Here is a 72,089-nt window from a genome sequence, read left to right as displayed (position 1 = left end):
TCCGCATGTTTCTAGAAGCCACTGACTTCTCATGCTTGCAACCTAACGAACGACTGTTGGCAGTTACGGATCGTTTCATGCAGCTGAAGCAATCGTTTACTACACAGATATCGGTAAATGTCAAAGTCAAGAGGAATGTATGCCCTTGGCTTAATCTAGACATTTGGAAGTTGGGTAGAATCTCCAACAACCTTTTTCAAAGGTGGAAGAGAAATCGCCAAGATGAGCACGTCAAAGATCTGTTAACTCATGCAAATAAAAAACTGGCAGATGCTAAACGTCGTGCCAAATCTGCATACTACCAACAACTTTTTTCGACCAACAATCCCAAGCAGTTATGGAACCGGATTAACAATATGCTAGGAAATCAACTTGATTCAACTAAGCAACAAACGCTTATAGTGGATGATACTGAGATTACTAAGCCCGAAGATCTTGGAGATGCGTTCAACAACTTCTTTTCATCTATTGGAAATAGTACTGCTAGCTGCCTTAATTCAGACGGTAATATTAACAAATTCAATACTATGGACACTTGCGGTCAATCTATATTCCTGCGACCTGCCTCACCAACCGAAGTATCCAACATCATACGAGTGTTAAACAGCTCTAAAGCAACTGGAGTTGATGGATTCCCAGTATCAGCGCTTAAGAAATACAGTGATGTCCTCTCCCCAATTATATGCACCAGCTTCAACGATAGCCTTACTTCTGGAATCTATCCCGACTGTTTGAAAAAGGCGCTCGTTTACCATATTTTGAAAGGTGGTGACCCTAAAAATCCCAGCAACTATCGACCTATATCTGTTCTTCCTGCTATCAACAAAGTATTCGAGAAGCTTCTGTCTGCGCGTCTCCAAAGCTTTTTGGATAGTACTGCTCTACTCAATCCCAAACAATTTGGATTCAGACATGGATCTTCAACAGAAGTAGCTGTTTTGGAGTTAGTCGACGATATTGCGAATTGTATGGATAAAAAATCGGCAGCTGGGGTAGTGTTCTTGGATCTCTCAAAGGCCTTCGATACGATTAACCATTCGATTCTTCTAAAAAAAACTAGACGCATATGGCATACGTGGCGTTGCTAATGATCTGTTGCAAAGTTATCTGCTGAATCGTCAACAAAAAGTAAGAGTCTCCGGGATTAGTAGTGAGTACCGTAGCAGTAACTGTGGAGTGCCTCAGGGCAGCAATCTTGGACCTCTGCTGTTTCTTATCTACATCAACGATATTGCAAAGCTCCAAATTAAAGGACACCCTAGACTGTTCGCCGATGATACTGCAATCATGTATAAGAGCAACTCCGTAACAGAACTATTTGCAGACATGTCAAACGATTTGCGTCTGGTAACGGCGTATCTAGAGAACAATTTACTGTCATTAAATCTGCACAAAACAAAATTAATGGTCTTTGGAGCTAGAGAGAACCATGCTGCACCTCATCCAACATTGACAGCAAATGGCGTAACGATTGAAGAAGTTTCGTATTATAAATACTTGGGCATCTACATTGACAACAAGCTACGTTGGGATTGCCATAAACGAAATACTGTTGATAACTGCGCATCGTTGTGTGGAATTCTAAGAAAGCTGTCGAAATATGTGCCACAACATGTTCTACTAAAAATATATTTCGCTTTTATCCATAGTCGGTATCAATATGGTATAACGACTTGGGGTACAACCTTCAACACATACCTTAAAGACATCCAAGTTCAGCAAAACAGATGTGTTAAAGCAATATTCAAATTGGATTACCTGCACCCAACAAATCAGCTTTACAGCACCACTGAACATAATATTCTACCAATACAAGGACTGTACATCATGCGAACAGCCACGATAATGTTTAAAATCCTAAACAATCTCAATCTGCATCATAACTGGAACTTTAATGCTGCTGCACATCTCCATCAGACTCGATATGCTCATTTGCTGCAGAGAACTGGCTTTAGAACGGAAGTTGGAAGAAGAAGATTTCAAAATTTAGGGCCGGCAACATACAATCGATTACCAGAAGAAATCAAGAGTGCTCGAACGATTCAACAATACAGGCGTAACCTTATACTTTATATAAAATCTAATATTGATCAATTCATTGTTCGATAGTATTTATGTAGAACTTTCTCTAAACTGAATTCAATAATGTAACTCGACTAATGTAAATAGCTATTTCAATAAGCTCTAACGTCCCTTTTAAGGAACACTAGTTCGATAGGGATTGTGAGTATTATTCTTATTGCTTTATAGAATGATCATAAATAATAAATAAATATTTATACATCAAAAAAAAAAAAGAAAACTACCTTCAATGATCCATTTCCATTTTTGCGTTAGGGTTTATTCATAAATTTCATAACGCCAAAAATGGCCATTTTTGACACCCACCCACCCCTTCGTAACGCATTTTGTAAGAATATTTTCCGAATTTCGTATGAACTGTAACATCTTGAAGACACCCACCCACCCCCTTCAGCGTTATGAAATTTGTGAACAAACCCATAGCGCTTCCCATATAATTTTTAGATACATTTTCTCTTAGGTTGGCCAAAACTTGTGCTTCTACCCTACCTAGGAAAACAGAAATTCGTTTTCCCACGGACTGGAACGGGCAGAAAAATTCAGTTTTTGTATAGATCGCGTGTTCAAAGCAGCAAGCTAAATACGTTCATTCTGTATATGATTTTTGGAGAGAACAGTGCGTCAGTTCGGTCGGTTCGATCTTAAAAAAATCGAATACCACAAAGGATAAGATTTTTGATTATTTATTCCACTCACACAATTTGAAAGAAATTGGAGTGCTTTTGCAAAATAACCTCTATTCGTTCCACCCCGGGGGACAAGAAATGTTGTTTCCCTAGGTATAACTTTTTTGTTTCTAAGCGGAAAGATTTCCGGTTTGTTGCAGTCAGATATGGTATTCTCATGGCATTAATGCACTGGTGTGCAATTTTATGCCCTCATTGAGAAGCGCATGTTTTTACCCGGTTACCACGTTTGATGTAACCAGTAAATGAAATAAATTCTCCCCTGCCTGCTGATTTAAATTTTACTTGGGGAAGGTGGCCAAAGCTGGAAGGATGCTATTGGCAGGGCATGTTACAAGAATGCCGGGCAGCAACCCTGCAAAGATGGTGTTCGCGTCGGATTCGGTTGGTTAAAAAAGGCGTGGAGCGCAGCGAGCTAGGTGGGCGGATAAAGTACGTATCGATTTAGCGAGCGTGGATCAGAACCGAGGATGGAGAGATGCGGCCACGAACCGAGTACCGTACAACCCCGTTAATTTGAACGGTACATCATGCAAACCATCGGGGTTCATTTTTAATTTGAACATCTAGTCACCCTGAAAACGTGTATCTGGTTACCTCTTTTACTGTTTTGTTTTGATTCTGCGTTCCGTTCCACAGCGTGCCATCTCACTTCACTCCGTTCCACGAGCTAAATGACGTTTGAACCATTTTTAATCAGAACGGTGTGCAAATTAGCGGGGTACAAATTAAAGTGTTCAGATTAAATGCGGTCAAACCAACGGGGGTACCCGGTATTGTGGCGTGAAATTGTTGATTCAGTGTTATGTGTTTAGGTAGATGTTAAATAAACCAATGAAATGAATGGGGAAACTAAAAAGCTTGTTGCATTTAGACACCAATCCGTCTCATTAAATGCCGTTTCCGTATGAGGAAAACAAACAAAAATATCCCATTTTTGATCTTGTTGCTGGAAAGGCTGGCACACCTTTCTATAACAATCTTGAACCGCCCCCCGATTTCATTCCCAGCATCATCCCCTCAGTGGGCAACCATTCCGCAGGTTGACAGCCGACGTCATCTCAACCGCACAGGGCCGTGCAAGAAAACTGCGGGAAACTGCAATAATTACACATCAACAGCTCGCTCGACTGGCAGACTGCAAACGAGACGTCGTCGGACACGGAATTTTGCTCTTCGAGTCTTGAGTGCTATCGCCTGCTGGAAGGAGAAAGTCTGGCTCCCGTTTGAAACAGAGGGTTTTCCCCAGTAATTCACGTGCAATTCCGGACATTCTGGCCGGGAAGGGATTTCCGGCTCCGTGCGCTTCGCTGGTGGTAGGTTTTGTTTGGGGCATTTTGTGCAATTCGAGAGAGAAACGAGTGCTTCACTAATGATTGTGTGTTTCTTCTTTTCTTGGGCTTCCGATGGTGGCGATTTGGACACGACTCCGAAAAAAAGTGAGAAAGATTGTGAAACGATTCGGGCTTGAGAGTGGTGGGATCAGATCTGAGTCAAGGACGAATAATACAGCCAGTGTGTTTAAAAGGAGAAGTTGCCACACAAGAGGACAATCATGAACATACCGAACCAATATCTGGAGAAGACTGAAGACGTTGCGGACCAGGTGAGTTAGGGGAGAGTGGGGCGAAGAAGCGTCGCAATGAGGGAGGGTTTAAAGGTCAGCGGGTTGTGGCGGCGACGGCTCGACGAAATGCAAAATATTCGCCTCAAAAAACATCAAGAGGCAGAGCTGCCAGACCAGGCGGAGAAGGGATCTTCAAGAGAGTGCTCAAAACCCGAATTAAACGAAAACGAAACATGAAAAGTGAAAGTTCGAGGTCGTTTGTTAGATTCTTGTTTTAAAGTCTGGATGGGGAGTGTAGGTTTAGATAACTGGTTTATGAAGTTTGATTCGACATCGTCATTTTTTACGATGACTTAACTGATAATATTCTTCTCATTGGCATTACGTCCTCACTGGGACAGAGCCAGCTTCTCAGCTTAGTGTTCTTATGAGCACTTCCACAGTTATTAACTGAGAGCTTTCTTTGCCGAAGTTGCCATGCTCGCATTCGTATATCGTGTGGCAGGTACGATTATACTCTATGCCCAGGGAACTGAAGGAAATTTTCATTACAAGATCCTGGACCGATCAGGAATCGAACCCAGACATCATCAGCATGGCTTTGCTTTGTAGCCACGGACTCTAACCACTCGGCTAAGAAAGGTCCCTAGGGGCCCAGATAGCCGTAGTGGTAAACGCGCAGCTATTCAGCATGACCATGCTGAGGGTCGTGGGTTCGAATCCCGCTGGTCGAGGATCTTTTCGTAAAGGACATTTTCTCGATTCCCAGGGCATAAAGTATCTTCGTACCTGCCACACGATATACACATGCAAAAATGGTCAATCGGCAAAGAAAGCTCTCAGTTAATAACTGTGGAAGTGCTCATAAGAACACTAATCTGAGAAGCAGGCTTTGTCCCAGATGGGACGTAACGCCAAAAAGAAGAAGAAGAAGAAAGGCCCCTAACTGATAATCTACTTAGTAGGGTCGATGTACCAATAGCCGCATAGCTAAGAACAAATATTCGTATAAAATCGAAAAATAACGCTACAGCGTCATTATTTTTACATCATCTGAAACCTTTTATCTTGGTGTTGTGGGAAAAAATATGAAAACTATGAAAACTCATATGTTTGTATTTATTATCGCTTGTGCCACTATAGGAATACATGTGCCTATAGTAGCACTATTTCTAATTTCTGTTCCTATAATGCCCATAAAAGCATAACTGTCCCATATGGATTTTCGAACCAACACCTTTTTTCGTCTCAACATTTATGTTTTAATGTATACTTTACTGTGCATATAAAAATTAACATACTTTGTTTGAAAAGGTGGTAGAAAAATATGTAGCCCATATTGAAAAATAAAGGCATAACAGTCTAACATCACGGCGTTGGCAAAATGCTAATCAAAACCGTAATTTTACAAAACTTTTATATTTTTCCTACAAAGTATGTGTCAAAAGCTTTCGTTTGATGTAAAAATAGTTCCTAATTTATCAATTATTTCGTATAATAAAAAATAGTTTCTCTCAGTAGTGCTTCTATAGGAACAATAGGTTTACTATAGGCGCAAGGGAGCTTAAATTTTAAGCAAAACTAATAATTTCGATAATTTTTGAACAAAATCAAGCTGTGTATCAATGGTACTTAGATAAACAGCTCCTGACCTTCATGTCAAAAAATGTTTTGAAAAGATTTATAGCAAAACGGCCGTAAAAAGCCACTAGTGCGACTACAGGGGACTGTCCACTAAAGGAACACCGACCCTAGATTTAACTTCTTCGTTGCAGTTTGAAATTTTGTCGAGGTCAGATATTATGCGATATAAATATGATATCTGCGTTTTTCTTAAAAGACAAGAGAGAGAATCTCCTATTTGTACATAGGTCCTTTAGTAATGTTCAGCGAGAATTATTCTTGGTTCGGCCGAGGACTTTCTCAACATTTTGTAGTTTTTTTTAATAGGGGTGATTGGGGTATTATGAGCCACCTAAAAACAGTACATTTTTTTCCACTGGAGAGCGGGGTGTCAAAAAAACCAAAACCGACAAAATTATTGACATTTTCGCGTCTCCTCTAGGCGAAAAAAATGAACAATCCTCAATGCATATTTGGCTGTCGAGAGCGAGATGTGGTACTGTTCCTAAAAGCACAAGTGAATATGTATATCAGTGGTTCTCAACCTTTTTGTAGCCGTGATCCCCTTTAGAGCTTTACATACGTCTCGCAACCCCTAGGGCTCATTCATTTGTGGTGGCAACACTGCCACCGTTGATGTATGAAATCAGTTAGAGTGACGCAATAAACGTGTCGTGTTGTTATTCTGTACTCGTCGCAGTCTTTATTATCTTTACCGTCCGAAGTAATCCGGAACCACCGAAATCCCCATATTGGTGACCGCCGACGGTGAAAGTATCGAATTCGCGTTAAATACGGAGTGAAAACAAGTGCTAAACATGACCGAAAATCAGCAGCTACAAATCGTCAACAATCAGCCACAGCCAGCAGCAGCCGCTGCAGTTGCTGTCAAATTGCCGGAATTTTGGAAGTCGGACCCGGCAATGTGGTTCGCACAGGCGGAGGCACAATTTGCCTTGGCCGGAATCACACAGGACGTCACGATGTTTCACCACATTGTGGCAAAAATTGATCAGTCCGTGATATGCCACGTCACGGATCTGGTGAAAAATCCTCCGGCTGCTGACAAGTATGCTGCCATTAAACTTCGACTAATTTCCCGCTTTGAATTGACGCCACAGTCACGCCTCGAACGTCTACTGAACACTTGCGATCTTGGCGATTTACGGCCAACTCATTTGTTGGCAAAGATGCAGGAGCTATCAGCAGGCTTGAACGTAGATGAATCTCTGCTAAAGATGCTGTTTCTACAACGCCTTCCAGCCAACATCCGCGCCGTCTTAAGCATCCACGATGGAACACTGGCAAAAATTGCGGAAATGGGTGACAAAATGATCGACTTGTCCCCACCAGCAGCAGCTGCCATCAATGTTCGACCAGCACCATCGTCCAACGAAGATCCGTATTCACAGGAGAGTCTGGCAAACCAAATCGCAGCATTGACCGCTGAAATCCGCCAGATGAAAGCTAAACCACAACGTCGCTCCCGGTCAACCTCTCGGAATCGTCAAGCATCTGGTGTAAATAACGTATGCTGGTACCATCGCAAGTTTGGCGATAATGCAGAGCAATGCCGCAGTCCATGCAATTATCAAGCGACAAAAAACTAGGCAACCGCCCACCTACAGTGAATGAGGTGGGCGGAAACCAGTTGAGCCGCCGTCTTCGCATTTTTGATCGCACTTCCCATATCCGATTTCTCATAGACACAGGATCGGATGTTTCGATTATTCCAGCAAGTACCAGAGAAAAACTCCACGGCCCCTCCGCCTTCCAGCTACACGCTGCAAATGGATCCACGATCAAAACGTACGGAAATCGTTTTGTTACCACGGATCTAGGGCTGCGTCGCCGATTCGCATGGAATTTCCTAGTCGCCGATGTAACCACTGCTATAATTGGTGCCGATTTTTTGGCCTATTTCGGCATTCTAGTAGACCTCGGAACCAATCGGCTTATTGACGGGAAAACGAAACTGCATTCCACTGGCGGAATTGCACAAGCCACGGTACATGGTGTGACCACGATCGATTTCAATCATCCTTTTCGCGATTTGCTGATTGAATACCGCGAGATTACCACACCACCAACTATGCGATCCGAAATTCAACACAATGTGACCCATCACATCCAAACGAAAGGTCCTCCGGTGGCTTGTAAACCACGCAGAATGGCGCCAGATAAACTGAGGGCGGCAAAAAAGGAGTTCGAGATGATGTCGGAGATTGGAAAATGCCGTCCATCGAAAAGCTGTTGGGCGAGTCCCTTGCACTGCGTCCGTAAAAAGAATGGAGAGTGGCGTTTCGTGGGGGACTACCGAAGCTTGAATCGTGTCACTATTCCCGATCGGTATCCGGTTCCTCACATCCATGACCTTTTAAACAATTTTTTGGGTAAAAAGTACTTCACAACCCTGGACATGGTACGAGCTTATTACAATGTTCCAGTTGAAGAATGTGATATACCAAAAACAGCCGTGATTACCCCATTTGGACTGTTCGAATTTACGAGAATGCAATTCGGGCTATGCAACGCCAGCCAGTCCTTCCAACGATTCATGCATAGCATCTTCGGAGATTTGGACTTTGTAATTGTTTTTGTCGACGATATTTGCGTTGCTTCCGCTACCGAAGAGGAGCATCAACTGCACGTTCGGATAGTCTTCGATCGATTACGGAAAAATGGACTCGTGTTGAATCTCACCAAATGCAAATTTGCACAAACGGAAGTAGATTTCTTGGGATACCGTGTGAATGCAGAAGGTGTGAAACCAGAACCAGAAAGGGTGTCTGCAGTTACTGAATACACTCAACCCAACACAGTTAAGGAATTAAGGCGTTTCCTAGCTCTGGTGAACGGCTACAAGCGTTTTCTTCCTGGTGCCGCTGAAATACAAAAAGTTCTACAAGAAATGATCAACGGGAATCGCAAAAATGATACACGAAAGTTGAAATGGGACTCAGCAACAAAAGCGGCGTTCGAGAAATGTAAACAAAGCCTGGCAAAAGCGACATTATTGCATTATCCGGATAGTTCAAAACCATTGGCATTAATGGTCGACGCTTCAGATATAGCTGCGGGGGCGGTACTACAGCAGTACTCCAATGGCATTTGGCAACCTCTAGGCTTCTTCTCGCAAAAATTTTCCGCTTCTCAAAAGAAATATTCAGTTTTTGGTCGAGAGCTGACGGCGATGAAACTCGCCGTGAAATATTTCCGCCATCTGATTGAAGGTAAGAATTTCACTATTTTCACCGACCACCGACCTCTCACTTATGCTCTTGACTCAAACTCCACACACTTGCCCCATGAAGAACGTTACTTGCAGTATATCTCAAGCTTTACAAGGTCTATTAAACACATAAGTGGAAAGGACAATTTTGTGGCAGATGCCCTATCTAGAGTGAACTTAATAGCTCTACCATCCGTTTTGAACTTCGAAGATGTCGCTGTAGACCAAACGACAGACTCGGAATTGCAAAAACTGCTAACGAGCAAAACATCCTCACTTCGATTAGAAGCCAAGAGCATCGGCCAGTCATCTAAGCAAATATATTGCGATATTTCAGGACCCGGACAACCACGACCATTTATTCCGAAACTTCATCGTTCGAGTATCATGCATGCTATACACGATTTGTCTCATCCTGGAATTCGTACAACTCGGAAGCTCGTATCCTCCAAGTTCGTGTGGCCATCGATGAACAAGGATGTTTCCCAATTCGTTAGATCGTGCGACCGATGCCAGCGCTCCAAAATCAACCGTCACACTCAAGCAGCCTACGGGAATTTCGATGTTCCTCGTGGAAGGTTTAGTCATGTTCATATCGACCTGGTTGGACCTCTACCACCTTCTAATGGACATCGATATCTCCTCACTATGGTAGACAGGTTTAGTCGTTGGCCTGAAGCAGTACCGCTACCGGACATGTTAGCCGAAACCGTAGCAAAAGCCTTTTGCAATACATGGGTGTCACGTTTCGGCGTTCCTGAAACAATAAGTACTGATCAAGGTCGGCAATTCGAGTCGCAATTGTTCCACGAATTGACTTCATGGCTCGGAACGACACGTAGCCGCACCACTGCTTATCATCCACAAGCAAATGGACTAGTGGAGCGATTCCATCGCACTCTGAAGTCAGCAATCATGTGTGTTGATCCACTGCATTGGAGTGATAAGCTACCTATGATTTTGCTCGGACTACGCACCGCTATTCGAGATGATTCGAACTGTTCCGTAGCTGAAATGGTTTATGGACAACCTCTCCGTATTCCTGGCGATTTTCTTGAGCACAGTACAACTGAAGTTGACCGTTCGGATTTAATTAAATCGATTCGCGATGTGGTACAAAATCTAAAACCGATTGAGAGAGTCAACCACTCAAAGCAACGTGTATTTGTACCAAATGATCTTCAAAGCTGTAAAGGAGTTTTTGTCAGAATCGACACAGTTAAGAAACCATTACAACACCCCTATGAAGGACCCTTCGAGGTAATTGAACGGGGAGATAAGAACATGGTTATATTGATGAAAGGGAAGAAGCAACGGGTATCTATCGACAGGCTCAAGCCAGCATACTCGTGTAATCAACAACTAGATTCCTGCTCAGACACAAAGACGAAAGTTACGCCATCAGGCCATCGCGTTAGATTCTTGGCATAACTGGTGGAGGGTAGTGTGGTGGCAACACTGCCACCGTTGATGTATGAAATCAGTTAGAGTGACGCAATAAACGTGTCGTGTTGTTATTCTGTACTCGTCGCAGTCTTTATTATCTTTACCGTCCGAAGTAATCCGGAACCACCGAAATCCCCATACATTTATTTCATAACGCTGAAATTGGCCTTTTTGGACACCCACCCACCCCCTTGTAACACTTTTTGTATGAATATCATACAATTTTTGTATGGGCCGTAACATGGTTGGGACACCCACCCCCTCCAGCGTTATTAAATTTGTGAATGGGCCCCTAAAGGTGGATGTTCTTAAAATCTATGTTTATGGAAACACCAAATCTCTTGAAATGATTTAACGTCGCAATTCAAATCTCAAGTATACCGAAGTCGTCGAAATTATCGAAGTATGTTTGAGGCGAAATCATGTCTGAAGTAAACAAACGTTTGTGTGGTTCTTTTTTAAAGTGGCGTCCATCCGTACTCCGTCACCAATGCAAATGTTATGAGAGATTGTTTTGCCTAATGCTCAGAGAGATTCTCAGCAAAATAGAAATGGCGCATGGGAGTTTTAGCACACAAAAAGGATGGGTGCAACACAATTCATATTGCACCCGCACGTCTCTTTCAAATTGAACGTGCTGTCTTCCAGCAGCGCGTGCTGCTCCGAAAGAGTTTTGAGTCGCACCCTATCCCTGCTTGTCAACTTTATTAACAGAAGGGAGGATCGATGAAGAGAAATCCATCATGCGACTTACGCCCTTATTCTAGCACACGCTTGAACTATGGAAATAGAGTGCGCTGCTGTCAACTCTACTTCCTTCATCGATTCACCATACACCACTAGGGTGATATCGTCGGCGAAGCAGGCTTTGGAAAATTTAACGATCATTGACACACGAGCCATAATTTCATCCCATTTATTCGCCTACATTCAAGCCTGATTTGCTGCTGAACAGGAATCGCTAAAGAAATTTCTCGCAGATTCCTTGCAGAAATTTCCTACGGCGACTCCCGTTTGCACTGACATTTCTTTTCAACTGCGTACTGCGATCAGAAAAATGAGTTTTCTTCATCGATTCCTTGCAGGAATTTCCCATGCATCAAGATAGGCCAAGAAATTACTTACTTATTTGGCTTTACATCAATTATCTTGATAAAGCCTCGCCAACAATAATTCGCCAATTCACTCGGTTCATGGCCGCTTCTCTCCAACCTCGACTGTGACCCACGCTCTCCAGGTCCTGGTGCACCTGGTCAATCCACCTAGCTCGCTGCGCCCCACCCCTTCTTGTTCCGACCGGATTCGTAGCGAACACCATCTTTACAGGATTGTTGTCCGGCATTCTTGCAACATGCCCTGCCCAGCGTATCCTTCCAGCTTTAGCTACCTTCACGATACTGGGTTCGCCGTAGAGTTGAGCGAGCTCGTGGTTCATCCTTCGCCGCCACACGCCGTTCTCCTGCACGCCGTCCTTAGATCGTCTTTAGCACTCGGCGTTCGAAAACCCCAAGAGCTTGCAAATCCTCCTCGAGCATAGTCCACGCCTCATGCCCGAAGAGGACTACCGGTCTTATGAGCGTTTTGTACATCGTGCATTTGGTGCGGGGGTGAATCTTTCTTGACCGCAGTTTCTTCTGGAGCCCATAGTAGGCACGACTTCCGCTGATGATGCGCCTTCGTATTTCCCGACTAACATTGTTGTCAGCCGTCAATAAGGATCCGAGGTAGACGAACTCGTCCACCACCTCGAAGGTATCCCCGTCTATCGTAACACTGCTTCCTAGGCGGGCCCTGTCGCGCTCAGTTCCGCCAACCACCACACACGAGCCATAATTTCACCCCATTTATTCGCCTACATTAGGCTTGAATAATTTGCTGCTGAACAGGAATCGCTGAAGAAATTTCTCGCAGATTCCTTGCAGAAATTTCCTACGGCGACTCCCGTTTGAACTGACATTTCTTTTCAACTGCGTACTGCGATCAGAAAAATGAGTTTTCTTCATCGATTCCTTGCAGGAATTTCCCATGCATCAAGATAGGCCAAAAAATTACTTGTCAGCAGCGAATCAAGCTTTATACAACACCCATGACATTTATCGTTCGTGGGAGATAACGATCCATGAACATAAACAAGACAGACACACACCACCCACTGTTTGGCGCCGATCACTGTGTGTCAACACTTGTAACATTCGCTGATCCAGTCCCATTCTGATCAAGAAACAGAGGCGAATATTTTCCATTTTCTGTGCTATGTTTGCAACCAAAGGGATGTTCAATGATCCAATAGATTATAATTAGGTTGTTAAAGGCTGCATAAATAGAAAATATGGAAGTTATTACCAATTTTATGCAAAACATAAATCACCAGTATGGCTCTTTACTGTTGCAGTCTGTGAGAGTTGCTGCTCTTAAACGCTCTCGTGCCACGTACCAAATGAGAGAGTGAATGTTTACATTCATAGGGGTCTCCGATTGCGATGTGCCACAAACAGTAACACTCTCCGAATATGGTTCGATCGAATTATTTTTTTTGTATGGTATTCAGTTGGAGCTGCCTAACAGCTTAACTTGTCAAGGCTGAACCCTCGGTCTGGCTTTTGCCAAGTTTCCCCTCTACCAGGACCAATACTCAGACGGACTAGGCTATGGTGCCCACATGAACACTGTTTTTTTATTAGTATTGTGACGTGGTATTTTTTTTTAAATACCCATATTCCCTTGCTTCTGAGGGGCCCAGATAGCCGTAGCAGTAAACGGGCAGCTATTCAGCAAGACCAAGTTGAGGGTCGTGGGTTCGAATCCCACCGGGTTGGAAATTTTCTCGACTTCCTAGGGCATAGAGTATCTTCGTACCTGCCACACGATATACACATGCGAAAATGGTCATTGGCATAGAAAGCTCTCAGTTAATAACTGTGGAAGTGCTCATAAGAACACTAAGCTGAGAAGCAGGCTCTCTCCCAGTGGGGACGTAATGCCAGAAAGAAGAAGAAGAAGAATTTCCTTGCTTCTGAGAAAAGGAAGCATTGTAAAAATCAGCAGCTTCATCAGAATTTTTGAAATAGTAGTGTAGTAGTGTCATAACTAATAGTGTTTAGTCGAAATGGTTTTGAATACTTTGTCATTTAAGTGCTATTTTGATCACTCCTGTCTTTTACGTAAGATTAGAATCTTAAATGTCAATTGTCGCCATGTCTTAACAAAATTGGCTGTTTAGTAGTAGTTCTAGTTAATTTCGTTTTTTGTTGTTAAAAGTATTTATTGGTCATTACGTTCATATATCCTTAAAGAAAAAGGTCACTTTCCTCGTCTGTTCAACAATTTCTCGAAACTAGCATGTGTTCCCTAATGATCGATCTCAGCATCTTACTTTCCATAGTCATTTTATAGTGAACATTTAAGAGTAAAGTTACCTTAGGTTTCTATTACAGTCTCCTACAAGATTCACTTGTCGGTGGCAAATGCAATGCTTCACAACGCCTACTTTCTACTTGTAAATTTTGCGAAAATGAAGCTAGAATTAGATTGTTTATACCTGGGAGGGAGGCACCGATATTACACACGAAATATGACACAAAGTTATTTTGAATTGCAAGAAAACTCTAGCTTGCCACCGACAATCAAGGCTTGATGAAAATCGCTAATTTTCTTTTGTTGTGTTCCTTCGATCGTTCTGGATAAACATGGAAAAAGGGCCAAAGTTTCCAATGCATTTAATTTTCGTTTTTATTGGAAAAAGTAAAATGATGCGTATTCGAATACTTTATATTCAATCAGGATAAAAGGTGCTATTGTGACATTACTTTTGAATAAGCATGAATAGCTTTTCAATCGATTTTTTGACACATTTGATAAAATGCAAAACTATGTTTTAATCAATTACGCGCTTTTATCATGTTTGTCCATTGTTTTAAATCTGGGCTCACAGTGACAGTTCGTGACAGCAGAATCTCGGCTCACCTTGACGTACAAAAATTTCGTATTGGTTTCTCCCTCCCAGGTTTATACCATTGTTACAAAAGAGGTATTTCTTGTTATGGTAATGTAAAAACCATATTAAAATAAGATTGTCGCCACTTATTTCTACTCAGTGAATCTACTAGTAATTTTCCTCAGAGTAATATTCCCTACGTCGAATATGATAACGATGTGTCTAGCTAGCTAATAGTAAGAGTGGCTACGGATCATTCTGGTTAGCAAAAGGCAAACTGAACGTCACCAATAGTATTAATGTCCACTTCGAATAGATTAATCATTTGAAATGGGCATCAATTCTATCAATGACGCAGAATGTCCGTTGGATCACATCCGAGATATTATTGCGTCTATGCCATATGAATTATGACGCGGCTTTAAGCAAAAAATGCCAAAATGTGATACCACCACTACAGGTTACGCCTTTGGTTTCCATCATATGGGCTAATGGATTATGCCCTCCCATCGCGGCAAGGTCGGATGGCCAAGGGGAGGGTTTACTGCTAAGGCTATCTGGGAAAATACCTAAATTATAAGAAGCACTGACCAATCGATCAGATTTTCAGTGTGAACGATTATCGGGTTCTCTAGATATGTGCTCTTGAAAATTAGAGATTTGGCTCCGATGCATCTTCACCCTAAGAACAGTCACGGGACAATTCTTGTCCACGATGTATGCAAGAATCGGAATCTCCGGATGATTAATGATCAGGATAGATTCGGTTCACGCTAGTAAAAATCTCTATACACATTCTTCCAAGGCGTGTGTCACCTCAACAATCAAAATGCATCGCTAATTAATTAGTCAGCAACATGACGACCTGCCGTTTGGCTTTTCACAGCTCAGCAATTGCACCGCAAGCTCTCGCCTAGTAGTTGTATTACCTATATCAACTCTTTCCTATAACAAATCTGCTGATAACGAATATAACGTTACGGTGTACGACTATAGGCACTACGAAGCGACATTGAAAATTTATCGACATATGTTTCCGATAATAATCGCCATATAATGAGAAGCTCAACTGCTATACGTATAGCTTCTGGCTACGTCACGCCCATCGATGTGGATTATCATTTTTAGTTGATTGAGCAGAACTCAACACACGCTGCAGTGACAACGTGTTCGACACGCGTACGCACGACGTATCGTTTGGCGCCCAACGTCACGTCCATGAACCGGTTCGATTCGCTTACGTAAATTTGCACGCTTCGCCTATATAAACAGTCTATATGAATTTGCATAATTTCGTGAGCAGTGCTGCCAGATTCGCTGACATTCAAATCTTGAACAACTATTTTAACTTACCGATATTATGTTTCCACCAACAGGTGATCCGCAAGGGTAAGCACGTCCTGCCACATGTGGCCCGGCTCTGTCTGATTGCGACCTTCCTCGAGGATGGCATCCGGATGTGGGTCCAGTGGAACGAACAGCGCGAATACATGGACATGAGCTGGGGCTGTGGCAAGTTCCTCGCGACGGTGTTTGTGCTTATCAACCTGGTAGGGCAGATCGGAGGCTGCGTGATGGTGCTGGGCCGGCTAAAGGTGACCATCGCTTGCGGCATCCTGTTCTTCATCGTCGTACTGCAGGTAAGGACTCAGACACTCAAGTATGTTATGCAAAATGGCCTTTATGACTAACAAGGCCTTATGCCAAATGGCTAACCCTAAAGTGACCAGATGTGATTGGCTTCAATGCGGGACAAAAAAGGTAAACTTTTGAAAAATATTGTAATACTAAAAAGTACAATGCCGGTTCAATTTTTCCAAAATGACAAAAATTTTCATATTTCCTAAATTGAAACGTGCCAAAATCGAACAACGATTGATTTCATTAAAACTTTTATCACCGTAATAATAACCACGAATTGAGTTTACCTATTTTGAACAAGGTATGTCTCAAAAGGACTCACAGAAACATTGAGATTAATAGTGCCAAAATCAAACGAGCACTGTTTACACATTCTTATTATTTTTTTTGAAGTAATCAAATAATAAAATTTGAAGGGAATTTATAAGATTTTAAAGCTATTTATATATGAAGTTTTAAAATAATAGTAATTTTCTGATTCGCATTTTTGCTCAAAATTTCACATGTGTTTTCCAATATTTAGTTGCATTTCCATAATTTGTTTTGGAAGAGTTTATATGGAATATTTAATAGATGAAAAATGACAAAATAAGATTAAATTTAAATCTGGATCACGTGATATTTTCAAACCAGCATATTCAATGAGTTGCAATCAGAATTTTGTAAGCCTCACATACCTGTTTAAGAGAAATTAAAGCAAAATTGTATGGTGTTTCGAACTAAATTCTTGTTAGAACTTTAGACTGAATATAATCCAAGAAAGAATCTAAAAAAGTATGGGTTAGAAACGGTGATTTAGTTTGCTTAACAAAATCCCAAGAACTCAGACTTTATTACGATCAAAATCTTTGCAGGAATAGAAAAATCATTTTGAGAACAATTTGAAATCAAAAGTAGATTCTGAACAAAATCTTAAAAGGTTTCTTAACAGTGTCAAGAAAAAATTCAGAACCACATCATGAGCTAAAAATATAGTTAATAATTTTAAATCCCAGCCGAGTACGTGGATTTTGTCATAATTTCACCCATAATTTGTCCATCTTTACCACGCGTAACAAGTTAATTAATTTAATAACCATGCGGATTGGATTACCAGACAGCCGAATTATCATTCAACGTTAACCGAATAAGCGTCAATTTATAGTTAATAATATTTTGTCAAGACTCCAGCTGAAATATTTTGAAAACTTCTTCTGAATTTAGTAAATTTTGTTAGGGTTCTGGTAATGGGATGTGTAGAATCAATAAATTTAGATCAGAAATCAGATATTTTAATTAATTTTGAGAACAAACAGAATTAGGCTAAGATTTTGCGTAGATTTCAGCACGAATTTTGTACAAATAAAAACAAAGTTCTGTTCAAATATTGATAAGAATTCTGTTTAGATCAGGATTAGAATCTTCTTTTTCCATGGAAAAAGCCGACCAGTATGTGAAGGCTAATTTTTAATTTCTGTATAACAATTAAGAACTTTTCACTGTTGATGCTTCAAGTACAAAGTTTTTTTATTATCTCCACAATCCGGGACGTTTTCCGGGACGCTTGGCGATGCGGGACAGGTTGCTCAAATCCGGGACTGTCCCGCACAATCCGGGACGTCTGGTCACTTTACTAACCCCCGCACCCAACCAAAAACCATCCACCATTAATCGTCCCTTATTCCATTCGTAGACCATCGCCTACTCGATCCTGTGGGACATCCAGTTCCTGTTGCGAAACCTGGCTCTGATCGGTGCCCTGCTCCTGGTGTTGGCCGAATCTCGCGGGGAAGCCCGTAGTCTGTTTGCCGGCGTGCCATCGCTCGGCGAGAACAAACCGAAGAACTTCATGCAGCTGGCCGGACGCATCCTGCTCGCGTTCATGTTCATCACGCTGATCCGGTTCGAGTTAAGCTTCCTGCAGGTGCTCCAGGACATCGTCGGATCGATCCTGATGGTCCTGGTGGTGATCGGCTACAAGACGAAACTGTCCGCCCTGATCCTGGTGGCGCTGCTGACCGTGCTCAATCTCTACCACAACGCCTGGTGGTCCATTCCGGCCTACAAACCGCTGCGGGACTTCCTGAAGTATGACTTCTTCCAGACGCTGTCCGTGATCGGTGGACTGCTCATGATCGTCTCGCTCGGACCCGGCGGTGTCTCGATGGACGAACACAAAAAGAAGTGGTAAAGCAAGAGCCAGAAACGATGATCCGTCTATCCATCCCCCGCCTCATTGCACCGGCAAATCGTTGATATTCGTTCCGTCATCGTGTGAGAGACAGAGAAAGCTAGAGAACACTGAAACACTATAAGAGAGAGAGCGAGAGACAGCGCGAACGAAACATTTTTTTGATTTGATAGGATTTTTTAATATAAAAAAATATTTTATTGAAATTTTGTATCGATTCATCCATCACACACACGTCGAACGAAATCATCCGGAAAGAGAGGACACGCAGACAACAGCACCACCTAAACGGAAGAACCATCGACTTTGTGATAGATAGACACGAGACAGAGAGAGAAAGAGAGCGAGAGACACTTCCATCGAATGCATGCTAAAAGCGCTGCGCCAGATCCAAGACTACAGACTATTCCCGAACACTTGATGAACGTTGAGTTTTCTGCAATTTCGTATTATGGCCACTAGGTGGGAACATTTATTTTCTGTTTGTTCCGTTGAGAAAAAGAAAACTGTGCATGATGAAAAAGAACAAACCAACTATAATTATTAAGAGAAGGGAAAAGAAAAGTATATTAACTAAATAAAGCCACAAACTGATTAGATTTTTACCTTATACAACAAAAAACCCGAACCGGCTCTCTGTGTCTTTCAATGGTTTTTTCAGTTCCACATTTTTTGCGTCCAACGAACATTTGCCTTCTCTCTTACTCGCGGGGACCCGGTTTCAGAAACCGGGGGTTTCGCAGGTCCTAGGAAAAGTGCATTCCCTCCCAATCAAATTCATACGTCGTACTTTGAAGGAGTCTTCAGGTGTGTCGGTCGGGATTAGGCCGAACCACTTGGAAACTTTAGTTAGTTACTATAATCATCAACTAGCAGTAAATAGTTAACGTTGCAGATTATTATAAATATGAAAATTCAGCTTAATTATTGCGATTAGGTATGTTGTATACTATACTAGCTGAACCGCACATGAATGATGATGCCAATAAATCTTTTATGTCCATATGTCACAACATTCGGAATCGTCTGGATTGGGTATTTTATTTGTTCCAAATTCAAAATTTAGGTTTTCTAGAGACCCCTTTGGTTTAATCATGATTTCTGTAAAGATCGTTCAGATCAAGCTTGTTGCCTTTTCTGTTTCGGCTAATGACCCATTTCGTCCAGTAGTTGTTCTCTTTCTTAGATTCTGAATACATATTAGCCAACTGGTCAGCTTATCCGATCTTATCGTGATGATTTTAGCTTTGAAGTATTATTTCCAGCTATTTAATGCTTTTATGCTGTTGAGTTGCATCCTTAGCTTTTCTCAGCGTCATTCAGGTGTTCATGATAATGTTGCCCTCACCATTCGAGCATCACACGTTTGTCTTGAGATATTCATTTCATTTATTTAGTTAACATCTACACAGATAACACTGAATCAACAATTTCACGCCACAATTCTCGGTTCGTGGCCGCATCTCTCCATCCTCGGTTCTGCCCCACGCTCGCCAAATCGATACGCACTTGATCCGCCCACCTAGCTCGCTGCGCTCCACGCTTTCTTGTACCAACCGGATCCGAAGCGAACACCATCTTTGCAGGGTTGCTGTCCGTTATGAGCAAAGTGATGTTAATGGTTCAACGGTTTATTGGCAAGTGATAACAGAACATATCTAGGGGCCCAGATAGCCGTAGCGGTAAACGCGCAGCTATTCAGCATGACCATGCTGAGGGTCGTGGGTTCGAATCCCGCTGGTCGAGGATCTTTTCGTGAAGGAAATTTTTTCGATTCCCAGGGCATAGAGTATCTTTGTACCTGCCACACGATATACACATGCAAAAATGGTCAATCGGCAAAGAAAGCATTCAGTTAATAACTGTGGAAGTGCTCATAAGAACACTAATCTGAGAAGCAGGCTTTGTCCCAGTTGGGACGTAATGCCAGAAAGAAGAAGAAGAACAGAACATAGCTTTAAGTAACTAACTAGCTTATTCATAGCCTACTAATCTAGGGTTTGCTTCTTAACACCCCCTCTCAAACCTAGTGCATGGCGATGCTTCTTGAATACATCCGTCGGTAAACCTTTGGTAAATAGATCGGCGACCTGGTCCCCGGTTGGAATGTACTGCACCTCGATTTCTTGGTTTTCAATGCGTTCTCGAACAAAGTTATAACGAATGTCAATGTGCTTGAGTCGCTTCTGGTCCCTTGGTTCTTTTGCTATTTGAATACAGGACTGGTTATCTTCGTAGATGGTTAAAGGTGAATCCAGCAGAACTCCAAATTCCGTAACGAGATTACGAAGCCAAACCGCTTCACATGTTGCTTGGCTCAGTGACACGTATTCCGCCTCGGTTGAGGATAGCGACACCGTTGGTTGCTTGCGTGTAACCCATGTCACTGCGTTGCCGAACATTTTGAAGCAGAAACCAGATGTTGATCTTCTGTCATTTATATCGCTGCCCCAATCTGCATCCGCAAATCCAATGAGTGGGACGTCCTTGCTACGATGATAGACGAGCGAGATGTCTTTCGTTCCTTGAAGTTTTTTTTTTTTTTTTTTTTTTTTTTTTTTTTTTTTTTTTTTTTTTTTTTTTTTTTTTTTTTTTTTTTACAAGGGGAAATCTGCAAACAGATCCCCTGAGAAGATAACTCAGGGAATGCGGGGATGACGCACCAACGACGACCCGCTAAAACCAGCCTATGCACTGTGCATGAGCAATTCATTTAGAATTGCTCAAGTGGTGAACAGTGCATCGACATGACCCTTGGACTCAGACCCTCATCTCCCCGGAACCACCTTACGGTATTTCTTCGGGAAGGGACCATAGCCTAGGCAAACTGCTTCTCCTAGCCGACTTAAACAATGAAACAATGTTACAAGGGACCAGCCTCGGCAGGGCTAATCCTCTGCAGCCAACTCTTGGTCGGCGCGCCATAGACGCTGCAATTCTAACATAATGTGAGTGACAGCCGTAGTTACTGCATTCCAGCACTCGGCATCCGCACACATTCTCTCTATAATATTGTCGGGGGACGTGTCCCCTCCGCATGTAGTGAGCATGCGACCTCTCACAACAATGAAACGGGGGCAATCGAACACGACATGCTCCGCTGTTTCCTCTACACCAGCACAATTGGGACACGCAGGAGATTCTGAGTGCCCGAACCTATGCAGGTACTGTCTATAGCAACCATGTCCTGACAGAAACTGCGTCAGGTGGAAGTTCACTTCCCCATGGCTTCTACCATACCAATCTGACACATTTGGTATTAGTCGATGGGTCCATCTACCCTTAGTGGAGTTATCCCATTCCTGCTGCCAGCTTCTGAGCGTTTCCTCTTTACACGTGTCGCGGACTCCTCTGGTACCCCTTTGGTTGAAGCATTGAACATCTTCCTTGATGATGAGCCCGATGGGCGTCATCCCGGCTATGATGCACACGGCCTCTTTAGATACCGTCCGGTATGCACTTGCTACTCTTAAGCACATTATCCTGTACGTGCTTTCCAACCGCTTTAGGTTTCTGTTCGTTCTAAGCGCTTTTGACCAGATTGGTCCTCCATACCTTAGTATGGATAGCGCCACGCTTGCCAGCAGCTTGCGTTTGCTGGCAATTACAGCAGAGCTGTTAGACATCATCCTCGAAAGCGCCGCTATAGCCGTAGATGCCCTTTTACAGGCATATTCAACGTGGCTAGCGAAGCTCAGCTTGTCATCGATCATTACCCCAAGATGCCTAAGGGATCGCTTGGACTCTATGGTGCAATCACCTACCGAGATAAGCGCCCGTTGCTCGGACTTGCGGTTGTTACCATTACCACTCTGTAGGCGTCACCCCATGGACTAGAATTGGCACTCTCGCATAGACTTTCAAAGCATGCCCGTTTTCGACTCTTGATTTCCTTTTTGAGAGCCAACTTTGCCTCTCTGAATGCTGCACCGCGTTCCTCTCTTTGTGCTTCTGTGCGTGCGCGTTGCATTCTTCGTCTAGCCCGAAGGCAGATTGCTCGAAGATTTGCAATTGATTCGCACCACCAATACACTGGCGGCCTGTTCTCTCTAGGAGGGGCTTTTCTCGGCATGGAAGCATCACACGCTCGTGATATCATAGCAACTAGCTCTTCACCGTTTAGGTCCAGAGTGTTTCGTTCGCGCCTCAGGGCTTCAGTGAATACTTCGACGTCGAAGCGCGCTGTTTTCCATCCTCGGGCTTGGGTCGAGTTACATCGCGCTGCCTTCTGCCCGCCTGGTATTATACTATAGCGAATCGATTGATGATCGCTATGAGTATAACCGTCATCAACGCGCCAGTTCATGGTACCTAAAAGGTTAGGACTACAAAACGTCACGTCGATGATCGATTCTGCACCATTTCTGCGGAAGGTACTCACTGTACCCACATTTGCCAACTCTACATTTAATGCGGCCAGGGATTCCAACAATAGCTGGCCTCTTTGATTGGTGCAGCGGCTACCCCACTCCACTGCCCATGCATTAAAGTCGCCAGCTATCACTACTGGCTGCCGATTAGCTAGTTCGGCCATCATCCTGTCAACCATGTGGGAAAATTCCTCAATCGACCACCTTGGGGGCGCGTAACAACTGCAATAGAACACGCCGTTGATTTTTGCTATCGCAAAACCGTCATTTGAGCTAGAGACTACTTCTTGGATTGGGTATCGTCCTGTCGTCCCTATAGCTGCCAGCTGTTGAGACCTATCCGCCACCCAGTTCCCGTTGTTGGCTGGTATGCGGTATGGGTCCGATAATAACACCACGTCAGTCTTGGTTTCCGAGACTGACTGCCAAAGCAGCTGCTGGGCTGCATCACAGTGGTTTAAATTTAACTGTCTTCCGTTTTGGCTGCTTTGATACTCCGCTTGTGCCCGGACATTTGGGTCCGCCCGTTAAGTGTCCGTTGTCTGCTCTGTCGACACATATTAGGCACTTAGCGATTTGCTTACAATCGCTTGCCCTATGGCCTTCCGCGCCGCATTTTCTGCACATCTTACTTCTGTCGGGACCATTGCAATTCCACGACTTATGGCCCTTCCCGAAACACTTGAAGCAAACTTCAGGAGGCTGTTGTATGCTCAGCCGGCAAACAGACCAGCCTACCTTGAGTATGCCCAAGTTCTTCGCTTTGTTGGCCTCTGCGACCGGCAGCCTGATCGCCGCCACCTGGGTGCCCAGCGGGCCCTTTCTAAGGTGGATGGCCTTACTGGCTACGTCGATGTCACACTGCTCTTTGAGGGCAGCCGAGACCTCCGCTGCATCGGTGACCTCATCCAGATTTTTACACTGGAGAGTCGCTTCAGCAGTAAGGGATCTTACATCAACCTCGTCACCAAGTACTTCTTGTGCCAGTTGCTTATAGACTGCACCCTTTTCCTTGGCGTCCTTCTTTAAGACTAGGATCATTTCACCAATCCTAGTTCGCCTTATGCTTCGCACGTCTGCGCCCAATGGCGAAGGTATCGTACAACTCATTTGAGGGCTTTCCAGTGTTCTTCTGATGGTGTATTCTGGAAACGACTGAGGACTTTCACCGACGCACATATATCTGGGAGTGATGACAACATTAGGTACGTAAGGCAACCCGTCAATTCTCGATAGGGACATCTGTATGGTTCCTGATCATCTTGCAGCTGTACCAACTTGGCATTTGGCTCCATCGGCGTAGAAACCGGTTTGCATGATTTCATCCCAAATCGCTTCAACAGATCGAGAACATATTTAGTTTGATTGATGCATAACGTACCTTGCTTTCTGTTGTGTTCAATGCGTAGGCCCAAGAAATGATTCAGCTCTTGAAGATCAACCATGTCGAATTCAGCGGCCAAGTTCTTCTTGATGTGTGATAACTGTTCCAAGGAATCAGACGCATCCACGTATAGAACAACGTAGATGCGGACCTTTTCTCCGGTGTACATGTAGAGGCAGCTATCGTACTTCGAACGTTGAAATCCAAGCTTCACCATAACTTTGTGGAACCGCTCATTCCAGCTCCGAGGCGCCTGCTTTAAACCGTATAGCGATTTGTTGAGTTTGCAGACCATCTTCCCCCTCTCAAATCCTGGCGGTAGCTTCATAAAAACAGTTTCGTTCAAGTTACCGTTCAAAAATGCAGTTCGTACGTCCATTTGGTGTAGATGCAAATTCCTTTGAACAGCAACGGACAGCAGCACACGAACGGTACTCATTCGAACCACCGGAGCATATGTTTCCCGATAGTCCATCCCGTATCGCTGCGAGCATCCTTTTGCGACCAGCCGTGTTTTGTATCGGCTAATCGAATTATCGTCGTTGTATTTGATCTTGAACACGGCATTGCTCGGCATCCATTTGGAAGATCTACCAAATCCCAGGTATGGTTCTTCTCCAGCGATTTGAGTTTATCGTTGATCGCCAGCTGCCATTCAGGCCAGTCGTCTCGCTTCTTTGCCTCGTCGATCGTTTCAGGAAGATTCTGAATATAGCTTTCAGCATTTAATGCAAACGCTCCGTACAAATAATAATCGGAAAATCTATCCGGCTGCTTTCGCTTTCTTTCGGTTCATCTTACTGCTCTAACTTCTTCCTGCTCTACTTCTCCATTTTCATCTTCTGATAATGATTCGTCTTTCTCTTCTTCTTCAATTATTCTTACTTCCTCAACTACTTCGTTCTCAACCGGCGCAAATTCCCTATCGGACACTAGGTGGTCCGACGTGTAGATGGACGCTAATTTGGGTTTCAGTTCTTCGATGATGACGTCCCGTGAGACCACATGTACTCACGATTCAGTTTATTTTGCATGCAATTATTGTTACCCATTGTACATCGAAGCGAAGTATACGTCACGGAATACTTTATGAGTTAAGTTTTCGGTTATGGATAGCAGTGTATGGAATAAAATAAAATTACCAACGTAGAAAGCAGCGATACAAAATGGAAGAAAACAATGCAAAGTTTAGAACATCCGTTATTGTTTTTTTAATGGAGTTCAAAATTGTAGCATTCACAGAGCTTAAATATTTGTCTTTGTCAATTTGGAAATCTTTGTAAGGCTCCCAAAGTATGCTTTTTTTCGTTTGTGATTAGTCATAGCAGCTCTTTACTTCACATTCTGGTATATAGTCCAGCAGGTTATCAACAGGGACACAGATCAATTTACGATTTTCCGGTAATCATAACTGGAATTTACGTTAAATCCATGAACAACTCTGTTATAACCATATTTTATATATCTTTTCAAAATTATACCCTTTGAATTCCATTACCCCGAATACCCGAAAACCATCTTCGCAAGTTCCAGTTTCTAGAATGGCATTACTTCGAATTCCATTATCACGGGACAATGTCATACAAGGTAATTATATATTCGTGACAATAGCATCAGCCCGATCAGGGTGATGACACTCGGGTTAATGAAATTCGGAGTTAAGGTATAGAATCTTCTCAAGAGAGTTTGATTTTCAAGGAAGACATGTAACATAATGCTCTGAAAGTGTTATGATTTTAAATTCAATAAAACCAAATAATAACGAATGTTTCTTACATTTCTTAAGCATATTTCAAGTATTGAGGCTTTGTTTCACGACATACCATGAGAATGGACTGATTGATTTATACATTTTTTTCACTATTGTATTTATACAGAGCTTTTACGTGTTTGTGAAATCGAAAAGATCGAGAAACCCAATGGTAAAATTGTAGATTTTTGAAAAATATAAATGTAGTAAGGCAGCATTCACAAATTAGCCTACCCTCTCCCCCCCTTCAAGCGTTACGACTCATACAAAATTTTTAAAATTTTCATACAAAAAGCGTTATGGAGGGGGGAGGGGATCGAAAATTTCCGATTTTAGCGTTACGTAATAAATGGATGCCACCTAATGTATGTTACAACTGATCACAAACGTATTGACAGTGGTCTAGAGTTCTATAGTTTGGCCAATTGTGCATAATTCAGCAATTGAAGTTTATGTTCTTGGGCAGTACAAAATTAGCCGCAATAGCCGGTAGCTTCAGCTTTTTCTTATTGGTATTACGTTCCAACTGGGACAGAGCCTGCATCTCTACTTAGTGTTCAATGAGCACTTCCACAATTATTACCTGAGAGCTTTCTTTGCCAGAGTTGCCATTGTTGCATCGTATATCGTGTGGCAGGTACGAACATACTCTATGCCCAGGGAAGTCAAGGAACTATTCATTACGAAAAGATCCTGGACCGAACTGGAATTGAACCCAATCACCTCCAGCATGGCTTTACTTTGTAGTCGTGGACTCTAACCACTCGGTTAGGGAAGGCCCAAGGTAGCTAGTTTGGCCATAACAATATTTTATGAATAATAATGACACGAAAATTGCTCCGTAATGCCTTACAGCGCTTGAGCCTTTGAATCAATTGTGAAATACTTTGGCGACATATAAGTGCAATGTTGGATTGAAAACATTTGAACATGCTTAACGGAATGCCTGCCTAAAAGAATACCTAATTAATCTATTGGAAATTAGTGTTTTCAATGGTTACACTTCCAAAAGGATGTAACTCCAAATTTCGTCTATCCTCTCATTCAAAACTCCTCTCAGTAGTTACAAATAACTATATAAACCAACTTTGATTCAAATTTTGATGTTATATCTATTCTGATAATCACGGCCAATAAAAACTCGTTAAATATCTCAGATTTTCTTAGAATTAGTGGACTTACACACTCAAAAGGGCGTAACTTCAAAACGGGCCCTACGATTTTTTTTAAATTCTGCCCAAACATGCAGCTTGGCTATAGAAATCGACTGGTGAGCACAGATTTGATGGAGATTTTTTTCTGATAATAACGGTCAGGGGAGCACCGTGGGGGTAATGGGTTAAATGGTTAAAGGTGAATCCAGCAGAACTCCAAATTCCGTAACGAGATTACGAAGCCAAACCGCTTCTCATGTTGCTTGGCTCAGTGACACGTATTCCGCCTCGGTTGATGATAGCGACACCGTTGGTTGCTTGCGTGTAACCCATGTCACTGCGTTGCCGAACATTTTGAAGCAGAAACCAGATGTTGATCTTCTGTCATTTATATCGCTGCCCCAATCTGCATCCGCAAATCCAATGAGTGGGACGTCCTTGCTACGATGATAGACGAGCGAGATGTCTTTCGTTCCTTGAAGATATCATACAACTCATTTGAGGGCCTTCCAGTGTTCTTCTGATGGTGTATTCTGGAAACGGTTGAGGACTTTCACCGACGTACATATATCTGGGAGTGATGACAACATTAGGTACGTAAGGCAACCCGTCAATTCTCGATAGGGACATCCGTATGGTTCCTGATCCTCTTGCAGCTGTACCAACTTGGCATTTGGCTCCATCGGCGTAGAAACCAGTTTGCATGATTCCATCCCAAATCGCTTCAACAGATCGAGAACATATTTAGTTTGATTGATGCATAACGTACCTTGCTTTCTGTTGTGTTCAATGCGCAGGCCCAAGAAATGATTCAGCTCTTGAAGATCAACCATGTCGAATTCAGCGGCCAAGTTCTTCTTGATGTGTGATAACTGTTCCAAGGAATCAGACGCATCCACGTATAGAACAACGTAGATGCGGACCTTTTCTCCGGTGTACGTGTAGAGGCAGCTATCGTACTTCGAACGTTGAAATCCAAGCTTCACCATAACTTTGTGGAACCGCTCATTCCAGCTCCGAGGCGCCTGCTTTAAACCGTATAGCGATTTGTTGAGTTTGCAGACCATCTTCCCCCTCTCAAATCCTGGCGGTTGCTTCATAAAAACAGTTTCGTTCAAGTTACCGTTCAAAAATGCAGTTCGTACGTCCATTTGGTGTAGATGCAAATTCCTTTGAACAGCAACGGACAGCAGCACACGAACGGTACTCATTCGAACCACCGGAGCATATGTTTCCCGATAGTCCATCCCGTATCGCTGCGAGCATCCTTTTGCGACCAGCCGTGTTTTGTATCGGCTAATCGAATTATCGTCGTTGTATTTGATCTTGAACACGGCATTGCTCGGCATCCATTTGGAAGATCTACCAAATCCCAGGTATGGTTCTTCTCCAGCGATTTGAGTTTATCGTTGATCGCCAGCTGCCATTCAGGCCAGTCGTCTCGCTTCTTTGCCTCGTCGATCGTTTCAGGAAGATTCTGAATATAGCTTTCAGCATTTAATGCAAACGCTCCGTACAAATAATAATCGGAAAATCTATCCGGCTGCTTTCGCTTTCTTTCGGTTCATCTTACTGCTCTAACTTCTTCCTGCTCTACTTCTCCATTTTCATCTTCTGATAATGATTCGTCTTTCTCTTCTTCTTCAATTATTCTTACTTCCTCAACTACTTCGTTCTCAACCGGCGCAAATTCCCTATCGGACACTAGGTGGTCCGACGTGTAGATGGACGCTAATTTGGGTTTCGGTTCTTCGATGATGACGTCCCGTGAGACCACAACTTTTCGTTTCTCGGAATCCCACAGCCTGTATCCGTTTACAGCGTATCCGACAAAATAGCACACCTTGCTTTTGTCATCCAGATTGCTTCTTTTCTCCTTCGGAACGTGCATAAATGCTTTGCTTCCAAACACACGCATTTTGGACACGTTGGGCTTATGTCCATACCATTGCTCAAAAGGGGTCACTGATTCTTGTAACGCTGACGTAGGACTTCTATTGATCACGAAAACAGCAGCATGTACGGCTTCGTTCCACATATATCGATTGAATCTAGATTCGTCTAACATTGCACGAGATCGTTCCATAAAGGTGCGGTTCATGCTCTCCGCAACGCCATTTTGCTGTGGCGTATAAGGCGCTGTTGTCTCCATCACGATCCCTTTGGTTTCGCAAAACTGGATGAAGCCTTCGTTGACATACTCCCCACCGTTGTCACAGCGAACTCGTGCTACCCTGCGCTCGAAATGTGCTTCTGCCATTGCCGAATATTTCTTGAACATTGCTAGAACATCGCTCTTCGCCTTGATCACTTACACCGCCGTGAAGTGGGTGAAATCGTCGATGAAACTCACGAACATTTTTCCTCCATCCCAAGCAGCTGGCTGGAACGGTCCACAAACGTCGGTGTGTATCAACTCCAACGGACGACTTGATCTAGCTCGCGGTGTGTCTGAAAATGGCAATTTAACCTGCTTCGTTTTCATGCACGATTCACATATTTTGCTTGATTCCAGGTTCTTCTCGATGTCCAGGCCGTCCACCATGTTGCATCGTACCAACTTCGCCAGACCGGAGTTTCCAATATGACCATAACGACGATGCCACAGAATTCTTTGCGTTTTGGAATCAGTAGTTAGAGCCGACTCGCTTGGTGGAATCAACTCGACGTCAAGCTCGAATAGTTTAGTCCTCCTCGTAGCCGTGCAGACTCGTGAACCATCAGTCTTGGTGATAAACGCTTCATCGCGTGTGAAGGTAGTACGCATTCCACGTTCTCCGATTTTCTTAACAGAAAACAGATTCATGGTGAAATCCGGAACATACAGAATGCAGCAAGCATTCGCACCTCCCTGGCATACTCACTCACCAACTGATGTCCGGATTTTGCCACTGTAATAACCACCGGTTGTTCCAGGCGATACACATTGTTGAGGTACTTGCGATCTCCAACCATATGCTCTGATGCGCCACTATCGAGTATCCAGCGGAATTTTCCACCACACGTGCTATTCGAGCCGTTGATACTTACAAATGCGATGTCATGTTGCGTGTCTGCCGCATTGGCCTTCTCCCTTGGCTTCTTCTTCTGCTTTCCAGGCAGCTTTCCTGAATTGTACTCCTGCTTGCGGCCGCTTCCCGGACAATCTGCTCTCTTGTGTCCCGATTTGCCACATGCGGAACAATTGAAATTAAGTTTTCCGCTTTTTCCAGAAAACGCCGTACCGGATTCCGAACGTACTTCAACCAGTTGTCGCTTGATACCTTCACTCAGCAGTCTTGTCTTCACAAATTCTAAAGAACATTGTTCCACTGGCAAGGTTTCTAGCACCGTTATCAGCTGCTCGTAGGACTTGGGCATCGATTGCAGCAGGTTGAAGACTATTACCTTCTCGTCGAATTTAACACCAGCCGACTCCAAGTCACGAACGTTCTTCTCGAAGGCAACGACGTGTTCTTCCAGGGGACGAGATTCATCGTACCTCATGACCGACATTTGCTTCAATAGATAGAATATACCAGCAACACCTTTCTTCTCGAAGAGTCGCTCCAACGTAGACCAGATTGCTTTTGGTGAAGCCTTTCCCTTGATGAAGTCCAAATGCGAGTCCGCGATCTTGTGGATAATTATGGATTTGCATTTTGCGTCTTGCTGTCTTCGTCGTGCGCGTTTTTGATCCTTTTGTATCTTCATCTCGGCAGTGTCAGTCTCGTTATCGGCGAAAAAATCTTCCTCTTCCAAGCTTTTCCGGATGCAGTGCGCCAGTCCCAATTCTTCCAGGTAGGCTTCCATCCTAAAGCTCCAGTTCGAGAAGTTGGCTCCGCCGAAGAGGTATACCCGTTGTGTTCTTTCTTCGTCCATTCCGCTTCCGATCGTTCGAATCGCAATTCCGTAACCGATACTTATTTCTGGCTGCTCGGCTTACTTGGTCCTCGGTAATGCCTTCATCGTTGAATACGTTGGCAAAGTTTTCAACGAACAGCTGACAGATTTCTTGCGTGGTAGATGCGATTTTTCCGATTAACTGTGGAAGCGCTCATTGAACACTAAGCTGAGAAGCATGCTCTGTCCCAGTGAGGACGTAATGCCAAGAAGAAGAAGAAGAACTCCTAACACTTCCTCACACCAGCGCCTAGACTACTTCTGTCTCTATCTGTAACCGTGTCATCATCTAAATAGGGTTAACCGTTAAACCAAATCACTGAATCGTACCCTCGGTCATAGTATGTACCAATGTCAATTGTAAAAAGGAATTTCACAACTTTAAAATTCTCACAAACCAATAAGTGTAACATGCAACTATATTAAGTGAATATTAGCAGGGAATTCCGATACCCTCGCAGAAATCCCCCGTAACCCATTTCGAAAGGCTACCATTCGAATTAGGCTAACTTACTGCGCTCTATTGCTTGATGCTTGGCAACCGCATTGGCACTCTCCGACTCCCGTCTTTTCTTACATCAACTCGCAACAATTGTAGTAGCTTAGCGTACCAATGGTTGCCGCGGTTTTGGTGCTTAAAACAAGTGAGTTCAAATGATGTGCGACCACTGTCCGTTTCTCATCCGCCACTTCTTTCGGACAGTTCTCATCACCGGGACGATGTCAGTACAGCATCGAACTGGAGGCGGCCTTCCGCGAGCGGAAGCTATTCGCGGCCATGCTCATGCGAATGTGCTGGAACGTCAACGGGACGTTTAGCCGCCGGTCCCGGTGCTTGTAGTACTCATTGTAGTCCAGCCGCATTCCCAGCTGGCGTAGGGCCTCGCTCGTCGAGATCGCCAACTGGTACAGGAACTGCCCGACCAAATTCTCGTACTCGTTGCCGATGTCCTGTAGCAGCGTCTGGTGCGTGGCCAGGTGCTGTTCGAACGTTTTCGCTTGCTCGTCTCGCTCGAGCATCTGTTCCGTGGTGACGCCGTAGTCACCGGTGCGTTCCGTTTGCTTGATTTGTTCCTGAGGAGGGAGTTAAGGTGGACTATTGAGTGTGCTCTAAAAGAAACGGAAGTCTTGGGCTGATAGCAGATCTCTTTTTAGAAACATGGTCACTCTTTTGAAGCAAGTCTCTCAGAAGTCCCTATTTGTTATGGATTCTAATCAAAATGGTCTCTGGAAGAATTGGTGAAGGAACCTCTTATCCTTGAAGGAGTCTTTTAAATTATTCGAGAACAACTCTCTGGAGACACAATTCGGAGAATTCTTTAGACTTTTCCCCTAGGAATCTATAGAAAAGTTGCGAAGAATCTCTAAAGGATTTTGTGGAGGAGCTTTTAAAATGTTTGGCTATGATTCACTGCAAACGAAAAAAGTCAATTTAAAGACCATTTTGTTCAAAAACTAGATTTTTGAGACCATCTATTACAAAAAGAGACTTTTTAGGGACTTGCATTAAAGTACTGATCAAGTCTCTAAAAAGAGATCTGCCACCAACCCTGGAAACGCAAATGTACTCACCTGGTAGTCCCTCCTCGCTTCGTACTCCGTGAAGCACAGCCGGTAGAATCGCTCGCGCCATTCTTCCAGCTTTCGGACCGTGTCGAAGATATGTTCCAGCGTGTTGATGATCTGCTGGGAGCTTTCGTCCAGGAAGATCCCGATCCGAATCTCCTCCAGAAACTGGTGGTGCGCCTCCAGGATGTCATCGAGGGCCTTGGCTTGCTTGACCCGTGGCAAGAACTGCACCCACGAGCACTCGATCACCTCGAACAGGATGTACAGCTGCATCTGGTTGACGAAGTTGATCATCTGGGACGTGATGAGCTGAACGCGGGTGACGATCGGGCCGATCTGGTTCTGCAACGATTTGAGTGATTTGGCGGCCAGGGTTTGGCACTTCCAGGTGCGCGACAGGATGAACTGGATGTGTTTCATGTTCCAGAGGTGCTTGAAGAACGTCTGGTAGCGACAGAGAGACGGTTCGAGGATTGTAGAGAGCGGTCCGGATACCTTGTACGTGAGGCCGAAGACGTCCCAGCCGGACTCGCCTTCGTAGTGGGTGAGGAAGTGAACGTCTAGGTAGTTGAGGACTTCGGGTTCTTCCTGTTCGGAGAAGGAGTTGCGAACGGCTGCTGCCAGAATCGAGAACAGATCATGCTGGTAGATTTCGCTGGCCGGTCGATCCAGTTCAGCTTGGAGATTCTCCATAAGAATATCGGCGAAATTGCCTTGGCCTAGGAGTAAATAGTTCCTGAGGGCTTGTAAATGATCCAGGAGTCGATGTGGACCCAGGACTATGTCCAGAACCTGCTTGGAAGTGTTCAGATAAGCGCTGTCAATCAGTTGGTGAAGCTTCGTGGTGCTAATTGTGGAGAAAATGGAGTCCATGTCGTTCTCCAAACACTGCTTCAGATCGTTTCGGGCTTTCACCGGGGTTTTGTCCTGACATACTTCCCGTAGATAATTGATACTCTTTCCGATGACCAGAATTCGTCTGGCAATTCCATCGCTGACAAAGCTGGGCAGCATACTTTTCCGGATTCGATACTTCTGATGCCACAATTGATCAAATCCGACCTCGCAGATCTCCTCAATGAAGAACTCCCCATTCGGATCGATGATCTCTCCGTCGATCAGCCATCGAATCAGCGCCTGCTGCAACGGAATACAAGCCGACCGAAGTAGTTCCATGGCAAGCCTTCGATTCTCCGGATCTCCATTTGCTGTGTAATCGTAGACAATGGTGGCTAACGCTCCTCCTTTCAGTTCTTTGCAAGATTCCGAGATTTGAGCCAACCACTGAAGACGTTCCATCGGACTGGTCAACCAAAGTCGCAGCTTTTTCAGAGTCAGTCGATCGCCGCCACCAGTCAATCCCGTTCGTTCCTTCCGCTGTCGATTCAGATCTTCCTGCAGAATCGCCAACATTCCGTAGTATTGGGTCAACTCTCGCTGCAGCGCCGCAATGTAACCCTGGCCAAAGTTCCCCTTCATGTAGCAATCGCTCTTCGGATCCGTAAACTTCACCACCCGATCGTGGAAGTGTCCCACTTCTGCCAACTGCAATATCATCCCCGCATCTCCTATACTCAGTGTCCTCCCCTTGATGTGATCCAACTTGAACTCCCCCGTCACGACGTGCTTCCGCAGGTACTTGCCCTGAATTCCCGTACACGCGTAGATCACATCCTGAATCAACTGATCCTGCAGATTGTTCGACGCGGCTAGACCTTCTTCCTCCGACAACTCCCCGGAAGTGGTAGAGCTCCTTCCATCCTGAACCACCGATCCGCCTTTAAACGGAATAATCCTCATCCCTGCGCTCACATTGTCCGTCGATCGCGATCGAAGCTCAATCTTCGAGAATATACTCGACAAACCCCCGCCGCTGCCGGAATCCGCTCCGGAAGATTTAGAACTAACATCAGTCACTGGCAAACTTCCACTCATGTCGCTCCTCAACTCGGCATTCAAATTCAACAGCTGTCCGTTGATCGCTTGCGCTCCTTCGCTGTTGGCCATCAACATCAAGAACTCCAAGATCTGTGCCCGCCTTTTGGTGTCCGTCTGGAAATGGAACAAAATTAGTAATTCAACCATTCCCCGAGTGTCAGATCTTATCAGATATTATTTCAAAATTTTATGAAAATGAGAGCAAATTTTGTTTTTCATAACATATTAATAACAATTTTTTGCAATGATCCTAACTCTGCGCACTTGATAAATTCTGTGTAACAGGTGAAGTATTTTACTGAAAGCAGAAGTTCGTGGTTCAATTTTAAAGCTAATTTATATAAAGTGTGTTAGATTCGTTATAACTAAAAGGTATTGTTTTGTACTTTGTTCTTAACCCCTCTACCGGCAGCTTCATTTTTACCGCAAGACAAGAATTCAAATCGCTATAACTTTTTTGTTTCTCGGTATTCTTGCACCATTTTCTCACAAACTCTCAAAAAACTCTTCTAGTTTTAGAATCTGCGTCAACATTGATCATTGCTCTTTAATGAATGTTCGAATCCTCTGAGCAGAATCTCAAATAGAGAAACTTAAAAGTAGATGGAGTACCGTGTACCTTTTAATTCCGCTCCTAAATGCTTATCTTTGACAGATACGCGTATTTCGACTACCACTTGCAGTTACTGCATTTGTTACTGCATCTAAGTGTTCCTATTTCCGCTCACGTTAAACAGATTTCGGGACGAATTTACTGAAAAATGCGTTACTTCGAATTTCGTTATTTATCCTGATATTTTTTATGATCAAACCATAGCTACTACTGCAATAAAGAAAGCTGTATACTAAAATCGACATTTCTTTAAAATTTTATTTGATTTTCTGCATGAGCGGTTATTGGAACACATAAAAATACCTAGTGGTCCAATAACCGCTCACGAGGTCTTGTGTTTTCAATATAAAGAAATATTTTATCAAATGGAAATAATGTCAGACGACTTCATTTAAAAGTTGTTAGAATTGCTAGAATATATCCGTGCGAAAAATGTTGGTTTTTGACTCGAAAAATCGATTTTTACACTAGTGAGCGGAAATAGGGGCATGAGCGGATACTGGTACACTGATGGTATATATCTCAGGCTACAGAATTTTTATCGTATTCAGATATTCATTCTTCGGAACAATACATTAATGAGAGTATGCTGTGAAAAAATGAAGCAATTTGGTGCAACCGTCTTTGAGTTATGAGCATTTATGTGTCTGGTATCACGCTGGCCAAATAAAGATTTTGAAAACTTCAAAAAACCCCATATCGTAATTTTCAGATATCTCTAAGAAAACTTAACCAATTTGTATGATATTTTCAGAGTAGCTCCTTATTACATGGCATTATAAAGCCCACATTTTATTTTTTCGATAAGTTGACGTAAAACAAAATGGCCGCTTAAGACGTTTTATATGGAAAATGTCGGTCCCCCAAGAAACATTGGAATATCTTTTAAACCAGATCACCAATCATCAATATCGATACGAATTCGCAAACTAGAAGAGTTTTTTGAGAACTTGTGAAAAAATGGTGTAAAAATACCGAGAAACAAAAAAGTTATAACAACTACCGAAAAGCTAAACATTACATATAATTTGCAATTGGATTAGATGGACAAATTGATGTGAAGATTTGCGAAAAAGTTACACGTCTTCTCAGTGAGAATCGAACTCACGATTCCCCGATCTCTAGTTGGGGCGCGTTACCACTACGCCATGAGAGGACTCATGAACGCAGAAGTTAACCTGAATTCGATTTCAGCTCAATAATCACGTGGTCCTTTTTCGCAAAGTGCACCTCTTTCGGAAAAAAGTTATCGCGATTTGAATTTTTTTCTTGCGGTAAAAAATGAAGCTGCCGGTAGAGGGGTTAATTTTGACGCCAATTAATCGTCGTAGACGGCCCACCAACGCTACAACCCTGGACCAAGGAAAACGAGAGCACGGATCGTGAACTGCTTCCCCAATTGCGCATCACGTTCCGGATCAGAACCAAAGGGGAAGAGTTCATTTCATCACGTACGGTCAGAGCGCCATACGCGAGGCCGTACGGAGGTCGCACGACACTCCGTCTAGGCAAAAGCTCTGTAGAGAAAATCGTAAGCGATCCGTCCAGCCGCCACCTGCTTTGCATCTTTGATTCGGCCACATTTGCACAAGCTCATCGCGCTGCACGTTATTCCTGCAGCGACGGCGAAACGGTCCCCTTCGCCGCCATCGTTACGAAGGTTCTCGCCGCCATCGCCGAGGTTCCTGGCATTTTCAACTCGTCAACGAGCAACAAGTCGACGAAGAGAAACCCTGCGCAGGTATGTGCTAGTTGAAGACATGGCCATGCTCTAGAGTGTTTTCCCAATCTAATCCAAACCCAACCCAAACCGTCCAACTCGAAAACGAATAAATTGTTGAATTTTTAATTATTAGAAAATCGAGTAGTTTTTGGTTCAGTTGCGTTCCGTTTAGTGCAATTGTAAGGAAGGTCACTTCAATTGCGAGTTTTTTTCAGGTTGCTGCTTCGATTTTCCCTAAAAGGTTTTAAGTTCTCCAGTTTAGTGGGTTGAACAAGTTCAAGGCGGGATTGAGCGTGTTGTAGGAGACATTGTAGCTTTCAGAGATTGCGTTTCTTTTGTCAAATTTAAACCAGCGACCGTTCGAGTACCCCTGAGGTAAAAAGTCGAAATAGTCGGGCAACTTAAATTAATCGGCGGTCTCTCCGATTGTGAGAGTGGCGCTTAAATCACCGGCTAACTAACCTCGAATTTGTCGAACGGTTACAGTGGCGTCGAACGTCAAAAGTTCACGAAACTTTAATTCAATTGATTGGTTTTGAAAAGTTTCAGTTAATTTTGAGTGCTTTTATTTGTATTAAGGGTATTAATTGAAATTGAATTGAATTTTCAAATTGTTTTAACATTAATTTTCTAGTGTTTGAGGTTTGAAATCATTTAGGTTAATTTGAATTGAATTTTGAATTTTTAATTTTTAGTTCTTTTTTAATACATTGAATTTTAAATTTGATAACAGAAACGGGTAAAGATACTGATGGAGGAGATGGAAGAGATATTGCAATTTTAGAGATAACTTTCCGTTCTACGGTTGAACAGAAAGCTACCGCAGCCGTCACATTACTGATTTTCACAAAGCATCATCGATCGGCTGCGTTGATACCTTGGAAACCACGCTAATGACTGTTGTTTTCTGCCGCGGTTCAAAGCTTGGTACTCTACAAGCATACTTTGATTAGATGGTTTTGTTCAATGATACAATGATTTTCAAGCCTGTGGTAGAACTTTGACAGCTGCGGTAGAACTTGGCGGCTACCGCAGAATGGAAAATTTTCAAAACAACCGTAATAGAACAGATGATAGTGAGGTGGACAGAATGAGAAAGGAAGAATACAAGAAGCAAAAAGAGATTAGGGAAAGTGAGCAAATTGAAAAAGAGAAGAAAAAGCAAGAGAGAAAGGTATCACATCAGGATGAAGTTGAAAAACAGCAAGAATTAGAAGAAGAATGGAAGGAGTTTCAAATATGGAAGCAAGCCAAACTTTATGATGAAGTTAGAAATAGACATTTAGGAAAGAGTGAGAACGTGGAGAAGGGGCCGCCGAAGTGCTATAGGAGTCCGAATTCTCGCAAGTATTCGAGGGATGAAGAAAGTCAGAGTGAATCAGATAATCGAGAGCCGCCGAAGAGCTTTATGGAGCTTAAAATCGTCCAGGGAACGTAGTAAAGACAGAACGAACAAATCCAAGAGCGACAGATGTCCGCCAGAGCCGGAAGTCCCATGGAGATGTCAGAGATGAGAAAAAATACGTGAGGAGAAGCGGAAAACGGCCACCGGAGTGCGATAAGAGCCGATCATCGCGAAGAAGTAAAAGTTCCGATAGAAAAAATAGAAGAAACCTTTGAATTTATCAAACAAACGAAAAATGTCAATCTACCAACTCTTAAAGTTTATTTACAACCAACGCCATCTTTTCAATTGATCACAACACAAAATGAATCAAGAAGTGAACACGGTCGAAATGAATTGAAACGTGTACGTTGTTTTCACGTAAGAACGATAGGTTGATACTGTGAAAATTACCAGAGCAACATATCGTGTTTATCTATGGCTCGGTAATTGTTACCATAGTCAGGTGAAGTCAGAGAAAATTTATTATTAAGGATCTATGTGATTTTTCACGTAGTAACGACGTTTGGATTATTTTGAACGTAGAAAATTCACCACACTTTTCTTTTTTTTATGGTGTACTCAGCTGGAGCTGCATGACAGCTTCGTTGTCTGTGCTGGACCCCGTAGTGCAAATTTTTACCTCTACTTTTGCCAATATTTATACGGAATAGGCTATGTTGCCCGCTTTAACACTATTTTGTTTGAATATTGTGCAGAAGTAGTTTTATTAAATTGTTTTTGCTTCAGTTTGCCTCCCGTAGTCATGTTTGTATAGTCATCCTTTAGTTCTGAGCAATCTGAGGATTCTTGTTTACGCATGGAGAAGCGACATGAAAATATATGTTATTAATTAATGCATTTCTTCGAAATAACATACAGAGCTATGTTGTAGTAGTCTATGTTGACAAATTGTAGCATAGATGTCATCTCCAAGCATCTTTTGACAATGATAGACAGAAAATGTTAATTATACAGAATGCGGTCGTATATCAAACGATAGCGATAGGGAGATCCTTTTTTCCCGAATGGAATGAAGGTTATTGAAGTGAAAAACATGAAATGTACTTCCATCTATACGCGAACAAGAACTATCTGAAGTGCCTCGTCATTGTATGTCATGTATTCTCTAGTATTTTAGTCGTTTATGCTACTAGTCTGAAACGTGATTTGAATAAATTTCAAAATATGAATCAAGTGTTTGGTTTTAAATAGTCTTTATCTTCCGAAGGTCGTACTGGAATTCTAATCAATACAATATTTTTCTAGGAGAGATGACTGTCTATGTTGCCATCTTGTAGTACCGAATCCAAGTTGTAGATAATTAATATGAGAAGAAGTATCATATCTAAATGTACTGTAAATGTGTTTGGTTTGGTCATCGATGTGCTTTAACGAAGGTATCGATCAGTCGGTTCTTTAGGTTAGCTAATTGACCATTAGGAAGGTAAAAGCTAACGATTGTCATCGGAAAAGGCCACGAGATTCTAATGGCAGCAATGGTTAGATCGGTGTCCAGTTGTAAAACCTCGTATGGACTTTCATTACTAGCCCTTAACGCAAACGAGTGGTAGAAATTGGACCCACGGATTGCGTGCCAGTACTGTTCCAAAGATTTCTTCAGGAATTCCTCCAGTGATTTCTACGGGTATCCTTTCAGAGACTTTTGCAAGAATTAATGCTACTAGAAATCTCCATAATTTTTTCTCAGAGGTTCTTACAGGGATTGCTACATAAATCCCTCCAACAATTTTCCAAGGATTTAAAAAAAAAATCTTTAGGAAAGGAGTTCCTGGAGGAATTTCTGATCATATTCTCGGAGAAAAATTCTGGAGGAATTCTTGGACGAGTCCCCGGAGGATTTTTTGGAGTTCCAGATCGAATCTCTGGTGAAATTAATGTGGAAAAATTCTTGGAGAAATTCCTGTAGATTTTCTTGGAGATACCCCTGAGAGAATTCCTTCTGCTTGAGAAGTTCGCGAAATATTTTTTTTATTTAATCCCTAGAGAAATCTAGGTGTGATCCTTGGATCGTTCAAAAACTCTGCAAAAATATAACAAGAGAAATCTCGCAAGAACTAACCGGGGAAATCCCTGCAAGTATCCTTGAAGGAATATATGGAGAACTTTCTGGATAAATATCCTAGCCATTACAGAATTTTTAAAGAAATCCTTGAAAATATCTGCACAAGGACATCAGTAGAAATTCTCTTGGATGAGTGTCTTGAACAATTTCTCGAAGAATCTCTGAACAGACATTAGGAGAAATTGCTTGAAGAATCCATTGAAAAGTTTCTGAACGAATCGCAGTAAAGATTTTATTAGAGAAATCTATTGATAAATCACCGGAGACAGATTTTTGAAAAATAGACATTTTAGAAACTTGGATTAAAATAAAGAGCTGCCACCAGCCCTACAATTAGTTTTCATTCCCTGCTCGGGTCCACATGCTATCTAAACCAAACCGTCAATACTCACATAAGCGCTCATCTGCTCGTGCAGTGCCTGGAACAGGGCGTAATCCCCCGCGCTCCGAGACCGCAAATGCTGTCCAATGCGGGCTACGATCGTTCCCTCATCGTTTCCACCTGCGCCACTGCTCGAAATGGAATTGGGCGTATTGATCACCAGCTGGGTAACGCCTTTTAGCACCGATTCTGCAAGAAAACCAAACCGTTAGTCATCCACCACGAGGAAAATCACCGAAACGCAGCAAAAAGGGGAGCAGATTGTCCACCTGGTCCCGCAAGTAATCTATGATTGGTGATGATGTTGATGTTTACCCTACCATATCGATCGCCTGCCAAACTTTTGCACAGCTTCCGAAGCAGCTCGTAGATTTCGGTGAAATTCTGATGACGCTGCTGAGAGTGATGCATGATGCCTACGGTGAGGGATTTACCATTGGGAGAATCCGTTGGGAATACGGTGAAAATAGGTTGATAAACTTTCTTCCGATTGAAATAATTGAAATAATGCACAAAGTAACGAACTATTTTTTTGAGTGACAGAAGCGATTCGTGTTTTTTGCGGGTCTTTTTGTTTCTCCGTTCTGACAGATACCGATCAGGGATGCCAGGCTGGTCGAAAGTCAACCAAAAATAAAATCGTCGATATGTCTAGCTAAACATTTGAAACAGTCCACTTGGCTCGCTTGATTTCGGATGGGATTTCCATAGGCCAGGGGAAGTGGTTCACCTAGAGTGAATTTCTGTCAGAGAAAAAGTAGATTTTGTATGAGATTTGACAGAAAAATGAATGACAAGTTCATCCACTTCTCCTGGCCTATAGGGCGTCAAGCAAGCGAGTTCCTTATGCGTCGCCGGAATGATTTTTCTCAATTTTCTTATATGCTGGGCAGTGTGCGTCCGAAAGCCCAAGCAAGCTAGTTCGGTTTGTGCGTCACCAGAATGATTTTTTTTTCTCGTTTTTCATAAAGCAAATACGTCCAGTGTTTTGCGAATTCGATCCATGCCATCAGAATCGTTAACACAAACCCGTGTGTAGACGGGAACCGGGCAACCCTCATACAACGGTCTAGGACTGTACCACCTACGAATTTGTGCGAATTGCTTAATGCTAATCCCAAAGAGAGCTAGGGCTTCCATCATAATGTAACACGAATCAATCCAAGTTAAACTGCAGGCACTTGCTAGCCTTACCAGTGATATTCCCATAATGATCAGCTTTATATACGATGCTGACCAAGGCAAATCCCAAAAGCATCGATGGTGCAGATGGGAAATGTGTCCGAAATCATCTAATATGAGCATATGCTATAGTACAAAAAAACAAATGAGAGCGCCACGACTGCACTGAGATGAAATCTATATCATATTCTATGTGCAATAGCAGATAAAACTATTAGGAGGTGCTCGAACTTTGTTGTACGTGCAGCATTTAAATGCTATTAGATTTCAACAAAAAATATTTTCATATTTTATCTACATGTTTGCGATGTAATGTAAATGTCATACATTTATCATTAAAACGTCGTAGGTCATACGTTATAATGAACAGAAGAAAAACCTGTTTGGAAGAATTTGCTGATAGATTGTGTAGTATATAAAAGATTTATAGTGAATTCAAAAAGAGATAAAAAATAAAAGCGTGTTTGATGCCATTCTCGAAGATCCCTGTAATGTAAAGATTCAATTGTGTTCGGGTAGAGATAAAATGTTGAGAATGAGAAGTCACACACGAATCTGTTTGGAGGTTCGGCTTCAGTAGTGGACAACGAACAGCCTGTACAGTGTTGGTGTAGATGCCATCATCGACCACGTGTTAGAGAAAAATAGCGACTGAAATGTTTCACCTTTCACACCTACACAGAATCTGTAGTTATACATATTGTATACATCCTTTGGTTATATGATAGAAAACAATCATCGGGAGTGCGGTGGAGGAAAAGAACACACGAGTGGCAATAAGCGCGCGTCGGTAGAACACGTACAGTACTGGACAGAATAAAGTACGCATTGGCCGTTTTTCCATACAAAATGGTCAAGTTTGGAGATCTGTTTCTCAGCTTCTAGTGGCCCAATTGATCTGAAATTTTCACCACAAACACAATCTGTGGAATTATTGAAAATCTCTCAATTTGCAAAAAATGGCATAATTTTATTTTTGAAATATTTTGAAAACAATCAGTTTTACCGAAAAATAATGTTCTGCAAACTTGTGTGTCTTATGAAATTGCAAATTTTTGCAGAAGGACATATAGCTTTAAAAAAATTTCATTTGAAAATTAAGGTGAAGATGAAACGAAGCCAAAGTTCAAATTTTCAAGAGCACGGATCTGGAGAACCAAATATCCGTTTAAGCTGAAAACCTAATCGATTGGTCACTAGCTGGTGGTGACCAATCGATTAGGTTTTCAGCTCAAATGGATGCTTAGTTCTCCAGATCCGTGCTCTTGAAAATTTGAACTTTGGCTTCGATTCATCTTCACCTTAAGCCTCCAAACTTGACCATTTTGTATGGGAAAACCGTCAATGCGTACTTTATTCTGTCCAGTACTGTATCAAAAAATACGAAAATACGAAGAGTGACACGAACACGTTGATCGGAAACGAGCTCGTGTTAGAAAGTTCTAAGCCACTGTGGATCAAGGTATTTATAGAAAGGTACATTGATCTAAGCAGTCAGTGGATGCGGGGAATGATAAGCAGCGAGGGGGTATAAAATGGCAGCTGGCGAGTTGGCTGGCTGGCTCTTCCTTTCCCCTCCGCTGATTGATCTCGTTTCCATGGCACAATGATTATTTTATTATGTTTTCAAAAACAATTTGAAAATGTGTGCTCTAGCGAAGACAGATTCCAAGTAGAGTGGTTGGTAAGCGTATTTTCTGGTTTAAATCCATGTCTTATTTCAATTATCTAGTTCTAAAATGTCGTGATTGTCCATTGAAACGAAATTTATATTCAAAAAGGACCTACAAGGACTAATTCTGTTACTGGCAATCTGCTGTGAAATAGAAAATGTCAGCTTGTTTGAAACATCAATTGGCCATTAAGCTTTACTCGGTTTTATTTCAAATTGAGAACGAAGTTTTGAGCTATGGAGGAGGTATGATTGGTAACTAAACTATATTCTTCTTTTCAGACTGTTTCTTGCAACGAGCATAAAAGTCTTGCAATAGAGCATAAAAGTTGCTGAAATGGTTTCTCATTTTGATCGTTTTTCGGGGTTGATCCAGTAACCATTTTCTATATTCGTCAACACTGATTTTTATTTGCAGATTATTTAAATATTTTTGTTGTACCAGAAAAAGCTACAAAATATAGTTGTTGTACTTTGAGTCTTCGATTAATGTGTACAAAATTCAATTCTACCCACTTGCATGAACTGCAACAGCTATAATGTGCAATACACTGTAACTGTACATACACTGCCCATACTCGCACAACAGTTCCATTGATATAGGAAATCTCATAGAATATGGGACTGTTTTTCGAGTATGGGCAGTACAACCGGCGATTACAGTTACTGCAATGGACATAGGTATACTATTGTGCCATAACTGTTTTCACATCATGTTACTGAGAGAAATAATTACATTACATATTAAAGTCTTTAATTGCATCACCATCGAGTCAGCTTCTTGTAATGAAAATGTGTGATCAGCACTGAATAATTCAAAAAAGTAATTCGAAAACAGATTTCTCAAAATGCGGTAGATTGACAGGAAACAAAGCGAAGTGGTTTAAGGAGAAACATGTTGCTAGGATCTCAAGGCTTGCTGACCCGATGAAGCATAACAAACCAGCCGGCTGTCTGATTGTATTCCAATATGGCGGAATGCCCTATTTGACACATTGATCTACCTCCCTGTTAAATACCTTGCTGTGGATAGCAATGAAAAATCATTCTATTGGCGAACGTTTGCGCGATCACACTTGCTTTTCGAAGTGTGCTGAGTACGATTTAGCGGATTACGGATTTGGCGGATGGTTTGATCCGAAGGAGTTTCATAACGCCGAAAATGGCCATTTTTAACACCCGCTCACTCCCTTGTAACGCATTTTGTATGAATGATTTTCAATTTTTGTATGAACTGTAACGTCTTACCACAGACAAACAGACGTAACACTTAGAACAAATCTCGATCAAAATCATAGTCACGATGACATGTACGCCCAATGCTAAAACTAGTTCGTTTGGCCGACAGGCCAACAGATGGCGGTAGTGTGTAAACGTCAAACGCGAACAAAAACGATGCGAGCGCTGCAGGTGGTGGATTGACCACCTACCATATTTTTGAATCGACCGTTAAAAAGGTGGTCGATGCACAATGATGAGAGTGTGACGTTTGTTTGTCTGTGTCATAGTCACGATGACATGTACGCCCAATGCTAAAATCGGTGTGTTTGGCCGATGGACCAACAGATGGCGGTAGTGTGTAAACGTCAAACGCGAACAAAAACGATGCAAGCGCTGCGGGTGGTGGATTGGCCACCTACCATATATTTGAATCGGCCGTTAAAAAGGTGGTCGATGGACATCGGTGAGAGTGTGACGTCTGTTTGTCTGTGGTCTTACGGACACCCACCCAGCCCCTTCAGCGTTATGAAATTTGTGAATAGGCCCATATTCTACAGCATGGATTCTTATCAAATTAGCATCCAGTCGGATTATAAACAATCTCGAAAATTTCTGATGGAATTATTATTATTTAACTTTGAGTGGCTTTTCACCCTTGGAGAGTTTGCCACTTTTTAACAGCAAAAGGGCTGCCCGGATAAAAAATACTATACAAAAACAATATAACGTATTGAAACAGTACCATTCAATGTATTGGAAATACAATACAGTATATTGTAAAATGACAATACAATTACAGTACAATATATTGTTTTGAACAGTTCACTGTATGGTATATGAGATTTTTGCAATATAATGTATGGGTGGTTAAGTATCGTAACAATACAAATATAGATATTTTATCATACAAACATTTTGAAAATACAATACGATATATTGTTCATGTATTGTCTTGATAAGCAATTCGTGTATTGTTGTACAATACAAAAACAATTCAACAAACTGTATCATGGTTGCATTCGTCGTTACAGCTAATGTCAAGTGACTTCTAAAAAACTACTTATTTTTACTTTTTGAATATTTTCCACCCAACATTTCTTGCTTTTTGAACTTGTTTTGTTTATTTCTTTCAGCAAAGCTACATAGAAAAAAGCAACAGTTGTTTTACGCGAAAATAGGAATTTGACCTAAATTGTAAGGTATAAAACCAATTAAAAACAATACAATGTTTTGTTACAATATATTATATTGTTTTTGAATTGTAACCAAACATGAATAATATTGCTTCGACATTCAATTACAATACGCTGTATTGTATCCAATACGTTATATTGTACATTAATGGTTTATTCCATTCACTGAATGATACGTTTTTATCCGGGTGGCCAGACAGACTAGCCTAGACGGATCATATTGAAGGTTTTCACAGATTTCACGTTACTAATTACTTTACAATTAACACATTCAAACAAACAGGTGAAATGAAAGGAACAATATTGCCCTTTGCGGCTCTTATTGGACTTTTGCTGATATTTCATTGTCGCACTTTCCGGAGGAAATTAACGGTTGCCAAAAATTAAAAAGTGTAATTGGAATTATTTTGAATTGACATACTAGATTTAAAAATCGATGAGTGTGAGTTGGAGAGATATAATTAGGATAATAGATGCATAAACAAACAAATAATATATTTTAGTACTCTTGTAACAATTTAAATAAAAAAAACACGATTCCGTTGGTTTCAATAGGGATGAAAATCAACAATAAAAATTGAATAAAAAATAAATTAATCTGGTAGCCCTGACCACGGTATGACATCTCTCTCACCATCTTCATCAAAACAAATCGTTTGTTTTTATTCTTGTTCGCTATCGATTTCACATGCAAAAGAAAGAAAAGTGTTTTTTGCAATGATTGAGCTAGTTGTTTGTTTAAATATTGCTATGTTGTGAAACCTCCAGGTAAATACATTAATTCAGAACTTATGGAACCGATTCCTTACTTGATTTTCTTACTACCAGCTCATAAAGAATGAATTCTCCCGAGGGTAATGTATACTCGCCACCTTCAAGTGACGGAGCGGAAGAAGATGGATACATTGTGGAGGCCTTGGACGATTACACTGATCCTGAATATGTATACGATGGCGAGATGACTAACGAGGATTTGAATCAGGAATCAGTACCTAACAATGCAGATGGGGACAGTGGAATCGACCCGACATCAATCCCAGGTTGCTCAACCAAAACCAAGAAGATTAAGTTGAATGCATCAGCTACTAACTTTACTCTTAACGGGCAGTTCTACAGACGCAGATTTGTTGGGGAAACATCTGGAGGATTAGTTGCAACCAGACAGATTTCAGGAAACACTGTTAACGAAATCTTAACCGGCATCTGGAAAACGTCTAAAACTGTTTTGTGTCGCGAAGTGATTTTTATTGAAAACAACGGAGTGCAAGTTCCAACATGGGCTGATGAAGAACCAGTGTTCGAGGACATGAACAAGTTCATTGTTCTTCAGGACCAAAGCCAGAAAAAGCGAGTGAACATTGAAAAGGTGAATAGCAAACTACTTGCTAGCTAGAGATCGAAACAAATACGCATCCACGTGCATGTTTATTCTACCTCAATTTCATGCAAGTCGCTGTAGGAAGTTGTCGAAAAGCAGCTGGTGCGTCATCAAAATGCGGATAGATCAGGTGCGCCTAACACCCAGGCTTTAACTTCATTGGCTGAGGAACTTCGTCGTAAACATGATCATCATTTTCAAGCCCAATCAAGTGCGTGGAGATTGTGGGCGAACTACATCCATGCAGGGCCGGCACACGAACGCGACCATAAGATGTCTCAAATGCCACCACAACATCTTCTAAAATTCTTTCGGAGCGTTCCTATTTCCGAAGCTGTCAAGTTAGAGTCTGTTCGGAGTGGCTTGACTGTGGCCAACACAATCAACCAAAGGTTTGTTTCGGCGTTGGAAACACCGGAGGAAGATGCTGAACAGCTGCTGTTTATGGCACAACGCCTGAAAAATCGTGTAGTGGATTTGCGCACTCGAACGTCAGTAAATTCAAGCCTTGTGGATGCTATGAGTTCTGCAGTAAGACCCGAAAAAAATGAGTTCAGTCGCATTATTGCTGGAAACGTTTCGGATATGTTAGATGTTCATCATATGTAAGCATTAAGGTCCAAACACAATGGTAGCGGAACGCCATCGGAAACAAAATTGGTTCGCCAGTATGAACTAAATATAACATGCTTGTCGACTTAAACCAATTCCGTTTCCGTTACGGTTCCGCTATCATTGCGTTTGGGCCTTTATTTTCAAGTTCAATGTTCAATAAAGTTATTTGAATGATTACATATTCCATATTTATTACATTTCGTTTTTTATTTTTAACTGTTATCATAGTTCTCTGATGCATCGAAATCAAAATTATGTGTATTCTGCTTAAAGGCCCAAACGCAATGGTAGCGGAACGGCAACGGAAAGCGGAACCGGTTCGCCAGCATGAACTACAACAAGCTTATCGACTCAGTGTTGGTTCAATTTCATTCGTTGTCAGCTCTAGTCGAGATGGTGTGATTCATGCTGGCGAACCGGTTCCGCATTCCGTTGCCGTTCCGCTATCATTGCGTTTGGGCCTTAAGTCCAATACTGGGATCAAAAATTCCATTAGGTAGATATCCACAGTGTCGATATATATTTGTAAATGCCGAAATAGCTATATGTGAGGCGTTTTCATTGCTGTTTTCCTTGTACTGTCGGCGCATGTGAGATTTAGTAAGACCAAAAATAATCTCTATTGGATTAAAGAATGGGCAGTATGGTGGGAGGAATATTGGTATGATTCCAATAGACCGCAAATATATACTATATATACGCAAATAAATACTATAGTATATGATGTTTTCATTACAATGGATTCTGGCGCCATCCATGATCCATATGGAATTACGACCGGGATAACTACAAACATTTTCGTTATTCAGGGCAAACGATCGACAACATTGGAAGAATATTTGTCGTGTGAACGTTCCTTCGGTCTGGAAGCTATCTAGCATCCCTTGCAGTCCCAAAAAACAAAGAATCGAAACCCTCGGTCGCCGCACGAATTCACCTCGGAAAATAATTTTCTTACCTTTTACTCCATAACTTCGATTACGAAGCATATCTCTGCTATCTAGAGACACTTCATCGAGAAAGACTAAGTTATACAGATCGCATTCTATAGAACAAAGTTCAGCAAAGAAATGAAAGATTTGATCTTCTCTTACTTGAATGGCCTTTCTTTCCAAGACCTTCCATGTTAGTCCTTCCGCATGCAATATACGACAAACACTAGCAGCACTGATAGTTATGTTGAAACGCTTTAAGAAGAGTTCACAGCATTCGTCCAAGAAAAGCACGGGTTGTGAGAGGTAAAGTTGAATGATCCAGTTTCGGTGTTCGACGTTGAACTTCCGGAACACCCTTGCTCTTTGCGCTTCCGTGAGAAATCCTCCTTCTTCATATTCGTGGATCCAGCATGATATCGTAGTTTTACTTTTCCGATAGGTGACGGATAACCGGGCTCTAGACAAACCCAGAAAATAGTAGCCATACAAAAGTGCTATTTTGTATTTAAGCTAGCTCTCCGGTACTGAATATTCGAAATATTGTTGTTAGAAACTTGATTAAACATAATTTAAATACTTTGAATCTCGTATCAAATGCTTCTTTACACAATCACTTTTAGCAGCAGACACAATCAAAACAAAAAAAACATGACATTTCGTTTGACGTTTCGCACTTCATCCCGCACTCCATGAGCTGTCGCACTTATTGTCAGTGCAGACATAATCAAGAACGAACACTAACTTCGCTCAACTATTTCGCGCGACCAAAACGTCGCTGGTCGCTGGCGACCTTTTCATGTTAGTGCTCGAGCGAAACAGGCTATTTCAATGCGTCGCTGGAGCACTAAACTGCAAAGCGCTCAACAGTCCAGCGACGCGACAGTTGAGCGACGTTGCAGCGATTACTCGGATGCACAATATGAAGTGCGGAGTCCAGTAGTGAACAAAGTGCGCAATATTGAAATTATTTTTTTTTAATATCGACATTGGCTTTTCTCTGAAGGTACGCGAGAAAAAGTATCGACAAATAATTTATCAACACTCTTTCGCCTGGAACTCCTGGAATTCGACTCTGGAGTCGTTTGCTGTTTGTCAATAAAAAACATCAAAACATCGGACCACTTGCAAACAAGAAGACAAACGTCACGCCACGAAGAAGAAGCGCAACATATAAATTTTTGACGTGTCTCCTGCGAAAAGACGAAAAAAATAATCAATCGACGGATTTTGCTGCGCGAAAAAGTCAACAAAGTGGTGTAAGAATTGTGTCCTTGTTGTGTTACGGTAATGTAAAAAGCTGGCCACGGTGGAGGAGGAACAGAACGCGATGAGCTGGTTCGACACGACGGGCATTGCCAATCTGGCCAAGACCGCCCTGAAGGAGGCCCAGAAGCAAATCGACAAGGCGCTGGACATCAAGGAGGAGGACGAGGATGCGGGGGAAGGGGGGGTTGAGGGGAAGAAGAACCTTGAAGGTCGAGGTGAGAGCAAAACGGAACCCTGCACTCCGGTGAGCGCCGAGGTGGTCAAGGGCGGTGGCAATGTTAGCAAGGGCCAGATGGACAGTATTTGGGGATCGTTCACGGGGTCGTTTTTCGAGCAACCGGTGACGGCGGCCAACGTGACCGTGACCAAAGCTCCGTCCAGTTTGAAGCGCAAAAGCTTCGAGGATTGTGGGATCGCGGAGGTTCCCGGGAAGCTTGGGTCTCCGGAGGCCAGTTCGGAATCGATTGAGCTGCTGAGTCCGGTTACGACTCCCGGATCGGCGCTGACGTCGCCCAGTTCGGGGCCAACCATTGGCCAGGAGTCGGAATCGTCGGTCGAGGTGATCAAGGTTCAGGGAACGCCTTCCAGTGTTTCGACGCCGGATTCGATTACGACGATGGATCGGAGCTCTTCGGCAGACGAGGGCGAGATGAAGTTCACTTCGGTGGAATTGGAAGCCGATGACGATATCAGCGTGGAGGAAGATTCCGAGGTGTCGTACACGCTTTCGGAGCAGCCCATAACGGTGATGGAGACGGGCGAGGGCGGAGTTCCGATTACGGTGGCGCCGAGCAGGGGAAGTTTGCACTTGAGCCTGGAGAAGCCATCGGTGTCCAGGCAGATGACCTTCTCGGAAGTTTCCGTATGCGATACGGAAGAATCGAACGATTCCGAAACGACGCTGACCTCGATCGAGAAGCTCAGCAAACAGTCCGATGAACATCTGGACAAATCTTACGAGAATGTAGAGATTCAGACGCAGATCTCCGATTCGACTCATAGCTTCGAGGAGATCCCGGTCCCGACACAGGTTCCAATGGCGACGGAACCTAAGCAGCAACAAGAAGGGACGTCATCGCAAAATTCTGGGGATGAAATCGAGACAGCCACCTCGTCGGACATTGAGATTATTTCCAGCCCGAATGGCGATTCCAGCAGCACAAACAGTGGCGCATATCGAGCTAGCCCTTTGAAAATCCCGGATGGCAAGAGTAACATCGATATCCTGATGATTAAGAAGCGAGGCCACACGCGGGAACCTTCGGAAGTTTCGGTCCAGAGTGGAAACAGTGACGACTTGAGCGAAACGGAAAAGTTGATGCGAAGGATAGCGGAGATATCGGAGATCCTGGAGCAAAGGGAGTTCAGATTGTTGGAACTTGGCCGACAGAATGCGGAACTGCACGAGCACAATTGCCAACTGAGTGCCCAGCTGGAATCGAAGCAGAGGCGAGCAGACAGTTCGGAAACAGATGAGTACACGCAAAGGCTCTCAGCACTGGAGAAGAAGTTTCAGCAATCGATCCGGGAACGAGAAGCACTTAAAAGGCAACTGGAAGTAGTTCGATCGGAAGCGCAAGAGAAGATGAACCGATCCGACGTGGAGAAGGTTATCAGCGAGAAGGACTTCATGATCGAGGAACTGAAGAAGGAAGGCGAGAATCTGTCCAAACAGGTTCTGAATCATTCCAACATAATCAAGAAACTCCGACTGAAGGAGAAGGACAACGAAGCCCTAATCAAGAAGCTCAAGGAGGATATCGGCGATCTGACGGATGAAACCGAGCGACTGAAGCGATCCCTGTCCGCCAAGGAAGAGGTAGAACGCTCCCAAATCGACGCCGTTCACAAGCTCTCCTCGGAGAAGCGAAGGCTGGAGAAGGACAACGGTGCTTTGAAGAGTCAGCTGGACGATCAGACGCAGAAGTTCGACACGCTGAAGAAGAGCTTCGACTTTGCCAAAAAGGAACTCACCGAAAAGACCGAAGCCTATCAGGAGCTTGTGAAGAAGTCGTCTCTCTTAGCGACGATGGAATCCGAACACAGCACCATTCAGAGGGTCAACGAGCAGATCAGCACCGAGTTGGAAGACCTTCGGGAGAAGCTTCGGCGAGCGGAAGCGGAACACGCCCAGCGGATACAGCGGCTGAAGAACGAAAACTCCGAACTTCTACTTCGAGTGGAGGAAACCGAAACTCGAGCCGAAGAGGAGAAGAACGCCACCGCCATGGTCACAGTTCCACTGATGAAACAGATCGAATCCCTACAGAATGCCCTCCGCAACAAGGAACGAGTCTGGGAGCAGCGCGAGACGGACATCATTCGCAAGCTGGACGACTCCATAGAAAAGTCCAAAACTTTCGGCGACAACGAGCGAACTTTGAAAGAACAGATATTCACACTGAACGGTCGGATCTCCAATCTCGAGGAAAGGCTAACCGCCGCCCTGTTCAAATCCGAAGAACTGACCAACAACCTCCAGCAGAAGCAAATCGAAATGGACTTGATGGAGAGCGATCACAAACTCAAGCTAAAGTCCCTCGAAGAGGACCGCAAAACACTCAGGTCCAAACTATCCGATCTGGAATCGCACTCGGCGGATCAGGAACGGAAAATCACCCAACAGAAGGAACAACTCGATGCCATCAAGCAACACCAGCAGTCCCACGCGTCTCATTCAAAGCACGACCAGTCCCACCGCCATTCGCCTCCCTCCCCGACGCAAGCCCTCGGAATCGCCCTCGGTGGATCGCGAACTTCCTCTCCGACGCCCAGCATGGGTAATCTGTCGCTTCCGGAATCGATCGGCAGCATTCCGTGGAATCAGATGGACGACGACGCCGGGTCGAACAGTGGTCGACAAACCATCGGCGGGGCACCGCTTCTGCATACCACGTCTCTGCTGGAGAACTTGCAGGCCACCCTGAAACAGCGGGACGGCGAGGTCTATCAGCTGCAGTGGGAACTGTCGCGCTTCCAGCAGGAACGCAACGTGCTGAATGCGGAGATTTCGAACCTTACGGCGGAACTAGATAATGTAAGTACCGAAGGGTGTCTATTTAAACGATCCGTCTCACCTTTCCTCGAGAATTCTAACATAGTTTTCGTCCAGGAATTCCACCAGAGATTCCTCCGGGAATTCTATTAGGTTTTTTTTTGTTCAAGTATTCCACAGCAATTTTCTCAAGAATTTCTCCTGGAACTCTTCCCAAAATTCCTCAGAAAAATACCTCTTGGAATTAGTCCAGAGATTCCAAGTATTTCTCCAGTTAATCGTACACCAATTCCTCCATAGATTCTTTCAATAATTTGATTCAAGGATTCCTGATTTCTTTCAGAGGTTTCTCAAAGGATACTGCCTGGAATTCTCCAATCAATTTCATCTACGATCCTCTAGAATTTCCTTCTCGATCATCTGAAATTACATTTGTGAAAATTTCTTGGAGAAAATCTTGGAATTGCTCCGAAAAATCCTCCGATAATTCATGCAGATTTCAGCAATTCCCTACAGAAAATCCTCCAAGAGTTACTCTAGAAATTTACCCAGGGCTTCTGTGCGAATTTCGCCAACAATTACTGTTGAGATTTCCTCACCTTTCTCTTCCCATAGTAGCTCCAGTGCTTCATTGATTTTCGATGAACTTGAGAAAAATCGAAACAGATGAATACTTTGCTGAAGTTAGAATATGATTCTATACTCATCAGATCAATCAAAGAGTCAACTAACTATTCAAATATTAAAACTATTGATAAACAACCCATTTACTGTTAAAAACCAACCAAATATGTTTGAACTGATTTCTAAAAGTTTAGCCCATTCACGAAATTGTTTGTTTAAGACCAAAAAACTTTTTTATAAAGAAATAATCGATCAAAGTCGTGGGAAAGAAAGGGTTACGAGCTCCCTCAGAGATTCTTCCAGTAACTCACACATGAATTTCTACAGGTATTTCTTTAGGAATTTCTCAAAGGATTAGTTTTTGCTTATATGGTATATCTTCAGGAAGTCCAGACATTTCTCCAGGAATTCTTCTAGGGTTTTATCCAATTAAAGGGTTGTTACGGGAAGTCGCCTAATCCTCGCCGAAGAAAATTCAATCCGCTCGTGATTTGATGGTGAAAAAACATTTAAGCAAAGCTCAGTCGTATAATATTCATCCTTTCTAATTTCAGCATTTTTCAAACAATTATCCTCATAGGGAGCCGTATCCTTGGCACTTTTGATTCATTTCGGCAGTGGGGTTTTTTTGAAAGCTACTGAGCTCATATTTGGCCACAATATGCGTCGTATTGAGATGCTTCGTTGAGCAAAGTTTCTGACGATTCCGCCAAGAAAAAACCCCCATGCCAAAGTGAATCATGGAAGTGCCCAAGTAGCGCTGCACCCTATATTCGGTGTGTTTAAAGTATTTTTGGGCATCATTTTGACCGATTTGAGGAGCTAGTAGTGACAGAGTACCCTAAAAATTAGAACTTTAGAGATCTAATATATGAGACCGAACGGGAATCGAAAAGATACCAAGAAGGAATCAAGGAATAGGTACTCCAAGAGTTTCAAAAGGAATTCCCCGAATCTGGCCATAAATTTTCAAAACGGTATTTCTAAGAATATCTTTCGCAATACATTGTATTATACGTTTTTGCACGAAATTTTTCATCTAAATATTAGTTCAGGCATTTTCCCAGTTTCCTTCAAATTAAATTTTCATCAATTTATTCTTTTACGGATTTCTCATTTTTTTCGGGGTTTTCAAGAATTCAACCGGTAATTACTCTTTGATTTTCTCCAGAATTTATCCATTAACTAATTCGGTTGGAAAACGATTAGTTCGGTTGGAGAGATTCTTCTAGATCTTTTTCGTGGTATTTCTTGGTCATTTTTCCAGTATTTTGTTCAAAATTTATCTAGTGTATCTTTCACGGATTTCCTTCTGTTACATGGAGAAATTTCTGAAAGAATCCTTGAACAAGTTCCTGAAAATAGTTTTGATTGAATTTCTGCTTATAAGCTTATAAGGAATTCAACTATTTCGGCCCAGCAAAGATGAAGAAAATGTCTTTCGCCAAACATAGATTTTTTTTTCAATTATAATTGAAGGTATCCAACTTTTGACGTGGGTACACAAGTTCCATTCGTATATGTCATCCAGTGCTTGTAGCAAAAATATTCCTAAATACTTCGAAACTTTGACTGAACAATGTATGACTCCGGAGGTTGAACTAAATCCGCGCCAAGTCCACCCAAAAGATTAAAATTCACTTTTAAAATCGTGTCAAATCCGCGAAAATCGTAAAATTCGCGTAGTCGGAACAACTCTGCAATTATTTCCCCTTGGAATTCCTACAGATATTCCTTTAGAAATGCTTCCTATGATTCCTTCACAAATTCCTTCAGGGAACTGGATGTAAGTACCGAATTATATCTGTTTAAGGTAAAGATGAATCGAAGCCAAACCTCAAACTTTCAAGAGCACGAATCTGGAGAACCGGACATCCGTTTAAGCTGAAAACTTAATCGATTGGTCACTAGCTGGTGGTGACCAATCGATTAAGTTTTCAGCTCAAACGGTTGTTCGGTTCTCCCGATTCGCGCTCTTGAAAATTTGAAGTTTGGCTTCGATTCATCTTTACCTTAAACAGTTCGTTTATTTATCCTTCCAGGATTTTCACCAAGAATTAGGAATTCCAAAAGGGATTTCATTGGGTATTCCGGTATTTAGAGGTATTTAGAGTTCTTCCATAGTTTTCTTCAGGAATAGGGTTTTCTTCCGAGAGTTCCATAGGAGCTATAATAGGGATTTCTGCAGGGATTCCTCAGAAATTTTGTTTTCTTGAAATTGGCCAGAGATTCCTACCAAAAATCCTCTAGCAACACTTTCAAATGTTCCTCCAAAAATTGCTCTAGTTGTTTATACACTAATTCCTCAGTGGATTCTATCAGTTGTTCCTTATTAGATTTATTTCAGGGATTCCTGCAGGCATTCATTCGGGATTCCTCATAGAGGATTCGGCCTGGAATTCTTAAAGTAATACCCCCAACGATCCTCTAGAATCTCCTTGTTGGTGTTTTTTGCGGAATTCCTCTTGGATGTGCTGTGATAAAACCTCCGACAATTCATGCAATCATTACGCAGGGCTGTTAGCAGTGTCTTGAAATTAGGAACTTTAAGAAACCTCTTGCCTGAAAAAAAGAGTCCAAACAAGAACCTAAAAACGAAAAGAGACCAAATGAAAACGAAAAAAAGCCTGCAGGAATCAGAACATAAGAGTTGGATTTCTAGTAGAAACAGATCAGACATTCCTCTAATAATATTTAAGGACCTTTTTTGAAATTTATCGTGCCATTATAACAAGTATTAAGTACTGAATGTTTTGTCAATATTTTTTTCCAGGAATTTCATCAGAAATAAATTCAGGTATTTGCCAAAAGATTCAGATATTACTCCGGAGATTTCTGTAGGAGTTTTCCTAAAAAACTCCAAGAATTTCGTTTGAGATACCACAAGAATTCAACCAGGATTAATCCAAGAATAACCACAGAGATCACCTCAGACATTCCATCAGGAATTCTTCCAAGGATTCTTTGAGAATTGTTTTAAGAAAGTCTCGATTCTCCCAGGATTTCAAGGCTGGTTGCGAGTCACTTTTTAGTGTCTTGGTCACTTTTTTAGGCCAGTCACATTGAAGCCTCTTTTTTGAAGCCATTTCAACTAAAGTCACATTTTTCGTCAAAAATTCAACTATTTTAAGTCAAATTTTCGAGAGAAAATTACGAATCGGCCTTATTTCAATTTAAGCCAAGTTTTAATTTAACTTCATGTCAGTATCAAAACTTTGGTTCATGGTTTTCTTGTGAAAGAGTTCCACGTGTTTTGTAATAGTATCTAAGTTGTTATTAGTATGCTGTAAGTTCATTGTTGTAAAATGAAAGGTTTAAATGTATGTTGGCGCGGTAAATGGCTGGGCATGGCGTACCATTGGTACCTCGCGTACCTGCTGGAATAAAATAGACCCCTTTGTGCGGTCCTTAGCCTCTTGTCCAGCAACTCCTATCCCTACCTCCTCGTGGTACTGGCCGGGGTACGAGTAACCTTGGGGAAGATCGGGTAACCAACCCCCGGTGGGAAGTTTGGTCGTATGCTGACAGGGAAGGGGGGGTTTGCTTTTGCAAACCTGGAGCGTCTGTACTCCACGTTAGGAGCGGCTCACAACAGCGTCTGTTTCCCATGTCAGGGGCGGCTGATCATCGTCCGAGTGCCAGAGAAGGACTCTAAGCTAAACTGCGCACTATGGCCCTCCGAACATTTAGAGGGAATGGTCCTCCGGAAATCTAGGGGGTTGGTGTCAGGCCCTGCAAGCCAACCGTAAAAACACATCAGCACAGGAACGTCAACGAAAGAATACGGACAGGAACAATCGGCAAAGACCACAGCGACGAAAATGAACTAGCGATTGCAAACTCGGTACCGTAAATTCGGGTGAAATTGATCAGTAGGGTGAAATTGATCACTGTGCCACTCGATTTTATTTCTTCCTAATGGAGTACAAATATCAATGTAACCTGCAGTGAATGAACGTTGTTTGTCGTAAGTATGCCCAAAATGTGTGTTGTGAAGTTTTTTGCGTTTAAAAATGTTTATTTATATGAAAATAATGTAAAATTTCAAAATCTTGTACGGTGCAGTGTTGACAAACATTAATAAACTTCTAGTTCTAGACAAGGATTTGGACATGGTATAATCCTGAAAGTTTGTGAGGATACTAAAGATATATCCCCAAACTAGATTTCATAACCAAAACTCGTATCAATTCGTTGATTTGGATGAAATAATTGAATTTCTGTAATATATTAAGAAATTCCTTAGGAAATTGCATACATTTAGGCGTTTTCTGCGTTATTCTTGAAATTTAAACATTAATTATTTCTATAAATATTGTATTGTTAAGAATTTGGCAAGCATATTCGGATTCAGGGAGCTCAAATTTATTATGTAAAGTTGATTTGAAAACTAACAATAATGGCATTGATAAGTGATCAATTTCACCCCGAAATGAGATCTCCAGATTTTTTATTTTAGACATATTTTTTAGCACTAAAATTAGATTTGTTAGAAAATGTCGGTACTTGAGTCAATGAGGCTCACCTTCATACTTGTTTTCCTGCATTCAGTTGTTTGGCATTGTCAACGTTATAGAAATCAGACAAGAAAAACCTTGAAAAGTGATCAATTTCACCCGAAATGACGGTACGTGGAACTGCAAATCTCTCAACTTCATTGGAGGTACTCGCATACTCTCCGATGTACTGAAGACCCGCGGTTTCGATATCGTAGCGCTGCAGGAGGTGTGCTGGACAGGAGCATTGGTGCGAACTTTTAGAGGTAATCATACCATCTACCAGAGCTGCGGCAACACACGCGAGCTGGGAACAGCTTTCATAGTGATGGGTGATATGCAAAGGCGCGTGATCGGGTGGTGGCCGATCAATGAACGAATGTGCAAGTTAAGAATCAAAGGCCGATTCTTTAACTTCAGCATAATCAACGTGCATAGCCCACACTCCGGAAGCACTGATGATGACAAGGACGCATTTTACGCGCAGCTCGAACGTGAGTACGACCGCTGCCTAAGCCACGACGTCAAGATCATCATAGGAGATTTGAACGCTCAGGGTGGCCAGGAGGAGGAGTTCAGACCGACGATTGGAAAGTTCAGCGCCCACCGGCTGACGAACGAGAACGGTCTACGACTGATAGATTTTGCCGCCTCCAAGAACATGGCCATTCGTAGCACCTATTTCCAGCACAGCCTCCCGTATCGGTACACCTGGAGATCACCTCAGCAGACAGAATCGCAAATCGACCACGTTTTGATCGATGGACGGCACTTCTCCGACATAACCGACGTCAGAACCTATCGTGGCGCCAACATTCACTCCGACCACTACCTGGTGATGGTGAAACTGCGCCCAAAACTATCCGTCATCAACAATGTATGGTACCGACGCCCGCCCCGGTACAATCTCGAGCGGCTGAAACAACCGGATGTCGCCAATGCGTACGCGCAGCATCTTGAGGCAGCGTTGCCGGATGAGGGCGAGCTCGATAGGGCCCCTCTTGAGGACTGCTGGAGGACAGTCAAAGCAGCCATTTACGACGCTGCCGAAAGCGTTGTCGGATATGTGGAACGGAGCTCAAGAAACGATTGGTTCGACGAGGAGTGCCTGGAGGTTTTAGAGGAGAAGAATGCAGCGCGGGCTGCAATGCTGCAGCATGGTACGCGGCAAAACGTGGAACGATACAGACTGAAGCGGAAACAGCAAACCCGCCTATTCCGGGACAAAAAGCGCTGCCTGGAAGAGGTGGAATGCCAAGAGATGGAGTTGCTGTACCGTTCTCAAGAAACGCGGAAGTTCTATCAGAAGCTCAACACATCCCGCAAACGCTTCGTGCCGCGAGCTGAGATGTGCCGGGATAAGGATGGGAGCATCTTGACGGACGGACGCGAGGTGATCGAAAGGTGGAAGCAGCACTACGATGAACACCTGAATGGCGCAGAGAACACAGGCACAGAAGGTCAGGACAGCGAAGGCGATGGCTACGTCAGCACAGCGGACAGCGGAAATCAACCAGCTCCCACGATGGGGGAAGTTAAGGATGCCATTCAACAGCTCAAGAACAACAAAGTCGCTGGCAAGGATGGTATCGGAGCTGAACTCATCAAGATGGGCCCGGACAGGTTGGCCGCTTGTCTGCATCGGCTGATAGTCAGAATCTGGGAAACGGAACAGCTACCGGAGGAGTGGAAGCAAGGCGTTATATGCCCTATCTACAAAAAGGGCGACAAACTGGAGTGTGAAAATTATCGTGCAATCACCATCCTAAACGCCGCCTATAAAGTGCTATCCCAGATTCTCTTCCGTCGTCTATCACCTATAGCAAACGAGTTCGTGGGAAGTTATCAAGCAGGTTTCATCGACGGCCGCTCGACAACGGACCAGATCTTTTCCGTGCGGCAAATCCTCCAGAAATGCCGTGAGTACCAGGTCCCTACGCACTATTTGTTCATCGATTTCAAGGCGGCATACGATAGTATCGACCGCATAGAGCTATGGAAAATCATGGACGAGAACAGCTTTCCCGGGAAGCCCACAAGATTGATCAGAGCAACGATGGACGGTGTGCAAAACTGCTTGAAGATCTCGGGCGAACACTCCAGTTCGTTCGAGTCTCGGCGGGGACTACGACAGGGCGACGGACTTTCGTGCCTGTTGTTCAATATTGCGCTTGAAGGTGTCATGCGGAGAGCCGGACTTAACAGTCGAAGTACGATTTTCACGAGATCCGGACAATTTGTTTGCTTCGCGGACGACATGGATATTATTGGGAGAAAATTTGAAACGGTGGCAGATTTGTTCACCCGCCTGAAACGCGAAGTAACAAGAGTCGGGCTAATGGTGAATGCGTCGAAAACAAAGTACATGCTGGTTGGCGGAACTGAGCGCGACAGGGCCCGCCTAGTAAGCAGTGTTACGATAGACGGGGATACCTTCGAGGTGGTGGAAGAGTTCGTCTACCTCGGATCCTTGTTGACGGCTGACAACAATGTTAGTCGGGAAATACGAAGGCGCATCATCAGCGGAAGTCGTGCCTACTATGGGCTCCAGAAGAAACTGCGGTCAAGAAAGATTCACCCCGCACCAAATGCACGATGTACAAAACGCTCATAAGACCGGTAGTCCTCTATGGGCATGAGGCGTGGACTATGCTCGAGGAGGACTTGCAAGCTCTTGGGGTTTTCGAACGCCGAGTGCTAAGGACGATCTTCGGCGGCGTGCAGGAGAACGGCGTGTGGCGGCGAAGGATGAACCACGAGCTCGCTCAACTCTACGGCGAACCCAGTATCGTGAAGGTAGCTAAAGCTGGAAGGATACGCTGGGCAGGGCATGTTGCAAGAATGCCGGACAACAACCCTGTAAAGATGGTGTTCGCCACGAATCCGGTCGGAACAAGAAGGCGTGGGGCGCAGCGAGCTAGGTGGATTGACCAGGTACACCAGGACCTGGAGAGCGTGGGTCACAGTCGAGGATGGAGAGTAGCGGCCATGAACCGAGGGAATTGACGAAATATTGTTGGCGAGGCTTTATCAAGATAATTGATGTAAAGCCAAATAAGTAAGTAAGTATCCTAGTATGTTATTATTTATCTTTATTAGGGAGATTTTCAGTCCTTGGCTGGTTCATCTCCGTCCTCTAGTATGAAGCATATCGACTCTATGCAATTGTACAAAATCTTCAATCTAAAACGCAATACAAAAAATAATTATTGAATGTTCTATTTGAGAATAAAAACTTATCATACTTCTTAGGACAGTCTTTATATGCAAAGCAAATCTTTAAAAATGGCCGGATATAACTTGGGTAGAGTCCGCTCATTTAACAGCATTTCAACACATTAAATTCTGTCAAAAATCGAGTTTTCGATATTTTACGCAACTTTTTGCGCTAGACGCAAGATACAACATTTGTTTTTTGTAGGATAGAAGTTGAAATGTGAACAACGTATAATGGCATCGAATAACGTGTATGCCAATGATAGATGTGTAGGGCGCCATTCACCGCTCATCCTAAGTATGAGGCTCTATATACACAACTAGTTGGAATTAATTTACTTTCACTAGCCGGTTGTTATCTTTGTACTATAATACAACAACATATTAAAGCGTGGCAGCTAAGAAGCATTTTTCGATCTGCCACAATAAAATTATTGTTCAACTCATGTTCACCGCCTTAAAAAGCTCAACATTTTTTTTCATAAATAGTATATGATATTAAATCATATGAATTTTATTCTGATACAATCCATTCTGGCATACTAATATATATTGGAAGACTATTATTGCGAAAATTTGTTCAAATTGTTTAAAATAATTCAATGAGCGGTGAATGGAGCATGAGCGGTGAATGGCGTCCTTACGGTACTTTCTTATTTCTTATGCATGTAAGGGTGCATTTAAGCATCTTTGCTACCAGCCCTGTGATTTTATTTAGGGTGCCATGGATTTCCCACCCTGATAGATTCTCGTTTAGAACATCTTCAAAAAAATCATAAACCATCTCTAAATCCAGAAAAGATTTAGACATTCCTCCAATAAATCTTTGAAATATGTAGAGAAATATCAAGGATTTCTTCAGAAATCATAAGGCGCTAACTATTGAGTTCTAAAGTAACCCTTGGTATACAAAGATCTTCGAAAGAACTCCTGGACTTTTGATAGAGTTTTGGAAGATTGCCTAGGTAAAATTGAAGATAATTGAAAAGCAATCAATGGAATCTCTGGAGAATATCCCGAAGGATTTTCTAAAGAAATTCTATAAAAATCATCGAAAAGAATCCCTAATGAAATGAATGATCGGTGGAATTATTGGAAAAAATCCTTAAGTGTTAATTATTGTAAAATCTTACATAAACTTTTAAAGATTTCAAGGGGATGATTTTGAAAAATGGCTGGAAGAAAAAATCTAGAGAAACTTTATCATCAATCCCAAGTTGAATTTGTTGAGGAATTTCTAGAAGAGTTCTCAATAGATTTGCTCGAATAACCTTCCGCCGGATTTTAATTTATAGTTTAACCTCTCAGAAAATCATTGGCTCCAAATATTCTACCGGTGCGAAATTGAAAAAATGAAGTTTTTATATTTTATATGTAAAATTCCAAGGTGGACGATCCATCAGATAAAGCATGAGAATACCTTCAGTGACTTGTCCTCTAAATTTCTTTATAAGTCTAAGACAAAGTAAAGAAGGATAGAAGAGAAAAATAACATTTTATTAGTCTTGTTTAAGGCTCATGTGGCATATGGCATAACGGAGCCGAATACATTCCGTTATTGTTGCTAATTTAATCTTTGCAGCTAAGCTATCTATGTTAGTTTTAGAACGCATTTAAACAAGCTAAATAATAACTGTTATTATATCTAATTTTAATATGTTTTGCCATTCAGCTTTACATGTACATCGTTTTGGTAGAATCAATGCTCAGGCCTATCCTCACTGTCTCTATCTCCTCACGCCAAATCTCCTAATTCCAAATTTTAAAATTTCCATTTTTACCTGGCAGCAAATTCCCTTCTCGATCATTGCACACCGGGGGCACTAATATGGTGTTGTACCCGGTGTTGTGAAAAACTCAATTTCTCACAACTCACGCTTGAGATTTTTCATGCGTGAGTTGTCAATCACGCAACTCAGCAGTCAAAAAATCATGGATCAGTTGGCTCACCTTTTTGACTCATTGTCTCGTATTTCCACAGTTTACTCACACACGGCAATAATTTCTTGTTAGTCTGGTAAAATTGTAGTAATCCTTTCTAACGTAAACAACAAGATTCGGGTATCACGAGTTTTTGACGAGTTTTGCGACTGAATCATTTTTTACGGTTTGAATTGATTGAGTGATTTTTGCATCAAAATCTCAAGCGTGAGATTTGCGAAGCAGATCTCTAATGAGTTTGCACTCACGGGAGAGCGTATTGATTGAGATTTGAGTGTGAATCTACAACATCAACACTGATTGTACCTTTGCATAAAATCTCCGCATATCATTCCGATTCAAGCTATCTTGAGCTTCAGGTACCATACTTTCTTCGTGCTGCCTTTTTTTCTACGGTGGAATCGCTTTTCTTCAGCTCTCGCTGCCCTGTACCGCTCTCTGTTGTATCGGGTACCGGCATACGGCTTCTGGCGACACGGAACCTTACCCCAATTCTTCCTATCCTTCCCGATGATGTTCATGTGGTCCGCATAGAGTATTACGGCCATTACCTCTCCCTGACCCTGGCTTTGGATTGACTTACTCTCTTATTGCTGCAAGATTATAAATTCCTTTACCAATTCTCTTAGGGATTTATCTGGGTATCTTCCAAAAATTCTTCCAAACATTATTCTGTGACTTTTCCCATAGATTCTACCAGAACTTCTACCAATTATTTCTCCTGAATTCACTCCTGGCATTTCTGTATTATTTTTTCCAGGCATTGCTCTAGGATTTCGTCCTAAAATTATTCCAAGAATTCTTTCGGTTATTCCTGGAGAAATTCCTTTTTGAGGCAAATACTGCTGGTGCAAATGGAGAATTCATGCAGGTTTCCTTGTTAATTTTCCTATATAGGAATCGATGGAGGGATCGTTTGAAGAATTCATTGGGAAATATGTTGAGGTCTTTTAAACGGAATTTTCAGAGAAATGCTTCAATGAATGTAGGAAGTATTTATGAAGAAATAATTGAAAGAGTATGTGGAAAACGTGAGAAGAATTCCACAAAGAATATTCGAAGAAATCCAGGAACGAATTCCTCGGAGCATTCCAGACACGAATACTCAAAGAAAACACTTTAGGAGTTATTAGCGGTAATCTTGTAGGATCTCTTAGCTGGTGAAATTTCCGGTGGATTGCTTGCAATGAGTTTTGCAGCAATCTCTAAAAAATCAAAAGCAATTTTGGAGGACCTTAAAAGAAAACATAAGGGAATTTCATGTAGGAACTTCTGTAGAAATCCCTATGGTCATTCACAGGTATGATATTCCTAGAGAACGTTATGTAGAAATTCCAGTAGTTTTTTTTTTTTTTTGAGCAATTCACATAAAAATCTGTGGAGCAGTCCCTAGAGTATGCAGATGAGTTTCTGGACAAATTACCGGGAGAATATCAGGAGAAATCCCTCGTAAAAATCCTCATGCAATCTTTTGAAGGACCTCTGGAGGAATTCTTTAAGGTGTATCTGAACCGATTGCAAGAATCCGGTAGCGGTCAGTGTTTACTGATCGACGGTTATATGTCTTTCGATTTCTGGATCATGAATTATGAATTTCGATTTGTCGAATGACATCGTTATGTCAAATTGTTCTTGACATGTGGTTATGTGTGGTCTACGGTATGGCATCTATTAGAATCTGCATGAAAAATCATGAATGTCAGCTGTCAAATGTCATCATTTGACAGCTTATATGAAGTTCCTGGAACTTGCCACAACTTGCCCTACTGGAATCGATCTCGAAGTTTTTCGGGATGACCGTATACAATCATCCATGCTCTTGTAAATAGAATTAAAAATGATGAAATTGACTACTTCTTTTTAAAATTTATTTCAGGAGCCCTAATGTCCACAATGGCCTCATTTACAAGTAATGAATTCCCTTTTAGGGTATCTCTTTCTCTCTCTTCTTTGTGGCGTTACGTCCCAATTGGACAAAGCCTGCTTCTCAGATTAGTGTTCTTATGAGCACTTCCACAGTTATTAACTGAGAGCTTTCTTTGCCGATTGACCATTTTTGCATGTGTATATCGTGTGGCAGGTACGAAGATTCTCTATGCCCTGGGAATCGAGAACATTTCCTTTACGAAAAGATCCTCGACCAGCGGGATTAGAACCCACGACCCTCAGCATGGTCATGCTGAATAGCTGCGCGTTTACCGCTACGGCTATCTGGGCCCCTTAGGGTATCTCATCTTTCGTTAAAAACTAAAATAATGAACATCGATTCAGAATTGGATTTTTGAGAGCGTTTCATACCTACTATTTTTGAAGCGCCGCTTCTGAAGATCGCTGATAGTTTCTATTAACACAAATATGTTATTTTTAAAAAGTTAGTAATAGATAAAAAAAAATCAAGTTTCTATCTATTTCTCTAAAAATGGATAGCTTCAAGACTTAGTAGCATTATATCAGCTGTATATAAACACTTCGGCCTAATGTACGGCTTATTGGTTATCTGGGTCATTGACTGTGTCAATTGACCAAAACTGACCCCATACACAAGGTTAAAATGACCCTTCTCCTCCATTCCAGATCCGCGAAAAGTCCGAACGCACCGCCCAGCTGGAGGAGGACTTCCAGCAGCTGCAGGAGCGCTACGACGCCTTGCTTCAGCTGTACGGCGAGTCGGTGGAGAAGATCGAGGAACTCAAACTGGACCTGGTGGACGTAAAGGAGATGTACAAGCTCCAGATAGACGACCTGCTGCGACAGGTGGCCGCCGGCAAGAAGTTATAGTCGATTCGCCGGGATTGCTGTTTGATGGATGGAAGTCACCATCATCGCGTCCACCGGTTGGGCTGCGAGGGCGATCTGATGAGCGCGAGTGGCGGAAAGTGCTACTAAATGTGATATGTGTGGATGAGTCTGAGTGGCGACTGTTTCCCGGACGGTGCAATATGGGGTCGGGCCGTGGAATCGAAGGAAGATACTTTGTTAACACAGTGCTTTGATTGGCCGGACGTTTCTTCGCGGCGTTAGGTTTGTATTTTTTGGACATCACGTTTCAAATGCTGGTTTAAAGTTTAGCCAATTTCTCACGATCGGAAACTGTCGTAATCCAGCTTTGTGTGTACTAATGTCAGATGCATTGTTATGAAGAGTTAGGTAAGTCGCAATTTAGGAACAGGAAATTATATCGTAGGTACTGAAAAGGATTCTGTAACTAAAGTTTTAGTATAGTCATGTTTGGGATATTAAAACCTCTTTAAAATAGCTGGCTATAATATTAGCTTCGTACTTTTATAATATTCTTCGTATAATATATTTATCTCAATGAATATTGAAAATGAAAGTCTGAAGAAATTACTGCTTCGAAAATCCAAGGTTCTGGTTAACAAAAAAGAAGAAGGGAATTCATCAATCGATCCATCGAATATTCTTAATAATATAAGTGAGAGGACGAAGAAATGTTCACCGGTAATCTGTAAGAGCCCATAGAAACAAGGACGAGCTGCACGGAGAGAATAGAGTACTCAAAAGTGAGTTCATTCCATTCAATTCGGGGGGTTCGTGCGTTAACCTAGTTTTGAGTTGATGGGGTAGAAGTTGTTTCAAATTTATCCATTCTGTTTCGGACTGCCCAGGCTTGGGCACTGTGACCACTATTTACTACAGATCATCGATTCTGCCAGTTAACCAAAACACAAAGCAGCAGCAGCATCAATACCATCAGGCGTTGCGCTGCCAACGGTTCACACACTGCTTGACTGTTTTTGTCTCTCCACTGTGATCGTTTTCGGGCAGCCATCTCGAGGTTCATGATTGAAAAAAATGTTAAATAATTCAATCGCTAATATTTCGCTTGTGTTTTCAACTAATTGAAATCTATTAGCGCTAATAGCAAGAGCACAATCATTCCGTTGCGATACATATAAGCAAGTTCAATTTCATGCTGTCTTTATAGAGCAAAAATGCAAAACCCCGAAAACCGGAAAAATCGTGTCACCACTGTGCTCGAGCCATTTCGCATTCGGGTTTGAAAAAACGTTGGGAAGAAGATTACAGTTTTGAAGAGCCGTGACTTTTTTTTGTTTTGAACGGTCATGGTTTGCTTTGGATATAGATGGTCGTGTAGAAACATATAAATGTAGAGGTAGTAAATGTATGCTACAGTACTTTTCCCATCCTTGGGACTGCCATTCAGCTCGGACGTGTTTTTCCTACACTCAAAAAAATCCAAACGTCATTGCTACGTGAAAAATCACGTAGATCATTCCAAATTCATTTTACCTCCACTTCACCTGACTAAATTAAAGGTCACTAAACCATTAATAACCACCAAACAGTGACTCGGTAATGTTTACTGAGGTTACCTATCGCACTTACGTGGAATTCACGTAGGTGCCTAAGTTCATTTTGACATCTGCATATTGTACGTACATTCGGTGTTGAGCTCAAATCCTAAGATGGCGCCCGCTTGATTTGTGAAGAACTTCAGAAGCTGCTGCTGCTTTAATCTCTGTGTAAGATTGATTTCAAGGTAAATATGCTTTGAATATCGAAGAATCCCTGCATTACTTCATATTTACACGTGATTTATAACCTCTTATCAATTATAGCACGCGAAGGCTACAACAAGACAGATCAAACTCATAAAATTGAGGAAACAGGATTCAAAATGCTCAGATTGACAATAAAAATTTCACAATCTTTTAAGCTTGTTTACATTTTCCAATTGGGAACTAGTTTTCTTCCAAAGCCTATTAGAAATAAGGTTGATCTTTATTACAGTTAAATTTAATGCAAAACCATCTAGGTCCTATTGAAACGCTTCGTAAGGGCTACCGAAAAATCCACGTAGCTCTTACGTTTAACGACGGTGGAATGGACAAACTTCCAAAGTTCATGCGTTCATTCTGGGCTACCTATGGTTTGCGTAGGAGCTACGTGAAAAGTGCGATGGAAAAAAAATCACGTAAGTTTTCACGTAACAATGACGTTTGGATTATTTTGAGTGTATTCTCTCGAAGTTAGTTATTTTTCGTGTGCGAAGTGGCCGGACTGAAGCCGACGACCGCCACAACGACATGCCAGCCGATGGAGAGCACCGAACCGAAGTGTGCCAACTGCGACTCTAACCACGAGGGCATCAGCCGTTATTGCCCCAAACGAGCAGAGTTCCTGGTGATCCGCAAGCATCCGCCAAGAAGCAGGGACGGCTACGCCAGCGCCAACCATCCCCATCGCTGACTGAAGAGCACTTCCCAACGCCCCGCTACCAGGTGATCAATCTGCCACCGCTTCCACCAAACCACCGGCTGGCACCCTTCGTTCAGCATCGGCTCGAGGCCGCCGCCTGCTCCACCGGTGCAGAATGCGTCCCCTCCTGGATGGGGGAATCCTGGACCCAGTGCCCCGGCACTCCTCCCTCCGATGACGGCTCTCTGTACACACCGGAGCAAATGTTGGAGTAGCTTAGCTTAGCTTAGCTTAGACTGACTACACATATCAATGGTTGCTATTCCGTGATTGACCGAAGTCAGTGAAAATGCACAAAGAATCAACTAGAAGTTCAGCTGGGATAGGCCATAATCTTCTTCAGTGTGCATAATTCAGTGCCTCTATTTATACAAGGTCAATAACGGCGCCGGCCACGTCCTTGCAGTCAGGTGGGATTGAGGGAAGGAATGTTAGTGTGTAACCTTTGCTATTTGGAGACCGTGTTTGCCTCTGCATCTCCACAAAGGTTACTGGGAGGGATGTTTGTTAATGGGGAGGATCGTTGGGTCAAAGGATTCACTTTGATAAGCGATTAGACCATGATAAACAATGATTTGTGAGATATATACATGCTTATACGTAAATATAATTGTTCATATAATTTCTATGTAGAGGAAAATTATGCCGACACTTGAGGTGACGAACCATTCAAAGTTTGTTGAACAAATACCTAAATGTAACATTCCTACAGCTGTCAGTACGAAAGCATGTGTTATTATATTTTACTCATTTGAAAAGAAACAAAAGACTCAATTGGTTGGGACATCATAGAACACTCTTATTCTTATGCCGACACTTACAGTGGCGAACCATCCAAAGTTTGTTGAATAAAGTGGACCTTTCGCAAGTCTACACTTGTAGTGTCGAACCATTCAAAGTTTTTTTAATTACAAAAATAAAGGTATATAAGGGGTGTTCTGAAAAAAAAAAATGTTAAACATAAATAAATCATGAATCAGAGTTTGTGTCGACACTCACAGTGACGAACCATCCATAGTTTGTTGAAACATCATATTTACATCCCACCATTGTAACGATTAAATGTGCAGTCATACATATTTTATAGATTAGAAATAGTAGCATGAAACGAGCTCACCAATTGATCCGTTATCCTTGACTGAGCGGCCACAATCCATTTTCAGCTTCACTCGTTTGCTCGGCTAGCACCCAGAAAAAAAAAAAAAAAAAAAAAAAAAAAAAAAAAGGCGCGCGACTCGAAAAAAAAAAACACGGACGACAGCTCGGGCTTTCTTGACGCACTGCCCAGGAGCAAGCGTCAAGGTCGTCGAAAGATCAAAAAGAACGAACCGATCGCGGCACTTTTTAACTTACTCCAACCGAACTCCCCGATCACGCCACTTTTTCACTTACGAGACCGACGCGCGACATGTTTGATCCTGCCCTCGTCGCTCGCTCCGGCAAAAGCAAGCGTCAAGGTCGAAAGATCAAACAGAACTAACCGATCGCGGCACTTTTTCACTTACTCCAACCGAACTCCCCGATCACGCCACTTTTTCACTTACTAGACCGACGCGCGACATGTTTGATCCTGCCCTCGTCGCTCGCTCCGGCAAAAGCAAGCATCAAGGTCGAAAGATCAAACAGAACTAACCGATCGCGGCACTTTTTCACTCACTCCAACCGAACTTCCCGATCACGCCACTTTTTCACTTACGAGACCGACGCGCGACATGTTTGATCCTGCCCTCGTCGCTCGCTCCGGCAAAAGCAAGCGTCAAGGTCGAAAGATCAAACAGAACTCGTACACACCGGAGCAAATGTTGGAGTACACCAGGAACTTGTTCCAACGGTTACGCTCCTGCCGTTCCAAGTCGGAACAGATCAACGCCGCCAACTCGGTGGTATTTGCTTTCTCTTTGCAAAATATGGCCCGTGAGGCCATCACTAGGAGCGCAAATTGGAATGCTGGAAGGCATCGACATAGCTGTAATAACTTAATAGATTATTTAATTATAAACTTTCACTGTGAAGACACTTTCAAATAGTAATTAAGGAAACACTTTGAATTGTTTGACTCCGACTTACAGGACGGCTCAAGATCGAATGATCTCATAATTTTATTAACAGATGAGAGAAGCTTAATGTGGTGAGTATAAAATACACTGAATTATATTTCATTTCTGAAATCGAATGATTCGAACATAGAATTAAGTTTTATCAATCATAACAATTCTCCTTTCATAAAGACAATTCATTCTTGAATTGGAGAATCTCTATAAAACTTTCAGATAGCAACATTATTGCAGTAATTCATTAATTTGAAATGATTTCGATATTAACTTACAAACTACACATTATCTTCTTCCGATAGCATAACAATGCTTAATTCTACAAATTTTCTTTTCTTTAACTATTTCAACTTTCAGAATTAGAACTATTGTATGTAGGCAAGGCTGCTTTAGATCGAGTGATAATCGGACTCCTTGCTTGCATCAGCTTTTTACTGATGTGTATAGCACCATCCGTGGCCAACGGTATGCTAGGAAAACCCATGAATTCGTCCTCATCTTCAAGCGAATCTCGATTGCGTTTCTGGGTTGCTTCTCTCAAGGTCACATATATCTTCGATCGTTGTTTGGGAGCATGCACCGTCCTTAATTGATTCTTATGTGCTGTCGTAATATGGTTGCCCACCGAAATCTGTAAAACATTTTTAGACATTTAACCATTTGGGTATATCATTTTTATTTTTATTTTTATACAGTAGCATATCCCCTGCCACAAGCTTGTCAAACTCATCTGATGTATTAATTACATCGTCACTTAAAACACTTGTCCTTGCAGGAGTTTTGTCTAAATATGTCTTGTATACCTTATTTGGATTAAGCAAATCCAATAGCATCTTTGGTTTATAGTTGAAAATTCTTTCAGTAGGGAGGCTTCCCTCCGAACCTAAGCAACTATTTCTATAGTTTATTAAAAATAAATTACCACGATCCTCCATATCTAATTTTTTTGTTTCGTGGTCAAGAAGGTATTTTTTTAATACGTCTTTCACAACTCTTACCATCCGCTTCGCCTGTCCGTTGCTAGCCGGTTTATATGGTGGACTCTTTAAGACTTTGATTCCTTGATGCTCTAGCTAGAAAATTAACAAATTCGCTGGAATTGAATGGAGGTCCTCCATCCGTAACAATAACATCCGGTAATCCGTAACGAGCAAAAAAGGAAGCAAATCTTTTGTTAACTAGTTTTGCGTTGGTACCATACTTCATAATATCAATTTCAAGCCATTTTGAATGACTATCCACCATAAGTAATAGTGTCTTTCCTTCAAAATGGAAAAAATCTGCATGTACGCGGCTGAATGGTCGAGTTGTGGGTGTCCAAGATTCTTTTGTGTCTGGCTTTTAAACTACCTGCATTCTAGCACAAATATCACAAGATTTAACAAAATCTTCAATGTTCAAATTGATTTTTTGCCAATAAACATTTCGTCTAGCTAATTGCTTCATT

The 72,089-nt window shown here is 42.4% G+C and overlaps 3 protein-coding genes across 3 annotated transcripts; 2 read left to right on the top strand and 1 right to left on the bottom strand.

The window, feature by feature from the left end:
* Positions 1–3,879: 3,879 nt before the first annotated feature.
* LOC5570653 (surfeit locus protein 4 homolog) lies at positions 3,880–19,400 on the top strand. The gene is made up of 4 exons (XM_001659198.2): positions 3,880–4,084; positions 4,209–4,374; positions 15,947–16,210; positions 17,884–19,400. The coding sequence occupies exons 2-4, from the start codon at positions 4,324–4,326 to the stop codon at positions 18,379–18,381; spliced, it is 813 nt and encodes a 270-aa protein (XP_001659248.1). The 5' UTR covers positions 3,880–4,084; positions 4,209–4,323; the 3' UTR covers positions 18,382–19,400.
* An 11,922-nt stretch (positions 19,401–31,322) lies between these two features.
* LOC5570651 (gamma-tubulin complex component 3 homolog) lies at positions 31,323–41,206 on the bottom strand. Its single transcript, XM_001659197.2, has 4 exons — positions 40,937–41,206; positions 40,627–40,805; positions 32,494–34,542; positions 31,323–31,995 (listed from the first exon to the last, which is right to left on the bottom strand). The coding sequence occupies exons 1-4, from the start codon at positions 41,025–41,027 to the stop codon at positions 31,645–31,647; spliced, it is 2,670 nt and encodes an 889-aa protein (XP_001659247.1). The 5' UTR covers positions 41,028–41,206; the 3' UTR covers positions 31,323–31,644.
* Positions 41,207–49,926: 8,720 nt separating this feature from the next.
* On the top strand, positions 49,927–66,684 carry LOC5570652 (TATA element modulatory factor). Its single transcript, XM_021851049.1, has 2 exons — positions 49,927–53,115; positions 65,925–66,684. Exons 1-2 carry the CDS (start codon positions 50,140–50,142, stop codon positions 66,126–66,128), a joined length of 3,180 nt encoding a protein of 1,059 aa, XP_021706741.1. The 5' UTR covers positions 49,927–50,139; the 3' UTR covers positions 66,129–66,684.
* The last annotated feature ends 5,405 nt before the right edge of the window (positions 66,685–72,089 follow it).

Source organism: Aedes aegypti, chromosome 1, assembly GCF_002204515.2.
Source record: "Aedes aegypti strain LVP_AGWG chromosome 1, AaegL5.0 Primary Assembly, whole genome shotgun sequence".
In the NCBI taxonomy this organism is placed as follows: domain Eukaryota; kingdom Metazoa; phylum Arthropoda; class Insecta; order Diptera; family Culicidae; genus Aedes; species Aedes aegypti.
This window is presented reverse-complemented; position numbering and strand designations above follow the sequence as displayed.

Excerpts from the sequence above, each read along its gene's own strand:
- LOC5570653 (XM_001659198.2), top strand. The coding sequence starts at position 4,324 with ATGAACATACCGAACCAATATCTGGAGAAGACTGAAGACGTTGCGGAC. Across the intron at positions 4,375-15,946 it reads CTGAAGACGTTGCGGACCAG|GTGATCCGCAAGGGTAAGCA; the intron begins GTGAGTTAGGGG and ends TTCCACCAACAG. Across the intron at positions 16,211-17,883 it reads TCTTCATCGTCGTACTGCAG|ACCATCGCCTACTCGATCCT; the intron begins GTAAGGACTCAG and ends TTCCATTCGTAG.
- LOC5570651 (XM_001659197.2), bottom strand. The coding sequence starts at position 41,027 with ATGCATCACTCTCAGCAGCGTCATCAGAATTTCACCGAAATCTACGAG. Across the intron at positions 40,806-40,936 it reads TTTGGCAGGCGATCGATATG|AATCGGTGCTAAAAGGCGTT; the intron begins GTAGGGTAAACA and ends GTTTTCTTGCAG. Across the intron at positions 34,543-40,626 it reads ACGAGCAGATGAGCGCTTAT|ACGGACACCAAAAGGCGGGC; the intron begins GTGAGTATTGAC and ends TTCCATTTCCAG.
- LOC5570652 (XM_021851049.1), top strand. The coding sequence starts at position 50,140 with ATGAGCTGGTTCGACACGACGGGCATTGCCAATCTGGCCAAGACCGCC. Across the intron at positions 53,116-65,924 it reads TTACGGCGGAACTAGATAAT|ATCCGCGAAAAGTCCGAACG; the intron begins GTAAGTACCGAA and ends CCTCCATTCCAG.